This window comes from Lactuca saligna, chromosome 2 (assembly GCF_052625555.1).
Source record: "Lactuca saligna cultivar CGN05327 chromosome 2, ASM5262555v1, whole genome shotgun sequence".
Taxonomy (NCBI): Eukaryota; Viridiplantae; Streptophyta; class Magnoliopsida; order Asterales; family Asteraceae; genus Lactuca; species Lactuca saligna.
In genome coordinates this window covers 190,386,494-190,458,582 of record NC_136418.1, presented here as the reverse complement: position 1 = coordinate 190,458,582, position 72,089 = coordinate 190,386,494, and the positions used below count along the sequence as shown (strand labels likewise).

The 72,089-nt window shown below is 32.1% G+C and overlaps 7 long non-coding RNA genes across 27 annotated transcripts; 3 read left to right on the top strand and 4 right to left on the bottom strand.

Moving 5' to 3' along the window:
- Positions 1-153: 153 nt before the first annotated feature.
- LOC145029461 (uncharacterized) lies at positions 154-1,051 on the bottom strand. Its single transcript, XR_013676556.1, has 4 exons — positions 987-1,051; positions 774-889; positions 476-516; positions 154-324 (listed from the first exon to the last, which is right to left on the bottom strand). It is a non-coding gene; the product is annotated as an uncharacterized LOC145029461 (long non-coding RNA).
- A 2,686-nt stretch (positions 1,052-3,737) lies between these two features.
- LOC145028617 (uncharacterized) lies at positions 3,738-11,140 on the bottom strand. 4 transcript variants are annotated; one of them, XR_013676095.1, is made up of 5 exons: positions 10,760-11,140; positions 9,672-9,760; positions 8,815-8,951; positions 5,315-5,434; positions 4,562-5,067 (listed from the first exon to the last, which is right to left on the bottom strand). It is a non-coding gene; the product is annotated as an uncharacterized LOC145028617 (long non-coding RNA). The 4 variants fall into 4 exon arrangements; XR_013676098.1 differs by lacking the exons at positions 4,562-5,067; positions 5,315-5,434 and adding an exon at positions 3,738-3,982; XR_013676096.1 differs by lacking the exons at positions 4,562-5,067; positions 5,315-5,434 and adding an exon at positions 5,441-8,152.
- An 8,053-nt stretch (positions 11,141-19,193) lies between these two features.
- On the top strand, positions 19,194-21,312 carry LOC145029460 (uncharacterized). The gene is made up of 2 exons (XR_013676555.1): positions 19,194-20,302; positions 20,395-21,312. It is a non-coding gene; the product is annotated as an uncharacterized LOC145029460 (long non-coding RNA).
- Positions 21,313-26,912: 5,600 nt separating this feature from the next.
- Positions 26,913-29,292, top strand: LOC145028615 (uncharacterized). The gene is made up of 4 exons (XR_013676087.1): positions 26,913-27,372; positions 27,461-27,595; positions 28,327-28,487; positions 28,850-29,292. It is a non-coding gene; the product is annotated as an uncharacterized LOC145028615 (long non-coding RNA).
- A 1,817-nt stretch (positions 29,293-31,109) lies between these two features.
- Positions 31,110-34,260, bottom strand: LOC145028616 (uncharacterized). Of its 6 annotated transcripts, none has more exons than XR_013676090.1 (6): positions 34,001-34,260; positions 33,451-33,895; positions 33,060-33,249; positions 32,520-32,652; positions 31,722-32,425; positions 31,110-31,478 (listed from the first exon to the last, which is right to left on the bottom strand). It is a non-coding gene; the product is annotated as an uncharacterized LOC145028616 (long non-coding RNA). The 6 variants fall into 6 exon arrangements; XR_013676091.1 differs by having other exon boundaries at positions 31,110-32,425; positions 33,451-33,540; positions 33,673-33,895; XR_013676094.1 differs by having other exon boundaries at positions 31,110-32,425; positions 33,451-33,907.
- Positions 34,261-40,708: 6,448 nt separating this feature from the next.
- LOC145028614 (uncharacterized) lies at positions 40,709-44,270 on the bottom strand. Of its 6 annotated transcripts, none has more exons than XR_013676084.1 (7): positions 43,972-44,270; positions 43,352-43,645; positions 43,177-43,283; positions 42,351-42,437; positions 41,308-41,409; positions 41,130-41,187; positions 40,709-40,882 (listed from the first exon to the last, which is right to left on the bottom strand). It is a non-coding gene; the product is annotated as an uncharacterized LOC145028614 (long non-coding RNA). The 6 variants fall into 6 exon arrangements; XR_013676083.1 differs by having other exon boundaries at positions 41,308-41,404; XR_013676082.1 differs by lacking the exon at positions 41,308-41,409 and having other exon boundaries at positions 43,352-43,801.
- Positions 44,271-66,112: 21,842 nt separating this feature from the next.
- Positions 66,113-68,419, top strand: LOC145028613 (uncharacterized). 8 transcript variants are annotated; one of them, XR_013676076.1, is made up of 4 exons: positions 66,113-66,334; positions 66,535-66,593; positions 66,674-67,396; positions 67,465-68,419. It is a non-coding gene; the product is annotated as an uncharacterized LOC145028613 (long non-coding RNA). The 8 variants fall into 8 exon arrangements; XR_013676079.1 differs by lacking the exon at positions 66,113-66,334 and having other exon boundaries at positions 66,341-66,940; positions 67,098-67,142; positions 67,312-67,396; XR_013676073.1 differs by having other exon boundaries at positions 66,114-66,334; positions 66,535-67,396.
- The last annotated feature ends 3,670 nt before the right edge of the window (positions 68,420-72,089 follow it).

Below are 72,089 nucleotides of genomic sequence, written 5' to 3'. Positions count from 1 at the left end.
ATATTAGAAGCTGAAAATACTGTAAATGTTAGTAACATTTAAAAAAATAATAATTTCTTCTAGTTATTTTTAAAAAAGAAACTTATCATTTACTTAAATGTAATATAAGTTGAAAACAAAGTAAATCAGAAAATTTGACAGTATTCTGCAACCAATACAGTTTTTTATTTATTTATTTTTTAAAATCTTTTAAATAGAAATAATAATGCTATTACCCTATAATAGAAAAAAGATAGTAGTACCATGCTTCTTCAAGCAGCAAATGTGGCTCCAGTTTCCTCATTTTTTGGACTCTTGGCTATTGGCAAAGCAGGAGGTACCCATCTAGACAATCAAAAAGTATACAATTTAGTCTCATTTCAATTTAGTTATAATATATATATATATATATATATATATATATATATATATATATATATATATATATATATGTAGATTAGGCTTTAGGGTGAATGATAATATTTTCATTTTTTACCTTTTCAACCCAGGCTTTAGGGTGAAATAAAACCGCAACCCCTATAGAAAAAAAAAATCCATCAAAAAAGCATTTTGTATAAAAACAGGAGATGTGATAGAATATAGAATAGTCTGTTTCTTTTTTGGACTGAATGTAATGTTTGAGTAAATGACCTTTTTACTCGTCTATTTGTAATCATACCAACAAACAATTTGAAATTTTTGTATACATTCGTAACTAATATGTTATCATGAACAAAATAGATATTTGTATTTATCAAGAAATTCAAATAATTAAAAAAAAAGTGCAATTGAACCTAAAGTCGGTTGACGGATTGACTCCTTGCCACCCCATATCCTTCCATTGCTCTGAGGTCAAACCTTGAAGTTTAACATCTGGATATGCTAAATACCACAAATCTATAAGAGCTTTCTGTTGATAACATAAATTATTATTTATGTTAACTATTTTCCAAAGTAATGATTATTCATTACTATAAACAAAAATCTAAAGCAGTGTTAAAATATACTTGATGTTAAAGGCTTTCTTCATCAAATGGTATGTTCAATCTTTCTTGAAGCCTTTGATATGTTCAATCTTTCATCAACCTGGTTTGGAATTAAAAACAAATATATTAATCAAAAAGGAAATAAAGTTACAAATGTGATTCCCATTTTGCTCTCCAAACATGGCAAATGTGATTCCCATGTTTCACATTTGAAGCAATACCATGAAAATGGAATGAATGTGAACATTCTGCTGTGAAAATGGCTTGTCCTTCTCCATGTTTCATTGAAGCTAAACATATTGTGCATGTTTTCAGTTATAAAACAACATATATATAATGAGAATCAAATAATCAGCAAAAAAGACATGCACTTTTAACCTTCTTGAAAACTGTAAATAGCTCGAGATAAATAATTTCATACCAATTTCGTGTCTCAAAAAGCATTTTGTTTGACATTTAAAAGTCAAAACAAGACTCTGGGTAGCAGCTACAAGACAATATGCAAGACAACAAAGAGGAACACAAACAACAACTATTTGCTTCTTTGATTTACAGGAATTCGAGATTTGAGACACGGGATTCCAAAGAATCAAACTGTTGCTTCAACTGCAATCGGACAAGATCAAAAATTAACAAAACAAGTTCGAGTGATGTTGGAAAATTTATTGGAAAAAAAGTACCTGGAGAGAAAGAGAGTGACAATCGAGCAAGAGATCTTTGTAGACAAACTGAGACATGGTATTGGATTAACCAATAAAACCAATAATTAAAGTTACTTTAACTATCTTTGCGTAACTCTTTTGAAAACTAAAACCAGATACAAGGGCTACAACAACACTCTGAACTTGATTATGCTTTAGACAAACATTTACTCCGTTGAATTTCACATTGTATTAAAACTTTTAACTTTTGCTCATAAAAAACCTCTGAGATTTTATATTAAGCAAATTGCAGCACACCTTTTGAGCATTTTTTTGGATACTTGATACACAAGAATTGGATAGGACAAAATATTGTGAATCTGTCTCACCTTGTCCTCACATTAGACGGAATAGATTTGGAAGAAGTTTTTGGAAGAAACGATGTTAATAGTGTCTAGAGGGTACCTGTAGTGGCTGAGGGAGGTTACGAAGGTGGTGGTAGGCGGCGGAATCGTCGTCAGCAGCGGCTTCTCGAGATACACAAGAATGGGATAGTACAAAATATTGTGAATCTATCTCACCTCGTCCTCACATTAGACGGAATAGATTTGGAAGAAGTTTTTGGAAGAAACGATGATGATAGTGTCTAGAGGGTACCTGTGGTGGCTGAGGGAGGTTACGAAGGTGGTGGTAGGCGGCGGAATCGTCATCAGCAGCGGCTTCTCGAGATGATTGACGCAGATCTTTAGGATTTTTTAGGATCGAAGATGTTGAGAGCTGATTCGTCGTCAGCAACGACGTCCTCCTCCCCTCTGTGTTCGGGGATCTTTGATAGCTGAGACCTGAGAGCGTGTTAGGGTGAAAATCGAAGGCGGGGAAAGGGGCATCTTTGGTGGTGTCGATGTGAATAGGTTAGATGGCAGATCTTTAAGGTTTTTGAGGATCAAAGATGCTAAGATGTCTGTCAGGGTGAAAATCGAAGGCAGGGAAAGGGTTTATATTGGAAACGCTGGAGATCCGCCATGTTAAGACCTCGACTGCTTGAAGGCTGACGATCGGATTGAGGATCGAAGATGCTGAGTATCTTTAATCTGTCTTCATGTCCATATCCGGATCTGTTCATCAGTGCCTCCATATGAAGTTGGAAAGGGGCATGTCGATGTGAATGGGTTAGATGGTTGTGGTTAGGAGATTAGGTAAGGTCATTATACGGTGTAGTATATGATCCTTGTGTAGCGTGTAGTATAATACGTATATTGCTTAATGTTATTGTACATGAGGTAAGATATGTTGTACCTCTTAATTTTCAAGAGGTGGGCAATATCCTTAATAATATAGTAAAGATAATTACATATTTTTTTTTTTAACAAATGTTTACATTGTATAACATAAATGTGCAATCCTTCTGGACAGCTGCTACCTTCAAAGAGCTCAAAAAATGTTGGTAACGAAAATACAAGCAACTATAAATCGTTTTCACATCAACAAAGAAATTTAAAATCTCCTTCTTCAATTCTAAATGCTAGAACACCATTATCTAATATTTTCAATGGTATGAGTCATTTTCTACAACCTATTATCCAACTTTTACTATTTTCAAGATTATTATATGAACGAATTACATATCAATCTCTTAAAACGTTTTTTTTAAATCTTTTTAAGTATCTTGAAACATTTTTAATTTTCCATTATATTTTGAATACATTGTATTGTAATATTTTTATCGTTTCGTTACTTTTGTTTTATAGAACGAATGGACATGTATTATAATTATGCAAGAGAGAGAAGAAAGATTAGAAAGTTATATTTGGATAATAGAAAATCCAAAGGAATCTCTACCGCATCAATCTTTCAAAGTCCATATAATTCTAATGTTTTGAACATGCACATCCATGGTAATCGTTTTCCATTTCTTATAAATATATTTTTTTTCTTTTCATACCTTGATTTCTTATAGATAATTATATATTTTTTAACAAATGTTTATATTGTATAACAGAAATGTGCACTCCTTGTGGACAGTTTCTACCTTCAAACAGCTAAAAAAATGTTGGTAACGAAAATACAAGTAACTATAAATCGTTTTCATATCAACAAAGAAGCTTACAATCTCCTTCAATTCGAAATGTTAGAACACCATTATCTAACATTTCCAATGGTATGAGTAATTTTCTACCACCTATTATTACTGTCATTCATTAAATGTTTAAAAATTCTAGCAAAAATTATACTGTCTAATTCTTCTATCATGTTTTACAGGCATATATAATTCTTATAATAACATCCAAACACCAATATCAAATAGCAGACATCACTCTTTCTTTTCCAATGGCATGCAATCCATCAACTCGTCGACTATAATTCAACCTTCTTCTTCTGATAATTTAACAAGACGAACCCATAGATTAAAAAGGAAGCCTACCAACATATCAGCAATTCCTATGTTTGACTTTACAATACACGGAGAAGTTAATGATCAACATACCCATGCAAACATAGCTAAAGGTGTATCAAAAGGTAACCATCACAATAAAAAAGTTATTTGAATTAATTATTATCTTAAATTTATGCAATTGTTACAGCTACATAGATTGTTATATTTGACATTGATTTTTTTTAAACAGATTACATTGATCATGGTGATCAGAATGTTGTATGTCAAATATGTAATGCAAAGTTATGGACAGTTGAATCTATTAGAGGAAAAGATAAACAGAATACAAGTTTTTCACTATGTTGTGGTTATGGCAAGGTTGAGTTCCAGATTCTAAAGAAGCGCCACCAACTTACCTAAATCTTTTTCGTTCAACAGATTCTAAATCCAAATACTTCATTAACAACATTCGTCGTTACAATTCAATGTTCTCATTTACCTCAATGGGTGGGAAAGTTGATGCATCCATTAATAGTGGAAAAGCTCCATTCATATTCAGACTTAACGGTCATATTCACACATATCAAAATTATTTTATGTTTTTTCATTATTTTTCATTACAACTATTAACATTTAAATTACATTTTATTTGCAGTCGACAACAAGATGCATCTACATCAACTTGTGATTCAGTCGATCTTTAGATTATACACGATTTGAAACTTATGTTGGATTCAAATAATGTGTTGGTTCAGACTTATAGGATGGTGAGAGATTGTTTCCACGACAATCCTCACATTGACCTTAAGTTATGCCTTATTGGAAAAAGGATACAAGATGGAAGGACATATAATTTACTGTCTGCATCTGAAGTTGCTGCTCTGATTGTTGGAGACATTGATGATTCTTTTCAAAATAGAGATATCATTGTACAAAATTCATCGGGCTCTCTTCAACGTATTAGTGAATTACATCCTTCTTATCTCGCTCTTCAGTATCCACTACTCTTTCCATATGATGATGATGGGTATAAAGTAGACATCCTTCATCGAGGTTTAACAAGTTCAAGCAGCAGCAAGCGCCCTAACTGTACAATGAGATAATTTTTTGCTTACAGAATTCAAGATAGGATTAATAGCTTCTCATTAATTCTTAATTCAAGAAGGCTTTTCCAACAATTTTTGGTTAATGCCTTATACAATGATCGAAAGCGAGAGACTTTTTCGTACGGAAAAAACAAAAAAATCTTAGACATGCATCCTACGAACATCTTCGAAACGTACAAGATAAGGGGAAGACAACTTTTTCCAACACTGGACAACGTGTTATCTTACCTTCTTCTTTTACTGGTGGTGCACGTTACATGCAGCAGAACTATTTGGATGCTATGTCCCTTTGTAAATGGTTTGGATATCCAGATTTTTTTATAACCATAACATGCAATCCAGAATGCCCTGAAATCAAAAGGTTTCTTAAAGACACAAATCTCAAACCTGAAGACAGCCAAATATTCTGTGTAGGATATTTAAAATAAAGCTTGATGCAATGATTAAAGACCTGCGAGAGAAAAAATTATTCGGAAAAGTTCAAGGAGGTATGTCTGATTTTAAAATTTCAATTTTACCATCTTCATATTTATAGTATAAATACGATCATACCTAACAAAATTATTACATTTCATTTATTATTTATATTTTTATTATCTATTTACATTACTGACATTTTTTATTTCTATTTTTAGTTTCCTTAAAAAAATTATAGTTGTTTATACAATCGAGTTTCAAAAGCGCGGCCTGCCTCATAGTCATATATGTCTCTTTTTGCACTCCGATGACAAACTCCGTACCGTTGAACAAATTGATAAGTATATTTCGGCCGAGATTCCAAACATTAATGAAGATCCTGATTTGTATTCACTTGTGAGCGAGTTCATGATGCATGGTTGTGGTGCTGAAAATATGAAATGCCCATGCATGGGTGATAATAAGTGTTCAAAAAACTTTCCGAAAACATTCTCCAATGAAACTTCAGCCGATGAAGACGGTTTTCCGATATATAGGAGACGAAATGATGGATCTTTTGTTGAAAAGTCTGGTGTCAAATTGGATAACATACTTGTTGTTGCTTATAACAAAGACCTTTTGAAAAGATATCAAGGACACATTAATGTCGAGTGATGCAATCAAGTTGGTTCTATAAAGTATTTATTCAAATATATCAATAAAGGTCCTGACAGAGCTACACTTGCTGTCATACAATCAAAAAATGAAAGTGCTACTGATAATTCAGTAGACGAAATCAAAGAGTATTATGATTGTAGATATATATCTGCATGTGAAACATCATGGAGAATTTTTGGTTATGATATTCATTATAGGTATCTTGCTGTGGTTAGGCTTCCTTTTCATCTTCCTGATCAACAAGTTATTTATGATCCAGATGATGATATCGACAATATCCTTGACAAACCGTCTGTTGCATCTTCAATGTTCACATCTTGGCTTGAGTGTAACAAGATCTATAAACAAGCCCGAGATCTACTTATGTTGAATTCCCTACAAAGTTTGTGTGGAAAGCTAATTCACGGAAATGGGAACCAAGGGAAATAGGATTTTCAATTGGGAGAATTCATGTTGTTTCACCTAAACTTGGTGAAGCATATTTCTTAAGAGTTCTTTTAAACAAGGTCAGAGGTCCAACATCTTTTGAAGATATCCGAACAATAAATCGAGAAATATGTCCTACTTTTAGAGACGCATGATACGCTTTAGGGCTTCTAGATGATGATAAAGAGTATATTGAAGCTATTAAAGAAGCAAGCCATTCAGCTACTGGTTATTACCTACGGTCATTATTTTCAATGATGTTGATCTCTGATAGTTTGGGAAGACCAATATTTGTTTGGGAAAATACATGGGAATACCTTTCAGACGAAATTCTTTACAATCAACGACGTCGGTTAAATTCTTCTGGTATAATACTTAGCTTTTATGAATTTAACCTATTATATATAAACCATATATTTTTATTTTTTTTCTAAGTTTATATTTACCATTCTACAGATTTATCCCTTACTGATCATCAATTGAAGAACTTGACTTTGTTTGAGATTGAATCATTTCTACTTCATAACAATTCCACCCTCAAGAACTTCAAAGGCATGACTTACCCAGATTTTGATTGTGTATCTTCTTCTAATAATCGTTTGATTGGTGAGGAGTTATCTTATGACATCACAAGTATTCAAAACGAACTTCAGATTGTTTCATTAACAAATGAACAACGAGGTGTTTTGAGGATGTCATGGCAGCAATTGAAGATAATAAAGGAGGTGTGTTTTTTGTTTATGGTTATGGTGGAACGGGAAAAACCTTTCTTTGGAAGACTTTATCAACAGCTATCAGATCTAAAGATCAAATTGTTTTGACTGTTGCTTCAAGTGGTATTGCTTCTTTGTTACTAACCGGAGGTAGAACAACACACTCTCGCTTTGGTATTCCATTAAATCTTACTGAAAATTCAATTTGTTATATAGATCGAGACAGTGATGCCTCCAAATTACTAAAACAAACATTGCTGATTATTTGGGATGAAGCGTCGATGGTTCATAAGCATGCATTTGAAGCATTGGATCGCACTTTAAGGGATGTTTTAAGTTTTGGTAACGTTAGGAACTCACATATCCCATTAGGAGGTAAAGTAATCGTATTTGGAGGTGATTTTAGACAGATTCTACCAGTTGTTTCTAATGGTAGCAGACAAAAAATTGTCAACGCGTCGTTAAGTTCTTCATATATATGGACAAATTGCAAAGTTTTAAAATTAATGAAGAACATGAGGTTGACTGTTGGAAAAGATCCGTCTGAAATACAACAAACAAGGTTATTTGCAAATTGGATCTTGGATATAGGAGAGGGAAATGTTGGTGGTTCTAATGATGGTGATGCAGTTATTCGTATTCCTGAAGCTCTTCTGATTACTCAATCTTCTGATCCTATAGGTTCATTAATTGAGTTTGTATATCCATCACTTCTTGACAACTTGAACGATCCCAAATATTTTGAAAAAAGATCAATACTTGCACCGAAAAATGAAGTTGTTCAAGAAATAAATGATCGTTTGCTTTCATTGTTTCCTAGAGAAGAAAAAGAATACCTCAGTTCAGATAGCATCTGCCAAACAGAGTTTATTCACAATCAGTTTGATGATAGTTTATATTAACCTGATGTTTTAAATGGACATAAAATCTCCGGTTTGCCAAACCAAAAGTTGATTTTAAAAGTCGGTGTTCTGGTTATGTTACTAAGAAATATCGACCAGAAAAATAGGTTATGTAATGGTACTAGACTTCAGGTCGTATCATTGGGTAATCGCGTCATAGAAACAGTGGTCTTAACTGTAAGTAACATTGGGCATCGAGTTTTTATTTCAAGGTTGTCTTTAACACCTTCAGACAACAAAATTCCATATAAGTTCAAAAAGAGACAATTTCCCCTAGCGGTTTGTTTTGCTATGACCATAAATAAAAGTCAGGGCCAATCATTAAAAAGGGTTGGGTTGTTTTTGCGAGAACCGGTTTTCTCACACGGTCAGTTATACGTTGCTTTATCAAGAGTAAAGAGTAGAGAAGGACTGAAGTTATTGATTTTAGATAAGGATTGTAATTTGACTAATAAAACTTCCAATGTTGTGTTCAAAGAAGTATTTCAAAATTTATGTTGAAGTTTTATGTTTATTTTTTAAATCAAATAAAGTTGTACTTACTTACCATCCACAATCAAATGCTTTTTTATATTTATTAACTATTATGTACTATATAAAATTTTTAACTTACCTCTCGTGGTTTCTACGAGTTTTAACCTAGTCTTCTCTTCTAATAAAACAGTACTAAACTCGCCACGTGTCATTCTAATAACGCCTTTCCCTTCATTGTTCCCGCTCAAAACTTGTAAGTGAAGTTCCCATTTTGCCCTTGCATTCGAAAAAAAAAAGTTGTAAATCAGGAAACGAAATACTATAAATCAGTAAATCATGAAATTTCAAATTCAAATTTCAATTATACCATACATATCTGCAAAAAATCTGGAAGATAATATTTGTTAACTCTATCTATATCTATTTATGGAGTATGGAATATTAATCCCAATAAATCAGGCAATCAATAACGTTTCTGTTTACTCTTCCTAATTTAAATATTTGTATACATATACACGTTTACCTGTTTACGTTCCTGTTTTAATACGATTTCAGAGGGAAAAAAATTCATCTTCAGGTTAGCAAGACTACATTGTTCTTTACCTTTTAGATGTTCTTTTTTCAATCACAATCTTAATCGATTCCAACCCAGTTTTCATTCTTGAATTCTTTTTTATTAAAATGTTAACCATTTCGAGGAATAGCAACCAAGTTTTCTCAGTTTTTTCCCCATTTCTTTTACCTGTTATCGTTTTTTACTCGAAACAGTGGATTATAATCCGATATGTTTGAAAAGAACTTGGCCACTGGATTATAACCACCCACTGTAAGGTGGAAAATCATAATTAAGGTCTCAAGATAATCATATCCCTGCAAACTACATGTTTTCTAAACTTCAATTTATAAGGATGAAAGTTTAGAAATATCAATCAAGATTATGTTACTGTTGTACTGTTTTTTTGGAAAATTGAATAATAAGTTGTCAAATGTGATTACCTGATTTACCCTTGTCACTGCTGTCGTTTTTTGTCTGTGAATCTGTGTGTATGTGATGTTATATCCTCATTTAGTGATTGTTGTTAGTTCTGTGGTATGAAAAAAAGGAAGGTTGAAATTACTAGAGCTCAAATCTATAAATGTAAATAAAAAATCTTCATGTCACCATAGTGTAAGTATGAACTGAGTGCTGGTTAAAGACATCCTTACCACATCGAACTACAAGCCTAACAAAGGATTAAAGACTTCCCAACAACATCATAATGACAAAAAAAAAAAAGATTTATAGCATCCTACTTTGATTTTATCCAGTACTGCCATTTTAATTTAATTTTTCCTTCAGTTGTTTGTAACTGTTCTTAAGGCCATGGACATTTTTTTGAAATTAAACTTTAAGAAAAGGTCCACCACTTAATCAAAAATTATATTTTATTTCATGATTGTCAAAAAAAACTCTTACATGTGTGCCAAATTTAGAGAATTACCCTTCTTTTCGTTCATCAACGACCTTCCAATTTATCTTCACCAAAAATCCTTTACTTAATATCCATTTTACAAAATTACCCTTATGTTCTTCTCACTACACCAACTTCCCCCAAAAATTAAAATAGGTTGTTAAAAATGGTACTTTCTGTTAAGGGCTTTTAAGTGGGATAATGTGGATGAGTGTATGTTTCTTGAATACCCTTCTGCTCATTTGATTTTAAACTGAATTGTCATTTTAGTTCCATTGTTACTTCCGTTGTTCAAAATAACAATGCTTCAAAAGTCCAAATTAAGAAGAAAATAGAGTCTTGTATTTGGAGCCTGTGTGTATAACAGATACTTTAACATTATAACAAGTTGGCATATTATGTAAATAGAAACAGTAAAATTTGTGATGATTTATATCGATATTGATTTTACATTACTGATAGTTTGACATAATTAGATCAAACTTGAAATCATAATTTTTTTTAATGTTGAAGATTATATGTAATAACTGCATCAGACGTTGAACACATCCAAACAAATCACTAAACAAACTTACTATGCTTGAGATAAAGTTCATACAGGAAGAAGAGGCCCAATTTTAGGTTGAATCTTACCTTTAATTTATGGCTTACGTTTCTTTCTTCGGTCGATATATGGAATGGCCGATTACATCATTTATAAACCGTGTGATCGACAAAGATACCCATATTTCTTCTACTATAAAGTTTGAAATTTGATGTGTACTCTAGGGAGATGTTGTGGAAAAGGGACCTAATTGAATGTACTTGATATGTAATCGATGGAGGCCTCTGCTTTTGATATTTAATCGGAAGGTGGAGATGCAGCTTTCTATGAAAAATGTAGATGAAGGATGGTTGGTCGGTGTTGCCGGAAAGTAGACCGGCGACAGGTTTTCACCGCTTAAATGGAAGGATGCTTCGAATTTCTTCTGTCAATACCAAGAAGGGGGATTTGGAGAGGATTGGATACGTGGGTTGGTGGGGACTTAAAGTTTTTATAATTTTTATTATTTTTACACATATATGATAAATTTACTATATATTGGATTTTTATCATGATAAATGAATAACTTTTAAATTTTAATGGTAAATTAGTCATTTATATTCATCAGAAATATATATATATATATATATATATGTATATATATATATATATATATATATATATATATATATATATATATATATATATATATATTATTAAGGATATTGCCCACCTCTTATGAAAATTAAGAGGTACAACATATCTTACCTCATGTACAATAACATTAAGCAATATACGTATTATACTATACGCTACACAAGGATCATATACTACACCGTACAATCACCTTACCTAATCTCCTAACCACAGCCATCTAACCTATTCACATTGACATGCCCCTTTCCAACATCATACGGAGGCACTGATGAACATATCCGGAGATGGACATGAAGACAAATTAATGATTCTCAGCATCTTCGATCCTCAATCCGATCGTCAACCTTCAAGCAGTCAAGGTCTTAACATGGCGGATCTCCAGTGTTTCCAATATAAACCCTTTCCCCGCCTTCGATTTTCACCCTAACATACGTCTTAGCATCTTCGATCCTCAAAAACCCTAAAGATCTGCCATCTAACTTATTCACATCGACACCACCAAAGATGCCCCTTTCCCCGCCTTCGATTTTCACCCTAACACGCTCTCAGGTCTCAGCTATCAAAGATCCCGAACACAGAGGGGAGGAGGACGCCGCTGCTGACGACGAATCAGCTTTCAGCATCTTCGATTCTGAAAAACCCTAAAGATCTGCGTCAATCATCTCGAGAAGCCGCTGCTGACGACGATTCCGCTGCCTACCACCACCTTCGTAACCTCCCTCATTCACCACATGTACCCTCTAGACACTATCAGCATCGTTTCTTCCAAAAACTTCTTCCAAATCTATTCCGTCTAATGTGAGGACAAGGTGAGACAGATTCACAATATTTTGTCCTATCCAATTCTTGTGTATCTCGAGAAGCCGTTGCTGATGATGATTCCACCGCCTACCACCACCTTCGTAACCTCCCTCTAGACACTATCAGCATCGTTTCTTCCAAAAACTTCTTCCAAATCTATTCCGTCTAATGTGAGGACAACGTGAGACAGATTCACAATATTTTGTCCTATCCAATTCTTGTGTATCAAGTATCCAAAAAAATGCTCAAAAGGTGTGCTGCAATTTGCTTAATATAAAATCTCAAAGGTTTTATATGAGCAAAAGTTAAAAGTTTTAATACAATGTGAAATTCAACAGAGTAAATGTTTGTCTAAAGCATAATCAAATACAGAGTGTTGTTGTAGCCCTTGTATCTGGTTTTAGTTTTCAAAAGAGTTACGCAAAGATAGTTAAAGTAACTTTAATTATTGGTTTTATTGGTTAATCCAATATCGTGTCTTAGTTTGTCTAGAAAGATCTCTTGCTCGATCGTCACTCTCTTTCTCTCCAGGTACTTTTTTTTTTCCAATAAATTTTCCAACAACACTCGAACTTGTTTTGTTAATTTTTGATCTTGTCCGATTGCAGTTGAAGCAACAGTTTGATTCTTTGGAATCCCGTGTCTCAAATCTCGAATTCCTGTAAATCAAAGAAGCAAATAGTTGTTGTTTGTGTTCCTCTTTGTTGTCTTGCATATTGTCTTGTAGCTGCTACCCAGAGTCTAGTTTTGACTTTTAAATGTCAAACAAAATGTTTTTTGAGACACGAAATTGGTATGAAATTATTTATCTCGAGCTATTTACAGTTTTCAAGAAGGTTAAAAGTGCATGTCTTTTTTGCTGATTATTTGATTCTCATTATATATATATATATATATATATATATATATATATATATATATATATGTTGTTTTATAACTGAAAACATGCACAATATGTTTAGCTTCAATGAAACGTGGAGAAGGACAAGCCATTTTCACAGCAGAATGTTCACATTCATTCCATTTTCGTGGTATTGCTTCAAATGTGAAACATGGGAATCACATTTGCCCTGTTTGCAGAGCAAAATGGGAATCACATTTGTAACTTTATTTCCTTTTTGATTAATATATTTGTTTTTAATTCCAAACCAGGTTGATGAAAGATTAAACATATAAAAGGCTTCAAGAAAGATTGAACATACCATTTGATGAAGAAAGCCTTTAACATCAAGTATATTTTAACACTGCTTTAGATTTTTGTTTATAATAATGAATGTCACACCCCCAAACCAAGGATGGCAGAAACGTCCGGGGGTGGAGGACTTCATGTAGAGTATCACAACAATGAATATAATAGTGCTCAAAGTAATTATAACCATCACAAATATAATTGAAAACATTACATCAAAGCACATGTTTACATGATTCACATCAATTACATTATGATACAAAATGAACTGTTTGACGATTTATCTTCCCATCCTCAAAACGTTGTTGATTTCCTGTATTCACTGAATTCCTGAGAATACAAGTAGTTTTGAAAAGTGTCAACACAAAGGTTGGTGAGTTCATAAGAGATTTCGTTAGAAAAGTAAATCGTTTTCCTTGTAAAAGCGTTAGAATATGTATCCAGAAAATCCGATATTTTCTTTAAAATCTGTGTAATGTAGTCTTATGACTGAAGACCAAAATGTATAAGTAGCCTTTCTTATTAATAGAAAATGTTATGTACTTAAATGGACATGGACGTGTTTGAATTAAATGAAATTTCTGTATGTTCTCATGTTTGTTAATACTTTATATATATGTAGTCCTAAATTCGAGGACCGAGAAATAACAAGTATTGACCATACTTAAAGGTATAAATGTGGTTTCAAATGATGTGTAGTCGTAACTACCAAAACCAAAAGTGTACAGTAATATCTGTACTCATTGAGATAAAGAGTGATTTTAAATCGACATAAAACTCATTTAGGTTTTATAAATAAAATCCCGTAAACTTATGGATTGTTATATCCCTATGTGAGTCGCTATAATCATACTATGACTATCTGAACCTGCCACGACGTTTCTCAAGCGTCGCGAAAACTGAAATGACATTTGTCACCCGTAGACCTGCAGGTCCCACTGTAGCTAGCAGTAAGGTGTGGAGTGTCAAACCCAATATAGATCTATATACAAGTATCACGTTCTCCCTCAAGGAGATTCTGATTATAACTACCAGGAATTATATCCCGCACTCGGACGTACGGGGAGAGAGAGAGAGTCTCACAATATAGGTTAACAAGTTTACGTGAAATGTGTGTGAATATAAATCTTTTCTGTATGAATGTACCCTTTCTGTACGAGTGTGTTGTGTGATGTATCATAAACTATACCTATTATAGTTTATCTAAAATGTATGTAATATGTATGAGCTCTTTTATGGAAATGTATTAGTGTTATGAATTTATTAAACTATACTTTTATAGTTTAATATACGTGTTCTAAAATGAATAATTAATATTTATTATGAATGACTTAGTTTCAGTTCATGATGACAAACTAACAAAGAAACACATTCAATAATTAGAACTTATGATTATACACTTTGCTCAGCATAATACAAAGTGTTATGATATTTACATGTTGTTGGCTAACTTTAGCCATTCTGCCATGTTTTGGAAAAATCATAGAAAAATCATACGAAGTCGAAAACTAGATCCGTAAATTTTGAGAGTTCACAAAATGTGTCTAGTTTACTCATAATTTTTATCACGATTTTTAATGACCTCCAACTTGGGTGAAAATTTCCATAATCACAGACTGGTCCGGATTGTTGTTCGAAATGATAGGTAGTTTTGTAAAAATCACCATAAATTGTAGAAAAATCGTATGGAGATATGCAAGTAGTCATTTTAAAGCTAAAAACTTGAACTATTTGCAACTTATACAGTTTTGAAAACAAAAATGTTTAAGATGGCCAAAACAGTCCGTGAATGGAGTTGAACTTTTCTGATGAAGGCTGTTAGAAAATTTTAGTTATGTTCTTGGTGTTTTAACTTGTATTCCCCCCCTGAAAACTTGAGAAAACATGAAAATGTAGGGGTATGAAATCACCTTGAGTGATTTCAGTAGATAAGTGTTGAAGAAGAGAAGTGTTCAACCCAAGAACACTTGAAGAATCACTTGAAGATTCGAAGCTCTAACACAATTATGATGGAGTTTGTGTAAGATATCCATGATTTGAGTATAACAAGTGAAATAATCATAAGGAGAATGGATTATGCTTACCAAATGTGGAGGAAAAACCCAAGATCATCCCTTGAATCTCGAATTTCTAGAGAGAGAAAGTGAGAGAGGAAAGAGTTTGATCTTCTTGGTGAAATGAGAGCAAATGTGAGAAGTGAGGAGAGAGGATGAATATTCAGCTCTAAAAAACGTGGGAAAGAGTGATAATTGAGTGGAAATGAAATTGATGTGACCTAGGTAAGGTGGGGAGGTGTGGCTGGTCATAGAGTGGGTGTGGGAGTGGTTGCTTGTGTCATAAGGTAAAGCAGAATCAACACTCAACCTCTTTGTACTTTACCCACTTGCTTTTATTATTTAAATAAAGACTTTTATGAAAATATGATTAAATTGTGAATATTTAGGGTTTATTATGTTAAAATATGATTTTGAGTGAAAATCCCGCGTTAAAATAATTAAAAACGGGCCTTAAACGCAAAACTACGCGAAAACCGGGAGAAAATGGGTTCCCAGCGAGACCTCTCGGTCCTAGGCCGAGGTTCGGTCCCCGCTGAGGACTGTAGCCGGAAACAAAACGAACAGAGGGAAACGAAGGGGCGAGGAGGCGAGGAAGCGAGAGGCGAAGGCAAAGGCGAGGGGGTTCGGTCCGGAGATGAGAGGCGAAATGTCAGACCCGAAATGAACCGAATGAACAGTAGTGAACAGTGTCTTCGGGTTCGGTTCTTCCTTGCTCGGGTTCGGTTCCTTGCTCTCGGGTTCGGCCCTCTTGCTCTCGGTCCCAAAGAGGACCTTCGGGTCCTAAGAAGCTTCTCTCTTCTCAAGAGGTTTCGGTTCCTAATGTCCATTTTTCTCGTTTTTGACCCGGTTAAGGGTCGGAATGACCCGAATGATTCTAAAAAGTTACGGGAAACTTTGGAGAGAGATTTGGGAGAGATTTCACATACTTGGAGAGATTTGGGAGAGATTTGATATTCTTGGAGAGATTTCTCATACAAAGAGATATTTGAGAGAGATTTCACATACTTGGAGAGATTTGGGAGAGATTTGACATTCTTGGAAAGATTCCTCATACAGAGAGATATTTGAGAGAGATTTCACATACTTGGAGAGATTTGGGAGAGATTTGACATTCTTGGAGAGATTCCTCGTACAGAGAGATATTTGAGAGAGATTTCACATACTTGGAGAGATTTCACATACTTAGAGAGATTTCTCATACAAAGAGAGTTTTGGGAGAGGTTTCACATACTTAGAGAGATTTGGGAGAGATTTCACATACTTAGAGAGATTTGGGAGAGATTTCACATACTTAGAGAGATTTCTCATACAAAGAGAGTTTTGGGAGAGATTTCACATACTTAGAGAGATTTCAAATAGAGATAGATAGAGTGAAAACGATTGAGAGAGGTTTTGAGTGTGGCATTTGTGAGTGTCCGGCTTCGCAATGCAAGGTCCGTAAACACTGTTAAGCCTTGTTTAAGGATCTTACACACTCCCGATGAGTATGCAACATTGTTTTATCGGTTTGGCTAGCCACGTACCACAGTTTTTGGTTAAGGAGATCTAGATGTTCGCACTTTTTGATTTATGATCTCTCATTAGAATATAGAGTTGTGTAGAAATTTCATAATGTAAATTCTAGTACCCAAGGGCAAATTGAGTCAAACGGTTTGACTTGTTGACTTTAGTTGACTTTGACTTGACCGAAATTTGACAGTTGTCACAATGAATAATCATTACTTTGGAAAATAGTTAACATAAAAAATAATTTATGTTATCAACAGAAAGCTCTTATAGATTTGTGGTATTTAGCATATCCAGATGTTAAACTTCAAGGTTTGACCTCAGAGCAATGGAAGGATATGGGGTGGCAAGGAGTCAATCCATCAACCGACTTTAGGTTCAATTGCAAATAGTATAAGTTACCATTTATATTATTATATAGGGTTTAGGTCATTTTTGGTCACTTAACTTTTGGTTTTATACTCATTTGGTCATTTAACTATTTTTAAGTTTTAAAAAGCCATCAAACTTTTGACTTTGTGCTCATTTAGTCACTTAACTTTTGGTTCGATCACATTTAGTCACATAACTTTTAGATTTGTGATCATTTAGTCACCTAACTTTTAAAATTGTGCTCATTTAATCACTAAACTTTTAAAAAAATTTAAAAGTTTAGTGACTAAATGAGCACAATTTTAAAATTTTGGTGACTAAATGTGACCAAAACAAAAGTTAAGTGACTAAATAAGCACAAAGCCAAAAGTTTGATGACCTTTTAAAACAAAAAAAGAGTTAAGTGACCAAATGAGCACAAAACCAAAAATTAAGTGACCAAAAATGACCTAAACCCTATTATATATTTGAATAATTAACATTATTAATTTATTTTAATTTAGTATTTTAATCTAATTTAAAAAAAAAAAAAACATTTAGTTTTTTTATGTCTTTTACATTATTGATAATAAAAATATATACATCTCAACCGACATATTTCCCACACAGATTCGAATGAAATTTCGTAACTAAAAAAATACTTTGAAACATAAATTTGATATGTGAAATATTTATTGAACCGTAATTAAAATTGAAATGTTATTATTTCCCTCTCCTACTAACTATTTATGAATTTTTTTAGTTAATCATTAATATAAATGTGAATCGTGTTTAAATTTACAGTTTCTTTATTCTTTTTAATTAAAATTATTTCCTTTTATATATTTAGAAAACAACTTGGATTATACCGTTGCTAAACAACAATTAATCAATGATTATAATTTTATATAAATAAAAATTGTTTCATATATCTTAATAAATAATTTCACATATTTATTTGAATCAACGATTATAAAAAAAACATAAATCTCTTAATTAATAATTTATTAAAAATAACTTATTGATAATTACGAGTTTTTACTATAAAAATTTATTTATTTTTTGTAACCGTGGTTTCCACGGGCTATAACCTAGTATTCTAAACTCCTTAAGTACTTAATTACCATATTCACTTCGTTAATAGCAACACCGAGAAGCATTAACATCATTAATCATCTTCAATGTCATAACCATCATCATTACCATCCTCAACATCAACAAGATCTCCATCGACATTAACATTATCAACATTAACATCATTAATTTGATCTCCTTCGACATCAACACCCAAATTATCAGGGATATCATCACTATTTGGATTTTGAGAAGGAACTTTAGGGTTTTTTTTTTGGAAAAATTTATCTAGAGAACCACTATTAGCCTTTGTTGATTCTTCAATTCTTTTTCTCTTTTTATGTTTTTTACTACCGGATAAATATTTAGGAGGCATAATTTCTGAAAATAAAATAACAATAATCAACCAAATACTCGATAAAAACTAAAATTATGATAAATGAGCTCTAGAAATATAATTGACTATATCAAAATGTTGAATGAGCAATACCAATAACAATGTAAGCTAGAAAAAAATACTGATGATTATAAAAAGTAATAATAATTATGAATTATAAATATTACCGTTAGAAAAAAAACGAACATGTTCTTAGTTCTTCCTTTGTATGCCGAATTGCCCAAACTCAACAAATAAAAAATAGAGAGGCTATGGACTAATATATATATATATATATATATATATATATATATATATATTAAAAAATTTATCAATGTTTTATTGAATTTTAAAAGGTACAAGCTTTTATACTATATACAATAACTTTAGTCATTAAAAATAGTGACAAACATGTTATCTAAATACCTCAAACTATCAAACTATTTTGTGGCCAATTGAGTCGGTCAAACATTTGACCCAGCTGCTGGCTCACCTATCTATTTCCTTTCTCTTCTTATCTTTTGACCTTTTCTTTCCCCTTTATCCGCCCAATTTGTAGTTTATAATACACAAAACATTGGAGAATGGCAATTTGATATCCATAAACTGAAAATATACTCTCTCCAAACTCATTCAACGCTCTGTAAACCTAACCCCTTTCACCATCGCCGACACCATCCTTACCGGTCACTCTCATCCATGGATCACTTCTTCGAATTGTCTTTAAAGACAACACCTATGTCGTAACTCATCCCGATCCATTGATTTCTTTTCAATTCAAAGAAATAATACCAGTTTCTTATGCAATTGATGCTAGGAGGGTTACCCATTCCACCACTAGAAGATTATGACTTTTATGGGGGTTAAAAGGGAGAACGATCAAACATGTGGAGATGTTTTTTCTGCTTTTGATCCCATCGCCGCTCTAGGACTTTTACATCACCATCGGATCAAAACCACTAGGACTTTGGTGTGTTTTCTTTTGCAGCCAAACACAAAGAAAAAAACAGACGCCACCTTCTTCTTATTTTCTTCTTTGTTTGCCCGATAAAGGTAATGGTTTTGGTTCTCGATGGTGCTGCGGTGTTCATCGGCTGGAAAGTGAGGTTCACAGAGGTGACATCGGTAGTTTAAGGAGGCTGTAATAGATTGCGATTTTCAGTAGTGGAGGATTGTGGTTGGCGGTGATTAAGGCGTGCATCTAATGTCTCAAAATTGATGTCTCCATAAACACTTTCACTATCGATTACATCCTCATCTCCACACCATTGATGTGCTGAAAACGAAGAGCCCTAACCTTTTATTTGGATTTTTGAATATTGGTAATATAGCTTCGATTTTTATTTTTATATCTGGTTCTATAGCTTTGACTGAAGGTAATATAGCTTTCCTGTATTTGAATGTATGATTTATATTGTAGACTCTAATATGTAGGATTGTCTTTCTTATTAGGCTCCATAGGATTTAACAATTTTGATTAAATGTGTTGATATAAATAAAATGTAAGGTTGTTTACGTATGCTCATATGTTTTTTGCAGGCTTTCCAATATAACCCTACAAAAAAGATACGCTTTCTTCATCATCCTTTCTATTCTTAGGCTTTCTTCTTCATCTAGGGTTTTTGTGAGTTTTGTTTTCTATGTAGGTAGAAATAACCCACTCTAATGTTTCTCTTTATTTCTGTTTTTTATAGTTTTCTTATTTTTATGTGATAATTGGTGTGTTCTTATCAGGTTATTCTACATTGCAAGTGTCTGTGTGACACACACATAAGTCGATCTTGAAACAGGTCTTTGTCTTTGTCAGGAGATGTATTTGAGTTTTTTTTTTCATTTTTGTGCAAGTAGCTGTTCATTTATTTTCAATTTCAGGTTAAGTAAATCAGATTTTAAGTTTGAAGCACTTACTAATTGTATTTTATTTGGGAAAAATTAAAAACTAATTTCTTAGTTATGGTTGAATGGATTTTTTTTTTGTTGTTTTTCCTTAGTTTTATATGCTATAGTTCAAGAGATGATGTTGGGTTTTGGTTCATTTTGATTTTTGTGATTTGTCACAGACTCTTTTTTACAGAAATATTTAAAAAGACGATACAAAAGTTTGCTCTAAGTGGTGGTGTAATTTCTCTGAGGGAAGGTAAATCGAGAGAAAGTTTCCACAGGATGTGTATTAACTTTTCTAGAATCATAAAGATTGTGAGATTCTTTTATATATTTTTGGTTTGCAAACATTTTTTTGGTTATTTGTTTTATTCTAATCCATATTTTGTGATATATCATTTTTTATTTCAAAAACAAATGTTAATATAGCTTTATGTTTTGTTGTTTTTTAATAGAGTACTCTTTTAAAGAGTCGAGGATGGCTGCTAGATCAAGAAACACCTGTAGTACATATGCAATTAGAAAATTGAAGAGATTGTTTATTACAATCCTATCGTTTGCTTTTTGTTATTTAGGTATAGGGTAATCATGTTATGAGCTTCTCCTTTATCTTTTTACATTTTTGGGTGCTTGTAAATTATAGCATTATTGTTTTCAAAATCTACACTTGATACGCATAAACCCTTCCAACAATCTAACCATGTCGGCTAAAACATGATTAATGGATTTTGATCTTGGCTTGAAATTGTTAATTATCAAGTCTTCTCTTTATAGGACGATGCAAATCTTGTAGTCTCTAAACATGACAATAATAAAAAGTTACATTTTAAAGGTTATTCATGTGATATATATATATATATATATATATATATATATATGTGTGTGTGTGTGTGTGTGTGTGTTACTATAAACAGGTACAATGGCAGGATAGTTACCTAAAACCGATGTTTTCTTGGCTACAAGAAATTTTGGATCAATGTATTTCTTACATCAGCTACAAGGTATTTCCTAATAAACTTGGTACTTCCTTTAAATATTTAAGAGCATGTACTTTGGATTAAAAGACTGCCATGCTTCCACATTGTGGATAAAAAAACCAACATTTTAGGTCAAAATAACATGTACTCTAAATTCTTTTCTTATTTACACTACAAAGGTAAAAGAATCTACTTAGCATTAACATTGTAGTTTTAGTTCTTTTCTTATTTGGACATTATTCTTTGAAAAATCTACCCAAATATAGCATCACTAAATGTTTTGTATATGGATGAAGTTACGTGTGGCTAGATCTTCTAAACGGTTGCAATAATAAGAAATAAAAGTAGGGTGCTATAATGATAAAACTAATGAAAGTGATATTAATTATTGAATTTAACCTTTGGATTTTGACTTTTAAGCTTAAACATATACCGTGCATTTTGACTTTTCAGGTTGACCATAAAAAATTCCTATGGAAAATAAAATAGATCCCTTGCAAATGGAACATTAGGTGGAATTGGTTTCTCTATTAGTTGGTTAAACAAGGTCTAATGTCTTTTACTTAACTGGTGTTGGGGTGAGGTTTCCTATTAATCATTGTGTAGATATGTGATATAACAATAATTTATTTAATTTTCTTTTTATTTTATGTGTGTTTTTGTTGTTTATTATTCAATAAAAATTATATTGGAAGAAGAGAATAGAACATTGTCAAAATCATGTTTCTTTTGGGTAAGTTGCCACTGAATAACAGAAAAAGATAATGTGAGCATTTTCTTTTTTTGTTTTCATGTTTTGCTTATTAAGTATTGTTAGTAATACGTGTTATTTGTGAAAGTATTTTTTTTTTTTTTAAATATTTGATGTATATGTTAGTTTATTACTTATACATTACAATCATTTATCTAATAGGATCACAATCGTTCACCGATTAGTTATATCTAATTAGTATAGCTTTTAAATTGAAACAAATAGATAAATACAAATATTTTTTTTTCTAATAAGAATGACAAAGCATGGCTTCTAGTTTATAGACATTATAAGAGTTCAAACAAAATGTCTATGAAATATCTTCATATAATGAAAACATAAATATGTTTCATAGTCCTCAAATTTTGACTTGGAAACATGAATGTAAAATAATAAATCGGAATACGTATATTTGTATTTTTACTTTACACATACAATTTAAAAATTATGTATCATTAAACATGACAATGGATTTAATATTACCATTTAAGTTATATAACTCAATTTACACATGAAATTTAAAAAATAGTAACATTTCTTGATAAAATATTATATTTTTATTATATATCAATTTATAACAATGGATTTAATATTACCGTTTAAGTTATATAACTCAATTTACACATGAAATTTAAAAAATAGTAACATTTCTTGATAAAATATTATATTTTTATTATATATCAATTTATAAGAGAAGTTCAAGTCTAACCATTTTTTTCAATGAGATTATAAAAACATAAAATTATGAAATAAAAATACGAGAAATATAAATAATCACCATATATTTTCGATCAAAATTGAAATAATACATCACATTGAATGTTTTCCAAAAAAAACAACATATTTTTAAAAAAGGAAAAAAAACAATAAATGACGAAACTAAAATCCTAACATGCAACTATTCACCGAACAAAACTATTAATTGTCTACCTTATTTTCAGATTCATATGTTTTGAGCACCTTCATTACATATGTTGCAATTCATTTAATCATTTGTCTATCACTCTGTATTGCATGGCTATCACAATATTGCATATAAACTATTCACATAATCGATCCCCAATGCAAGCTGTAATCACTAAAACGAAAATATTCGCCGAAATAAAACTAATAGTGCCGAGAGAGTAGACTGCATAGATTACAAGTGTAAGGTAAACAAGTGTAGAAAATAATTTATGAAAAACTATTTGCACCCGTCGCTTGGCGCGGGTAAACGACTAGTATATATATATATATATATATATATATATATATATATATATATATATATATATATATATATATATATCCCCTATTATAATAAATAAGTATTAAATCGCCACGTGTCACTCTCTAAGCCTCCCCCATTCGTTTTTTCCCGCTCTTTTCACTATGTCGAATCCCGAAAATGCCCCTCGGCTCTATTAAACTGCCAGCTAATTAAAAACCGCTCCTGTTTTCTCTGCATTTAAAAACCAAAAAATCGGGGTCATTAAATCAAGATTAGGTTTTCCTTTGACCACGTTATTAAAATCCTGAAAATTAGGAATTTAAATCGAGTATGTTATCTTATATTTTCCTGAAGATTATGTTTTCCAATCGATGTTTTTAAATGAATTTCAGCAATATATGACAATAAATCAGGTATGTTATCTTATCTTAAAAAAAATTAATAACGTCAGACCCAATTTCATTGTTCTATATACGACAACAATTCGTTTATTTTACCATTGTTCCGTGATCGATATAGTAGCAGACACTGAAGTTCTCACTTTGATTCCATTTTCTTCTGCGAAGTTTGTCTGTATTTCTGCCATCAGGTAATTTATTTCTGAACATCTTTTTTCAGTCTTTGCCTCAGAATCAAAACTTTTTGCTGTAGTCATCCTGTGTATACATGAAGACAATATCGTAAATCAAATAAATCCAGAAACAATAAAAAAGATATGAAAACCTAAAACTCAAAATTGCAAAAAGATAAACAATTTCTTCGTTTTTTGTGGTTCATTCGTTTGACTCTTTATACTCTAATAATAGTTACTGTAGTCTGTAGATCATGTTGTTTTTGGTATTAACTTCTTTCAATTGTTTGTTTACAATAATTCATACACTAAGATTTCTAATAAGAATCTTTCAAGCTGTTCTTTTATCTTTATCTTCTTATGCATGTTGACATTACATAATCTGTAATTCAGTATTACCTTCTTTGTCAAACCTTTTTAAATGGCTCAATATCACAATTTTATTCAAATTCCTGCATTAAATATCATGAATTTGTATAAATTACGCTTCTATGATTCAATATCTTTTCTACATTACTATTAAATCAATTATGTTTCTCATCTTTTATAGTTTAAAAACATTATCAATCTTGTAATTTAAATCAGATATATATTGACTAGCTTAATGTATTAAGATATCAGTCATTTACATATTTGTTATTCTTTTTTTCCAGTCATTTCTTTTATGTTTAATTTAAATATTGTGAAAATTAGTTATTGACCAATGTATACTTCTGTTTGTTTGTTTGTTCTTTCTTTCTTTTTGATTCGGAACAAAAAATGATGTTAATTCTTATTCATCCTGTAATGAAAGTATATTGTTATTTCTACCATTTGTTGTGTTCAAATCTTATTGTCAATTGCTGGAAATAGCAATCAAGATTGAATTACTTATAGGAAGCCAAAAACAAATAATAAGAATCCGAAAACCTAAAAATGAGAATTGCAAAAAGACCCTAATTTTCTGTGTTTTTTTTATTCGGAACTAAAAAGACAATGAAGTACATTGTTATTTCTTCAAACCAATGAATGTATAAGAAAACAGATATGAAAGTAAATAATAAACATATCAACAAAAGTAAATTGCTATTTTTTTTTTCCATTTATCAATCAATTGTACTTTTATTATTTATGTGTTGAATAAAAGAATAATGGTAGGATCATATATACCACAGATTCTCAGCCATGCTTCTTAATTGCAAGAATGACATTTATACATGGTTAGCGGCCAAACAAGCTTTCACCTACTCACATACACACATTCCGAATTAGCAAAATGCAACTCTCGAAGAATATCAATGGAGATTACAGATTACGATTGTGTACCTGGTTAGCAGCCAAACGAGTTTCTCTATCGCGATATCCTCAGGATCGCCTTGCAGTTCCGACACTGTTAATTAGCAAAACGGTCAATCAAACTGCCACAATAATTCAATAGTGTTTCGGAGATTATCAGGGATGAGTAATTGAGTAATATACATACACTCGAGCTTAAGCGACTGAAACGGAATGGATTGCCCTAAAATTACTTTAACTTCCTCAAGCTTCTTCGCGTTTCCTGTCACAAACGTTACTGGAGGTAACTTCAACAAACCAGTACCCGCCGCTAACTGCGCCGCCGCCATTTTCCTGCTCTCTTACTCCTCCACCATTCTCCTCTCACCGTTCAGCTGCCGGTTTTTCCCTTCGTCTTTATTGCTGCTCTCAGTATCAACGCCCCTACTACTCTAATTTGCCCAATAGCTTTTTCCAGATTTCCGAATTCCGATTGTGTATCGGATAAAGCCCAATAGCTTTTTAATGACATGTGATAGGAAGAAAATATTTGAGATGAAGATACTGGCTTTTAGATTCATATTTTAGTTAATGTGGTTATACATAAATCGAATATGTCTAAACGATTTTCGGATTCCAACTAATTTTCTTATATTTATAGTAATTTGATTTTATTAATAAAATTGCATGACAAAACTCATGGTAGAGAACGAATTGTTATATCAATAGCTAAAGGTCAATTATGATTTGAAAGCACAAGTCTCTCTAATATATGCATATGGTAGAGAATGAACTGCTACATCTAATAAATAAATTTTAATAAAAAAACACTTACAATTATTTAAAAGCGAAAGATATAATATTCGACCATATACACAAATTCCATTAAACTAAGAAAAAACGAGATATATTTTAAAAATGTTTTCTTAATTAACTTTTATGGAAAAAAAGTTTTTCTAGATTTATTGTTTAATGGTTTGTATTATGAGTTTATGATGTAATGACCTCAATTTTTAGTGATATATACATAATTTTTATTTGTCTCATCTACGCTATATATTATACAAGTATAGTTATTATCAAATATCATTAATAAAATTTTTAATATTTTTAGATTATCTTTATATTTATTTTGCGTAGATTTGTATACAAATAACGTGTTAGTCGCGTTGCCACATAAAAGATTCGAGTTTGTTTCACTCCAAGAAGTGGCTCAACCAGTTTGGGGGTTTAAGCGTCAAAAATATGGGTTCTTTTGGTTTTTATTATACTTAACGTTCATCTATTATCCAGGATTGCGACTGACAATAATAAAATAAAAAGTTAAAAAAAATACAATATTACAATTCATAAGTTTTCTAAATTAATTATATATTATTTTATTACATAATTAATTTTTTAATTCTATTTAAAATTAACACCAGTAGGTTCCACGGGTTTTAACCTTTTATATATATATATATATATATATATATATATATATATATATATATATAGATATAAAAGTACCCAATTACACGTGGCAATTGTTTAGCGGAGAATTTCCCCGCTCAAAGTTTCCATCTGAAGTTCCGAAAATGACCTTCCGCCTCTTAGTACCCCATCCACCTTCTCCCCTAATCTTGCATATCTCCTGTTACTTCCTAAATTACATTTTGGATTCAAATTTTGAAATCCTAAAATGGTAGATATCCCCTAAATCTCGGAAATTATCGGCATTCATCTTTTTTCTCCATTGATCCGAAAATGGTAGGTCCGACTATTACCGTCAAAAGAAACCTAGCCACGAATCTCCGACCAACTCATTAATCACTCTGCATTCTTTGGCATTCAAAGCATCTTCTAGCCACATACATCCTCTGGTACCGTCAATTATGGAGCTCAATTTTCTGAAATCAGGAATTTCCCTTTGCACAATTACGTTCTTTGCTTTCACCCTCGTCACATCTTTCCCATTTTATTCGGTTCAGTCGTTGTTTGTATCAACTTTAAGATAATCATTGCTTCATACTTCAGGATAATCGGTGGATTCTTCTTCTTATTGGCCCGAAGACTACATCTTCTTCAGGTTAGTAGTTTCTTTCAACAAATCCTTTTGATTTAATGGCGCTCTCATTGAAAGTGTTAAAATTGAAATTGACAGTTTTCTTCAATAGCTTCTTCAGGTTCTGCAACCTGTAATTAAAATTGATGCTTCAAGTCTATGGTTCGACAGTCTATGATAGAAATGGTTCGACAATCTACTATTGAAATTGATCTGCACTGTATCATTTGAGGGTACAAATTAACAGGTAAAGTTGTGTTTCATAATTTTAATGAATGTGTAGATAAAATCAATGAGATTTTAACTTTCTTAAACTGGTTTTCAATTCTTAAATAAGAGGAATAAGATTATTGTTTTTAGGCATGCATATTGCAGATTGGGACCAAAGTTGTGGTTTTTGTAAATGGTTATTAAAATTACTGATTTTTGAAATGGGAAGTTGGGATTGAAGTTTTGATTATTGTTCAAATGGGCATTTCAGAATATTGGTTTTTGGACATTGGTTTTAAAAAGTTGGGATCAAAGCTGTGATTTTCCCTTATGGGTATCTTGGGTGGTGAGGTTATTGATTTTGGAGATGGGTTGCTTAAATTGGTATAAAAAGATTTGATTATTTTTTTAATTTTTATTTTAGCTTATTGACGTTTAGACACAAGTTTTCAAAATTTAGAATAAAATTTTCTTGCTTCTTGATGTTTTGTGAGTCTTTGATTTCTTGATTATCCTAATTGTAGTCCATATGTGAGTCTACATAATGATTATGCTTTTTTGGTTTTTGAGTTTGAATTGATCTTTGCATGGATGTTCTTTGATGACTGACCCTTAATGGAGATTAAGCCAAATAAATATTTATTTCCCAGGTACGTTGTTTTAGTTTTCAGTTTTCCATATGATTGTTTATTTATGTATTCATTTACAAATGAGCCTTCTGATGTTAAATACTTATGGTAGTTTTCCATGTTAAACTGCTATTTTCAGCTTGTAGGTGGGGCAGAAGAAGCGTTTTATGAAGGTTCAATGAAATTTGCTGATTACTTGAGGTGGATTTTGGATTTTTACACAATATATTGAAGTGCCATCCTAAGGTGATCCTGGCTTGCTTCCTGAAGTTGTGGATCATATTGCCCAAGGGTAAAAAGGTAATTGGATTCATTTGTGTGGTTTTATTATGATGATTGAAGATTAAATAGAAAGCACTGATTAGAGGTAAGGGTATGGGTAAGTAAACAATTAAAACATTATATGATTACAAATGACCAAATTGCCCCAAATACCTTCATCATCTGCTCATGCATTAGAAATTAGTTACTATAAATTGGATTTTGACCTTCAAAATCTGAGAACACACTGTGAAAGAGCTTCATAAAAAATGGTAAAAAAAAAAAAAAAAAAAAAAACTATTGCAGGCTTTTAATCGGCATAAAAAAAATAGTGATGCTGGAAGATTTGCTAGAACCTATAAGTTTACCTGTCACTACTCAGCAATGGAACTGATTTGCAGGTAAATATATTTGGTTTATCATGAAATTTTGATATATTGAGAGTGCAATTGGACCAATCCATGAGACTGATTAAGCAGTATGATCAAATTTTCAATAGAATACCCCAAATGCCATTTCTTGAAAGTTGCATTTGCGTTTGTTCTAAGCATAGATGGAAGTCTTGACTCTTGATGGAAGCTTTTGTTTTAATTTTGGTTTGCTTTGAGTTTGAGTTTGAGTTTTTTGTTTTATTAAACCATTTTTTTTAATGGCTCTTCGCCCCTTCCTAAGTGCACTCATTGCTTTTGATTTAGAATATTGAATTGAATTTTCATGAATTTGGAATTTGTTGTTCCTACTATATTTAACTTTTTGTATTGAACTTTTGGTTTGATGTACTTGTAGTTCATATCAATGTCATGCCTTTTTTGAAATAAGAATTGTCAAAGTCATATCATTATTGTATATCCTTTTTATGAGTTAGTAGTGGTGATTCCGCTCAACATTATTTCTTTTTATATTAAATTGTTATATTAAGTTATTGTTATAAAAATCCTGACATTTGGAACAACTTAATTTAAGATGACTATGATTATAATTGTTGTTATATTAAGTTATTGTTATGATAATCTGGGGCATTTTCGAGCAAGTTAAATTAAGATAAGGGCTATGATTATAATTGTAAACGTTGGAGAAAAAATAATTTTGAATGTTTAGTTGTATACTTTATTGATAAGCATCTTAAACATAATAATTGTTTTTATATTTAACTATTATTATATTATCACTTTTAGTTTATATAGATATTATAGATTTTATTAGTAACTATTATATATTTATTTTCTATAAAACTATTGTTATTATAGTTAAAAAGATAAAAAAAAACTGACACTATGTTAGCCATGATAATTATTATTATTAGAATACGTAAGTCATTCATAATATTGTAATTTAAAAGAAAAAAAAAACTAAATATCGACACAAAATCAAAAGGACGGTTAGATTTTTTTTAAATCATTATATTTTTAAGCTTAAATCAATATAATATAACTTTAAGACAAAATTACATAAATGGTACCAAAGTTCACACGATTATATTTTATTTTACAAATAATGTTTCTTGGTATCTAAAAGGGAACTGATTTGTATACAACAATTTTTCTTTATATACAACAATTGATGTTTTAAAATGTTGTACTGTACAACTATATAATGCATAAATTGTTATGTATGGCAAAAAACTGTTGTGTACGAATCACTTCCCTATCCAAAACTTGTGTGAATAATCCATTTTTCTCACATGTTACTTTCGTCCATTAGTGTAAAGTTAATTTGGAATGTGAGGCTAATTTTGTCTTTACTGGACTAATAAGATTGAGTTTGTGATCATGGTAATTGGTAAACTATATGGACCATTTATGTAATTTTGTCTTTTCAATAGTGTTTTTTTTACCCGTGGTTTTCATGGGTTTTAATCTAATATATATATATATATATATATATATATATATATATATATATATATATATATATATATATATACACACACACACACACATTAGCCGTTTACCCACGCCAAGCGACGGGTGTTAGTAGTTTTTTCAAAATTTAGTTTCTAGAGACAATTAGTTCTTTTGCACAAATAGTTTACTACACCAAATAAACAGTATGTGCTAAAAACTCAATTCAAGGCAGTCTTAAAAATCTCATACTCAACCCACTCGCGTAATACACAGACGGTGGAACGGGTGTGGGGGGGTAGGAAGGGGAGAGTTAAATAGTTACGTATCCACGATAAGTTTCTTTTTATTGTTTTTTGTATTTTGGAAGTATATTCCTTTTATAACTAAGTTTTCTTGGCTAACATAATGCTAGCTATTAAATATAATTGTTCCTCGAATGTTTTGTTTCAGTGGATGGTGTATAGTTTATTTTGGACGGAGTATAATTTTTTTCGGCGATTAGTTTCATATCGATCGGATGCTTAGGGTTAAATTGAAAAGTGTATTGTAGTTTGAAATTAAAATCAAATTTACATGATTTGTGTTAAAAAAAGTAACTTCTTTTGTGTTAAATAAAAGCTCATTTTTTGTTTTTTAAAAATAAATGTATGTTTTTGTTTTCTTTTAAAAATCAAAATACATTGTTTTTTTATATCAAAAGTAAATTGGTATTTTACAAAAATTATGTATCACTACCATCTATGTTCTTTGTCGTCTTATTTATTCATACATATGTAGCTATGGGTCTTACAATTAAAGAAACTATCTTCAAGTGGCCTAAATAGCACCCAAAAACTGAGTCCAACTCAGTTTAACCAGTTAAGTGCAAAAATAAAATGGCAATTAATAGTAAACAATTAATTGATATTTTTTATGCTAACAGTCACACACGTTGTTGATTAATTGACTTTTCCCTGTTAAAACTCATGTTTGCATTTTTATATGTTAGATCAATGATAATTAGCATGTTATACTCTAGGAATTTTGGATATATTAAAGCAATATGTGAAAATTTCGACATTTGATAGTTGTTGCCAATGTTCTTGCGAGCCACTCCTAACCTGTTTCAAACCTAAATTCCTCTATAGCAATAAAAAAAATCCCTTCATTAAACTCCTTTTGACCACTCTTATGCAATTGCCTCATACTGTGTATGAAAACATAAGGATTAAGTAAAAAAGAAACTCAAATATATAATGCTTAACAGATTAAGTCCAATGACTAAATAGAAACAACAAATTTGAATCCATGCATCACCCAAAGCATAATTCTTGTAATTTTGTCCCTAAGTTTGGACTTTGTTACGAAGATTGTCCCTAACGACATATTTACCCTTTGTAAAAAATTTATTGACATTTGAATTTAAATAATTCTAAATAGTTTTATATACCTGGGGCCAAAACACACGCACGTATCCACCCTCTCTCTTTCATGTTACCATTTCTTTCTGTCTTCCATATAACACCGTCCTTCAACCTTTATGCATATTACAGTCCAAAAAACTGCAACCAAAATAAAATCTCTTTTTTGCCCATATGATTTTAGTCAATTTGACTTTATTGGCCATGTAAGCATCATCATATTCCATCTATGAATTTAGAATGATTAAAAGTGAGACATATTTGTATCAAAACATAATATTTCCTTTTGAAGACTCTAATAGCTTGTGACCTTGCTATTTCCTAATAAGAACAGACATAGAACCAAGACAAAAACTCAATTGCATGAAAAAAGACATGTAAAAAGAAATCAAAGATATAGAATTGAAAAAGAGTCAGGTTTGTATCATCTTATGAACTTTGAACTCTGTAGACTCGAGATGAACTCCAGATCTACATAGGGAAAGTAAAAAAATCAACCAAAAGAGCATAAAGTTTTATTAAACATAAATGATGAATAAATCAAGACATCATTTAGTATACTTGGGCTACGATAAAAAAGAAGATTTTGTTGCTCCTGTGAAGCATCTTTATACTTAGGGCTAGGGTTCGAACAATCAAGGGAAAATAGCCTCTTCAAAGCATCTTTATGGTTTCAGGGCTACAAAGTTCTTGTTCCTCTCATCCATTTCCATAATGGCACACTCCAACTCACCTTCAAAAAGAAAAAAAAAAAAAAAAATTTGCAAAAATTTTGTTTTCCTGATTAAACAAAGCAAATCAATACTAAAAAGAAAGTGGTTAGTTACCTGATCACATAGCTGTCAAAATGAATGTTGGAAAATACCCCTTTGTGATTTAATTTGTCAAAAATAGGTGGCGATATGCAACCTGATAGCATCACCAGATCATTGTATTTTTATCAGTCAAACTACTTTCAACCTGAAATAAACATTAACAAAAACAAAAACAATCGACAATTATGATTATAATGGTAACATATCAAATATGACAAAGTAACCCATAAAATTAAAACTAAGATATTATATGGTAGAGTTTCAGAAAAGAACCCCTTGCCTTTCCATTCTTCCATAATTTCATTGACTGTAAATAACAGAAACTCAAAACATGTCACGAAAGGGGAAGATTATGGAAGAGTGTAGGGCATATATTAGCTAATACATCACATAATTGGAGCATTAGTTACGGTTCATCACAAGGACCATTAGTATTGTGGCTGGTTTAATTTACAAAATTAGGATAAATAATGAAATCAGATTACTCATGATGAGACTAAGTATTATAATAAATTAATATAAAAAAGAATGGATTGTGTGACAGATGCCCACCATGAGGAAGATCAAGTGCCATGATTCTGTCCTGAGCCTTTAATATTGCAATTTACCCCTTCTGTTCTGGCTAATGTCAACCCTTATTGTTTGTGTTTATAGGTGCGTCGTCCTTGATTGCCAAAAGAATTGCAGTGAAGTTAAAAAAGATGTGAATATGTTCGCATTAAGCCTTCTTGTTGCAATCAACCTATTCCAACAAAAAAAATATAAATTTCACATCAGAAAATTCACATTCTGTATATTATCACCACTATTTATGACTAACTAAGAAGTTGTTCCATGAAATATCAGTTTAGTTTCACTGGGGCATTTCCACATACAGTTGGCATGCATTTTCTATCTGTTAGAAGAAAATAAAAATAAATAAGCAAAGGAATTAGACGATTACCTGCAATGTCGTAATCTCACCCATCACTTATTTTTTCCAGATTTTGAGTTTCGTAATCAAATCCTCAATTCAGAAAATAAGGAAACCAACCTGCAAACCCATATCATTCCACAAAACTGAACAGAAATATTTAAAATTTTGAAACCGTTCAAAATCTAAGGATCTATTTAAAATATTTCATGCAATAAAGATTGTACATAAAAATATAGTTAAGAAAAATACAGAAAGGATGATCTTTTTGGGTTTCCATCTCTTTCAGGTGGCAATGGTTGCGTTAACTAAAGATGGAAGTGGTTGTTGTGTTAAATGACGATGGAGGAAGAAGTAGCAACTTCGAATAGGGTTTATGGAGAGAAAGATGCGACTTGTAGTGATGCAGGTTGAAGTCGCGGCTGCTTGTATTAACGTCGGTGGCCCGTTGTGATGTCGAAGACAAATCCACGCCCTGGTCATTCTACTTCATTAGACATACAAAGAAAAGAAAAGGATGGAGGTTTAGGGATTGAAATCGAATCAAGAGTGAGGTTAAGGGTTTGAAATCGTAACTTACCTTGAATGTAGAGTTGAAGCATTTTAAGATTGAAAAAAGAGTGATGAGGGTTTGGATTTGGTACGGAGGATGTGTTGTTCTTCAGATTGAGAGAGTTTAGAATTTTAGGGCTTTAATTGACTAACAGAAAAGATGCGATTTTATAACATCTATCTAGTAATTGTCGGTTTCCTTTGGCTGAAAGCAAGGTATACTCATTCAAACATCATGTGGACGGCGCGGAGAAGTTCAATAGGAAGCCGGCCAGAATCCATAGATATTTGCCGACTTATCAGTATTCAATGAATCGATCAAGAGAATTAATCTGAGTTTTGACTTTTTCAATGAGGGATATGATTTTTCTGAAATGCATAAACTTGTTGTACATGATGTATTAAAGGATGTACTTCTTAAAATTCAGCAAAACATGCTAAATGCTTTTTAAGGTACTAGCCGTTTACCCGCGTCAAGCGCCAGATGCGAAGGTGGCGGTGATGATGATGTAGTGGTTACTGCTGACTCTTTTCAATGAGTTTGTTTTTCGATGAAGGTGTACGGTGGTACAGAATACGGTGCAATCATTTAGTTAAAATTAAGAGTTTGTTGTTGTTTTGGGTCTAACAATGTACTATTTGTGTCGAAAATAGATCATTTTTAAAATAATTATAATATTTGAAAAAAAATCATTTTCTTCATTGAAGTAATTGTATCCTCCAACGAATAGTATATGAGCGACAATTAGTTTCCAGATGATGATTAGTTTTCTTTTGAAATATATTTGATACTTTTTTATATAATATAATTGTTTATTTATTATATTCGATAAATATTAAAAGCTTTTAGTTGTTTAGTAAAATGTTGTTTGATAGTTTTTTAAATGTAACATTTGTGCTTAAAAGAAGTTGAATCCTGGATTCCAATTCCAAAGTCTGAAAATAATGTTTGATACCAACCATTACAAGAAATGATACCCATGTGTACATGTCAATATAAAAGACAAAGATAAATATGTCATGTACTTCCAACACATCGAGTTATTGCTTGAAATGGTATAAAAAATAAGAGCTGAAAACTGCAAATGACCACGAGGAGATCAAATGTAAACATGTCATGTATTTCAAAAAAAATATTGTAGCATTGCCCTTCTAACAGTGTATCCATACAAAACAGTAGTGTCATATAGATTGTTTCGGTAATTAGTTCATTTGATGGATAATTTCATTTCTACAATTATTCTCCCTTTCGGAAACATGTCATATTATAAAGAACACATGGTATGGTCAACATATAGTTGTTAGAGATGTAATATTAATAATATATGTTACTTCAAATATTTGTTGATGTTAATTTATCGAAAGCTTAAGTAACTATGTTAAGAAAAGTTTACCATTTTTTAAAACGAAATATGTTGTAAAAATAGATATTTTAAAATTCATTTTTGGACTTAACCTACTAAAATTGAAATATTGTTATTTGCTATTTTTTCCATAATTTATAACGTTTAATCCATGTTTTTTTAAAAGTCTTGAAGACATTTGATCCAACATCCAATGTATACTAAAAAAATGGTGATAAAAAATCTCATTATCTACTAACTCGACATTAATAATCGGGGTTTGATTAGAGATTTTCAACTCATCTAGAGAAACATATGGACACGACAACAAAAAAAAAGTATATGATTAAAGTTGGGGTAAATTTGTTTTCAACCGTGTAGTGTTTAACACAACACTAAACAAAAACGTTCACAATGTCCAAATGTGAAACCGAGATGAACTCGATATGAAGTAAAATGGTTTAAGTAAGAGATTTTATTTACATAAAAGTGTTAACATAACACAATACACAAATCTTAGGGTTAAGGTTATGATCAAATTGTTTCAACACGTTTTATATTTCAGTTTGATACAATTCCATAACACTAAACGTTTACCATATATATTTAAAGCTGAACAATATTTTCCTTAATCTCAATTTAAATATATTATATATTATATCATCATACTCACTTATTAAAACATTACATTATAAATCATATCATAAAATTGAACTTTTTACCTACTTTCACGTAAAAAAACGTAATATCGGGAAGTCATCATAATCCCCTCCATTTTGTTAATATATTAGATATATTAAAATAATAATAATAATAATAATAATAATAATAATAATAATAATAAGTAAAATGTAAAAGGAGGATTACATAGTTGTCAAGGATGGGAAATAACCACCAATATAAACTATATTTCTTTATATTTAAAATTATTTTCGTATGCTCTTATTCTTTATTGATGCTAACTAATACACTTTATAATATATTTTGTATTTGCTTGATAATATAAAAATTTTGATAAGATAAAGGAAATGAATTTTATCAAGCAATCAATTATAACCGTTCCATCATTTTTGGGGAATAAGGGTAAAGCATATCATCAATATCTGCATATGTATATTGGTGTATAGATAAGGTCAGAAATGCATTTTATATTTCATCCGCCATTGGTAGATTAAAACCTTTAAGTGCATAGACAATGTCTAAAGATGTTTTATGCCTTATTTTAATACCAATAATAATCAATGTTTACACAGTATGTCAATAAATTTAAAGAGTGATTGTACCACCTGAGGATAGGCAAGGATAATGCCTAGGAAACAAAATATTGAATTGCTAAATTAAACTAATACACATAAAAAAAAAAAGGAAAAAGAATAATTATTTAGACATTGAATAAGGTAAACAGAAGGAGTATTTGTAATCCAAAAACTCTAAACCAAGCAGCACCAAGAAGATCAACAAACAAAGTCGGCTACACATAGTAGGCAAATACAACCACCATGGGCAAAAAATGGTTAAGCCACTGACAAAAGTTGAAAAAGGGCTTCAAATCCAACAATTGAAATTTGTATAGGACTCCATGAATCCATCTAAAGCAACAGAGAAATAGCATCAATAGCTATAGTATGGCTCAGAAAACCAAAAATCAGCACCAAGGGCAAAATGGTCAAAATTTGTATATGCAGCAAGGTGCCAAGAAAATTTCAGGGAATTGCTCTGCAGACAATTTAAGACGTTGTTTACACACCGTACAATGAAAAAAGGTAGCAAAAGAAGGCTTAATATATTAAGTGTAGTTCTAATCACCATTAAAATCACAATGTACTTCAGAAGAGCGTCCAATAATAGCAACAGACTTAACCAACTTAATCAACAACCCCTGATATGATTCTTGTTTCTATCTAACATCGTATTCTTGGATTCCAAAGCTTGACCTTTCCCTCCCTTTTAGATTACTGATATTAGTTTTCTTCAGACACTTGCAAAAGCATATGAATGAAGGAAATCTTATTATCACACAACATAAAATAATTATACTCTGGGTATTAATTCATGATTATAAAAACAAACATATAGAAGATTTATATAACTTTCAAATATTTGGGTACCTTAAGGTTGTCTATTTTATGCTCCTTTAAGTAACCAAAAGGTACTTTTTCAACAGGCATGCTTTAACAATGTATTTTTAAACATTTAAACCCAAAATATAACTGAACATTGCCCAAAGTGAAAAGTGAAAACAAAGTTTGAATCTGATTATACTTGTAATCTTTTGTAGATTGTGTCAAGTCATCCATATACACTATGTTTGGTTCCACCAAAGAGCCTCATCCCTGATAAGTTTTTGAAATGCCCCCAAAATATTAGAAGAGCATGACAAAGCAAATAAAGTGTTGGCACTAAGATTTTTCATCTAATGTTCCCTTGAGCTTTGTTCTTGTTCTCTGTGTGATTTCCTCTCTTCTCAAATACAAAGTACACTAACAACTTTCGTACATCTAAACTGCACCAATTCTAGAGAAATTACAGTATGACACATTCAAACCAGCCATGACTGTATAACTTACTGATGTAGAAATCTCCAAATGTTTCTTTTTAAATCTTAGTCATGTCATGCCTTTCTTCTTAAAACCCGGTCATGCCTTTTCTTTTATTGCAAGTCAAGGGAAATCAAAAGAAAAAATCAACCGAACACCAAAACCAAACTAAAATCAAAGTAAATTAAAAATCAATGGAGAGAATAGAGTATTCACATATTAGAAGAGATGGGAGATAGAGAGAATGGCGTTTACCTGAAACCAATTCGATTGAAGCAGTAAACAACAAATCAAAATCATAGTTTCCAGGTTTTCACCCGATTAGAGAGTGAAATGGGAATGATTTATAGGAAGGAGACGAACAACACCAGCACCTGATATAGGGGAAAATGAGCCAAAAATGAATGATTTTTTTCCGGATTCTAAGGCTTCAAAACAACTCAGATTAAAGGAATGAGTCAAAATCATACTTCAAATGAATTTGAAACTATTTCAAAACAATTCAAAAAATTCTGAAACTCACCTAATTGACCCCCACTTAATCCGTTTCCAACTTATCCGATATTCAACATAGGGATTATAGGGGACTTAGTCAAAAGCCATGAAAATAACCTAATAAACTGTCCTATCATGAATCTATATGAATACCAAATTTAAACAAATATAATTATTAGAAAGCAACTTATAAAGAAACGTTACTAAAGAAAGAAAGAAAGAAAAGGTAGAATCAAAACAGTAAACACAAGAAATGCATTCCAAACACTTTGTTTCACATACTAAACAACATAGATATGTTAAAGTTCATAGTATCATCATAAATTTTCTATCATCGCAGGATAAGTTAAGAAACAAAACTTTTTCGTTTTCTAGAAAAACTTAATTTCCTTATATTTACGTGTTCATAACATGCCAAGAATCAAAACTATATGAGTCCCTTTAAGCACAAATCACAGAATGGATGAGGATGGGGCGAATGAGGAGAGAGGGGGAACTAAAAAGCAAATAATAAGAAAAAGAAGAGGAACGGGGTTACCATGGTTGCTCAATAGTGACGATGTGGTAGTGAGTTTGATGGTGGTGAAAAACAGAGGAGAGGGGTTAGGATTTCCGGTGGGTCTGATAGCGATGGTGCAATGCTCTTGAGTGGTAGGAGGTATGTGGCCGTGTTACGGAGTGAGGCCATGGTGCCGGTGGGGAGTTTCCAGGAGACGGTGAGTAGGCTGATGGCTAGTTAGGGTTACAGATAAGGAGAGATGGTAAAGATAAGGGTGAGAGGATCAGATTCACAAAAGGGGAGCTGTGAGGTTTACCAAGTGGTTGTTAGCGGCATGACCGTCGAGAGTGGTGGTTGCTAGTGGCAAAAATAAGCAGGGGTGATCGTTGGTGATGGATACAATGAGCAGGAGTGGGTTTATGGTTATTATAAGGGAGATTGTGTTGTGGTTGTGATGAAGGACGAAGATGGCTTTGTGGTTGTGGTGCGATGGTTTTTAGAGACGGAGAAGGAGGAAGAGAGACGGTGATGCGATGGGTTATATATATACCAAAGCTGATAATGACAGCAAATGTGTGATACAACAATAATTTGTTTGGAGATGAATGGTTTGTACCTTTGTGGTATCAACTCAATATATATAAGGAAGGCATACCAAAATCACAATTTTTAGGAGAGATCTTGTGATTTACTGGATTCCACATTGACTCGATCAAGGATTAAAGGGCTCGGTCAAAGCCCGGTTTGAAGGAATTAGAAGTATTAAGCAATAAACTGGGGATATTGTTGGGCGTACAGGGGTGTTATTGGATGAAAACATTGCATAAACTGGTTGTACATATTGCAATTGGGTTTATACCTCTTAAAATTCAGCAAAATCTTATAAATGCTTTTTAAGGTATAAAGATATATATATATATATATATATATATATATATATATATATATATATATATATATATATATATATTAGGTTACAACCCGTGAAAACCACGGGTAAAAGATTTATAAAATTTTATTAAACTAATAATAAATAATTTCCTAAATTTTATAATTTTATATAAATTATTTGGTTATGTATAGTTTTTGTGAATTAGGAACCATAAATGTTAATATGATGATGCAGTTAATTTGGAGTATGGGCTGTATTAATTTTTGTAAGAAATTTGTGCTTTACAAATTTTATTGACCAAAGATGAAATCCACTTATTACAAAAGATAAAAAAATTTATACTTAATTGTCAATATTTTTGGATGGTGTCATTTCTTGCATTTACATAATTAATTGCGAGTCTTTGAGATCCATTCTGTTAGATATGAATTCGCAAAGATCATTACCATGAAAATGAAACAAATTCATTTAATAGTAATAAATATCATGAACAAAACTGATTAACATTGTTTATTATATCATACCTAATGTTTTAATTAGGTCGTATTAATAAAATTAAAACCTTAAAATTTAGTATTTTCCTCTAAAAGAAGTAAACACCAACTATTTAAAATTACTTTTACTTTTCCTTTTTCCAATTGGCTTGTTCTTCGTTTATTAAGTATATTGGTTTCAAACCTTGTTATGTTCTTACTTTGTCATCTTTGAAATTAAATAAAGTATCATAAAATTTTAAATAAAATAAAAATGGTAATTTCATCAAAACATGTATAAAAGAGAAGGTAATATCCTCTAATTAGTAAACATTGCCTAGGGAACAAACTTATATACAATATCGACAACTTTAACGTAAATTGTAACAAATTTTAACTAAAAAAGTTTTATAACTATCATAATAGTTATAAAGTTAATAAATATTGTGTGATGCAAAAAAACTAACATCATATAAAAATAAAATGTAAACAATCACTTAATAAACATACGACACAAAAGGATATTTTATTAAAAATTCCACTTGATACAAATACAGATACTTTATTAAAGCATTTAGACATATACTTTATTAAAGCATTTAGACAGAAGCAACAAAAATTATCTCAAATTCTTGCTCACAAACTTCTTTTTAGGCCTACGATTTAGCACTCTGCAAAAATGAATGGAAATTCATTAGTTAGCCCATCTGGTATGGAAATACACGTAATTAAGCAAAGTATGAGGTTATTTATATACAAAATGTTTTTAATGGTTACCAAAATAAACCCTATATAATCAGATATATTAAAATGTATGCGTATTATTATAGTTTCGTTAAAACTATTTATATGTGGATTGGAATTGCTTGTTGAATGTTATCCGATTTTTCAAGCAAAATTAATGTATTCAAAATAGACCTTTATTTAAAATCTTTTTAAATGTTATTGAAGTATACTCATAATAGCTGCTCCACATCTGTCAAATAAATGCAAAATAAATCATTAGAAATAATAATAACATGACAATTAGTCCAACTTGAAACCCCAACGGGCATATAAGAAAACTGTATGAGGAACCCGACATAAATAGACATACTTCTCCTTCTACACCCAAATTTAGTCTGTGAACTTATCTCTCACCAAGGCCTTTGCACTGCTTTATATGCAATCATTCATTCCATAACCAGCTAAAACTGAACTTTTAAAATAAAATAAGAAATTTCAAAGATTTTGAATCAAACAGATAAGTTGCGACAAGGAAAAGGTTTATAAAACAGTAAAATAGTTTTCAACCCCAAAATGAAATAATAAAAAGAGCAGTAATTGTTACATGAAAATACAAAATGAAATAATCGAAAGAGCAGTAATTGTTACATGAAAATACAAAATGAAATGAAATAATCAGAAAATAAAGATACAAATCAACTATTTTTTGCATATTATACATAATTTATTGTCCATTTTCTGTTTTTATGGAAATTTTTTTGAAACACAACCCATTATTCTCCAAAAAAAGACACACAATTCCTTAAATCCTTTTACTGTCCACTTTCTGTTTTTTCTGGAAAAAAAATTTTAAAGACAACACAATATTCTCGAACAAAACAATGCACCAAAAACAATATGGAAAACTTCTAAATTGAAAGTTTAATGCCATAGTATATCTTGAAAAAAATACAATGCAACATATAGTCTATTCAAACCCGAGTTTATTCATGATCAATGTGATGCCAATTTATACTCACCCAGTGGTTTAGTAACTGATAATGCTATATTTCATTTATTTTTTTTCCAAGTTTTAAAGGCCTTAAATATATTTCATTTATTTTTTTCCAAGTTTTAAAAGCCTTAAATCGAAAAGATGGAAACCATTAAATACATTTAAAAGGAAACTCTAATTTAAATCCATACCAATTGATTAAGATCGGAAATAATTGTTATCTCTAACAAATTTGTTAATAGCAATCCAATTAAATCAAGACATGCATCGCAAGATATTTTTAATATTTGATTTTCACAAAGTCTCTCACAAATACTTTGTAGAAATTGAAGAACAATAGATCAAGATATCCATGACTTTTCATCGTTAAACAAAATTTAAATCTTATTAATTTAATAAATAAAAAAATAATCTTTTACCTGTGGTTTCCACGGGTAAAATGGTCATTTTTGTAATTTGTGAGGCGCTACTTAATCCACTCTAGGAGCAGAATGTGCTTTGTGATCCTATAAAACAACAAGTATGGTTGTTTCAAACAGGGGTTGTATGGAAAAAAGATTAAAGTTAAGAAAGATGACAAAAAATGACCATTTAACATTTAACAAAAAAAAAATTCATTAATCCAAAATAAGGATATGACCATTTTGCCCCTGTAATGTTAACATGTAATTATTTTTAAAAGAGCATCTTGAGTTTCGAAAAAAAATTAAGAAAAGTTTGACAAGTATGGGTTTACTGCGATAAATTTAAAGTACAATGCTAAAGTAGGTAAAAATGAAAAAACAAAAACTAATTAAAAGGGAATTAAACGATATTGTGACCCTGTTCTGTTGTATTGAAACACGTATAGTTACATGGAAATCAATTTGGGAGATGGATAATATTCGTATAACATATAATAATTTAACTTTGAGTTTAATGAAAATCGAAAATAGGATCCAGGTACTATAACTCATACATACATACATACATACATACATACATACATACATACATACATACATACATATAACTTGTAATTTGTCATGTTGAAACACACTTTGGTTATTAGTAGAATGCAAAAAATGTCAATTCCTTCCAAACGTGAATAAGGTAAGTTTTTGAAATCACATTAAAATAGCATATCAGTTACACAGATCACATGTAATCGACAGTATTATATGGAGGGGCAAAAACGGAATTCCTTAAGATTTGTTTGATTGAACAGAATGGAATAGAATGAAAGAGAGAGTGAGAGGAGAGTACTTGACGGTGTCCATGGCTGCTAAGATTTCATTCATGAGATCGATTCTCTTATCGGTTCTCTGCAGTCCTTCCTTTGAAATTTTTTGCATTCTACTAATAACCAAAGTCTGTTTCAACATGACAAATTACAAGTTATATGTATGTATGTATGTATGTAATGTATGAGTTATAGTACCTGTATGGGGAGCATGAGATCTAGCAATAATGCACCAAGTACTGAAGCAACACCAAGTTGTTGGTAGAGAAGAACCAAAGCAAGAATGATGCGAAAAGGTGCAGACCATAAAGTGTGAAAGTGTGTGAAAGTGATTGGGTTACTTGCTGTTGGAAAAAAAATGGAAAATAAATGGAAAAAAAAATTAGAAAGATAATAAAAATGATCTTAAAAGAATGTAACAATCTTCCCAGATGCAATCTTTCTGCGACTCTCATTAGTTAGCCTCAAAGTCTTCCGGAAGACTGCAGCAATCTTTGATAAAAAATAGATTCAATTAGGTGTACAACTTCATTATCTTCAAGGTAAGTATGGAAGAAAAATCGATCATTAAGAACAATGGATGAAGAGCAATCGTTGCCAGAGACAATTAGGGTAGGCATTGTCTCTGCCGGAGGACGATAACAATCCCTGACACCACCGTGTTTGTCAAGAAAAATATAAAAGAACTATTTCTAGGGTTATACAGCTTCAACCGAAAAACATGATTTCAAAATTGAAATTACATTTGTCATATGGTAAGCTATCTTTGATTTCAGGAGAAAGTAGATGGGAATCAAAGGTTATTAAGAGAAACATACCTTACTTTAATTTCCATGGATGAAATCGATGAATTAGGCAACAAAAAAAGGCAATCGTAAAGTCATAGATCAGAGAAGAAGATGTGGGGAGAAGAAGAACTGGCAATCGATGAAACGATCTTGGAGGAGACAACCAGTTATTGTGCAAAACATGGGGAGAAGAAGAACCGCCAAGAAAACTCTAAATACAGAGTTATTGCGGTGAGGACTGTAGCAGAAGAAGATCGAACAGCTGAAATTGAAGAATGACGAAGAGAACTTTGATGAGGTGAGTTTTATTGAAAATGCGGTGAAATAAAGCATGGCAAAATTGGTATTTAACTTTGTATGAAACGAGTCGTTTTGAGTGGACACTATTGAGACGGCCTATTTTCTAAGACTGTCAGAAGCAATTCTAACCATTCATTTTTTAGATAAAACAAAAATATTTTTAAAATGTAAAATAATTGAAAATTTTCGAAAATCTTTTTTTCCAATATTATTTTCGAAATATATATTTTCCAAAAAAAAAACAAAAAAATATAAAAAAAAAAACAAAAAAATACAGTAGAATATTCTATATATCTGACAAATCTAGTAGAATATTCTAAACATTCTAAAAATCATATTAGAAATGTACAGTGTAATATTCTATTAAAATATTTCACGTATTTTTAAAAAAAAACGGTAATTTTTTTTATTATTTTTAATTTTTTTAATTTTTTTAGGTAAATAAAGTTCCGAAAATAATAATTAAAAAAAAATAATTTTTGGATTTTTCTTTTTATTTTGCATTTTAAAATTATTGTTAGATTTGGTCTCATGGTCTCACAAAATTAGCATGGTCTCAAATGAACCTGAACCTATATTATATCTATATAGAAGGATGGGCTGAAGAATTATAATAAAAATAAAAAATAGAATTGCATGCGCCGAGTTTCGAACTTGAGCCTGAGCCATGAATGTCAAGCGCCTTTGTCATGTCCACCACCAACTTTTTACATACTTTAATCTCGACATCTCAAATATATATATATATATATATATATATATATATATATATATATATATATATATATATATATATATATATATATATATATATATATATATATATATATATATATATATATATATATATCAGGCCCCCCAAACAATGTGGGCCTATGCGGTCGCACACCCGGCATATGTTAAGGACCAAGGTGAATCAAGTACATATCTTCATGTTGCTTGTTTTAAGGCAACTTAACTCATTTTGTTACTCTTTTCCATCTTTACAATCATTCCTCCCACCACCATGTTCTTTCTTTTAAGTTTTAACTTCCTATTACATTTTGCGTTTTTCATTTGTGTGTGTGTGTGTTTTTTCAAAAAACGTAAGAAAAAACTTTCCACAAATGTGACTTGATCAAAGTGGAGAAAACTAAAGTTGCTGGTTTTTATAATGTTGATTTTCTGAAGGTGATTTAAGTTGTATAAAGTAAACTAAAACACTAATATTAATTAATGTAGATATCTGGTATTTTGAGTTGTTTTGGTAGAAGAATGAACATCCGGGGATAATTCGTGAGGCTAATCAACCTTAGTTATTTATTCAGTACATCCAAGTTATCTTAGATACTATCAACTCTCTATATAAGCAAACCTGAAGAATGAAATAGTTAATATTTTGTTTTCAAGTTTATTATGACATATTTTCTTATTATTTAAATTGATTATAAAAAGTAATATTATCACGCACAAAAGTTAAATGTATAAAATAGAAACCTACTTTCACATATTTCCTTTTAATAACAACATAATTTATATTTTTTCACACACACACACACACACACACACACACATATATATATATATATATATATAATACTATATTATAAATATATTATAAAGCATATTAGTCACATCTTGAATTTTAAGAGGTATAAATTACAAAGTTTTTTGTACACATCAATTGTGCAAAAATAGTTCATTAATACTTGACAAAAGTTTGAAAACTTGAATCAAGGAAAGTAATTAAAAATTTTAATTTTGATTTTTGTTTTGAATTTCCTAATTTCTTTGATTTAATGCTGTTGATTTTCAAGTAATTTGAAGAAGATTGAAGATGTCAGACCCTTGTTATGCTCAATGCCTTCAATTCACAAGTATGGGCTTTCCTTTCCTAAATCGACTTATGGTCTTGTTAGTAAATACGAATTGATTTCCCATCTTCATGTATAAATTAGTCTTTTTATATTTGTTCACGGGTTCATATTCTCCACAATCGCCATCACATGATCATCCATCACTCCTGTGACAACGATCTGACACCACTCCACCGGTCCTTGATTTGTAACCTTACTTATCTTGAGCAAGATTCGCAAATAAAACCCTTAGATCTAAGTTGGAACTATTAGATGCAGTACATCAAATGGTAGGGCTTCAAACTTTTTTGTATCTTTCCCTATCGCAACATATGCTCTTTTTTTTTTTGGTTTATTTTGCAACAAAAGCATGATCGAGTCTGATTTTTAGTTGGAATATCTAGTAAGTTCGATTTTTGGTTTATTTTGCAACCAGTGGTGTGTGGTGTGTTAGGGAGTTCACGTTGTCCTCAAATGTTTCATTTTCTCCTTATTTTTCAATTTCTCATTGATTGACATCCATTGTTTTACCAAAGCAGAAACCTCATAATTTTTTTTGAAAGGGATAAGTTGCCTGATAGTTTCATACTCAGTTTCCTTTCCTTCTTACGTCGCTTCAAGTTCCAACCCTGGTATGAAACTTAAATAATTTGAATTCCCATCTTCATTGTATATTTATAAAACTGAATTAATCTTTCTTAGATTTGTTGCTTTTTGTGTCGCACTAAAATTGGTTAATTTGTTCATTGTAATGACTGTGATGTTCATTTACTTCCTGTGGATAATTAGGGTTTGGCAACGCCAAACTAACGAGTCAAATTCCTCTACTTCATGGTAAACTTCATTTCACATTTCCACTTAAGAAAAGGTTTTTACTTTATTGTGGGAATTCAACGATAATTATTTAGTTTTTTTCAGTATTTTTGTAGATTCAACATATAACTTTGGGAAATTATCTCAGTTGTTTTTTTTTTAATATTTGCACCCTGGTTCTTTCAGATGATCTTAATGTAAGTGGTCTGCAAGGTGAATTAGGGACACATGCTGAATTAGAGAAAAAAAGGTGAATTGAATCTTCGTCCCTTTTATTGTTAAATTTATCCCTAACATGTTGGATTTCTCTTCATCTAGGTGCTCTACAGGACTCAACGACCACCATTTTTTGGATCGCACCAGGCACTACTGCCATGAGGACCTTACACTTCACAACACTCACCTTATCCTCTTGCCATCCTTACCGCCACCAACGTTCTCTCCCCACTGCATAAAAGAAAAGACACTTATCAATTTGCAAAATGCCGAATGTTGACTTTTTTTCAATCCTAAATCCTGTTTATCTTAATTTCACTGATTTTTTTGGCCATACTATTTTAATGTAATTTAGGTCTGAAAACGGATGATCAGGTGCGTTAATTGACTAAAGGTCTAAATTAAACTCTTGACTCTTGAGGTAACCCTACTTCTTCATTGGCACCACTACTTCTAATTGGAAGAGGTAAATCTTAAATTATTTTCTTTTTGCCTTTTTTTCCTGATATGTAGAGTTAGGTATCAAGTAGTCTGCAAATTAAAGTTTGAAATGGTCATTTTTTTTATTTAATTATTATTTGAAATCTGCATATTTTTGTTATAATCAACAGTACGTATTCAAAAAATATTTACTTGGTGTGCTTTTGGTATGATGCTAATTAAGTTGGAGCAGGAAAACTTACAGTTCTCCCTATGGGTTTGGAGGTGCAAGTTGGTATTACTGTAGGTACAGTTATCCCCATGGGTTTGGAGGTGCAAGTAGTTAAAATTGTTTTTTATGATAATGAATTGGAAAACTGCGAGATAATACTTGGGACGAGTATGAGTATGTGTGAATGGTAGTAGAGGCCTATACTACCGGAAGCACATGAATCACGCTTGGATCAAGGAAATTCAAAAGGTTACCAAGAAGCTAGTAGTTGATTCCGTTTTGTTCATGTGTGTCATTACCATTGTTTCGGTAATGACTAAGAAGATGATTGTTATTCCGACCCTAGTGGTCATACCAAATTAAGTCCGATTACGACGAGTATGTAACGTGGTTTCGAGAACCAAGTTCGATGTAGCACCTGACTTAAGCCGGAAGAATTTATCAAAGCGATCAGTAGAGGTATCGCGACGATTGCTTGTAGCTAGAAATGCTACCTTTTAAGATGAGATTAGAATATAAAGGAAAGTATAGTCAGTTCTGGAAGACTCTAAAAGACCTGACTCCAAGCAATACATCATACGATGAGAGGTCATTAGAACATGACCTATCAGTCTATTATGATAATTGAAGGAGGAAACTTATCTCAAGTTTGTTAAAGAGGGATTCGCCAATAAAGATTGAGATCGTGACATGAAGATCACGATTGGAAGTCTAACATGAGATAAAGAGCGGGTCCAAGATCGGACACCGCCTACAGTCAAGAAGTCTTAGAGTTAGATACTCGTTTGAAGAAACATCAAAGTTACGGTTATTACTTAGGATGAAGAGATAACGTATGGAGTCATCATGTGAGCCGTGTTTCATTGATGATTCCATGACGTACTCATCCTAAGGGGGAGGTAATTGTAACGCCCGTAGATCCGGGCTAATCAATTTAGAGATAATAGGGGACGAAAAAGACTTTTTGACAAAAGATTATTTAGAATAAATAATCTTAACCGAGTTGTATAATATGTCTCAAGGGTTCCGTACATATAAAGAATGCCGAAATCCGAGTTATAACGAAGAAGTTATGTCCCGTCGAAGTTTTTCGGCAAAACCGGCACGACACTAGGAGACATAAATAGTGAATTTACGACAGAACGAATTTTAGCCTTAGTGATCTAAACTAAAGTCGTAGAATATGTTAAATCAAGAGCATCCATAAAAAGAGCGCCCAAATCTGACTTCGTATGAGGAGGTTATGAATTTTCTAAGATTTGGCATAGCAGTGCACGACCCGAAACTCGAATTTTAGTTCGAGCGGTTTTTGGCCTATGTGACCTAAACGAGAGTTGAAGTCTCGTTAATAGGAACTCAACGATCAAAATACAGATGAAAACGGAGTCCGTATGTGGAAGTTATGAATTTTACGCGGACATTTAACAATATAATCTCCTCCTACTCTTAAATTTAAGATCGATCGAGAATTAGCCGGTGGAATCAAAATGGAAGTTGTATATCTTGTTTTTACCTACGCGTGGATATAAAGAACGTCTAAAACGGAGCTCGTATACAAAAGTTACGGGGTTTAGAAGTCGACAGGGTGCTGTGCGAAATCGGGTGACGTGGCTGAATATGGGCCAAGGCTTTCTCCCCAAGGCAAGCCACCAGAAGGTGACATGTGGCATGGAATCGATGAGCAGGAGGACCTACTCGATGAGTAGAGCTGTTTTCCAGCCTATAAATAGAAGTGTCGGGTTCCCTCATTCTTCACACCATTCCAACCTCTTCTCTCTCTAGCCCCCAAAACCCCCCCTGAGCCTAGGTAAACCCCATAGCACCCGAAGGAAGCCCCGAGGCTCCCAAAGCCCCGAGAAAAGAGCCTTTCGGCTCGGGAATGCTGCTCTGGCGAAGCCCGGTTTTCGAGAAAACCCGCTGTAAGTGAGCTACGTCTAACCTATCTTCAGTATAACTTATGTTTCAATATAGTAATGTTATTAGGAACTTATAATGAGTATTTGGGCTATTATTATGAGTTATATAAGTGTCATTGTAATATATTTTTAACCACTCGCGGTACGGGGAATCTGGTTTGGAGGGCTGCTTGGGTTGCTGGATTCAGAAGTGCTATATGCCAAAATGATCCTGCCCTCCGGTGTTTCATTCTGGCCCCTGTCTGTACATAGTGGGTGAAGAGTATTGTTTAACACTTATATAATAGTAATAATAGCAAGACTATTAATTAGTCTCGGTGAATGTTAGACTAAACTCTAGTGATAATGATACTAGGTTTTGTCCGAGGGAAATTGTTTTAACAGTAACAAAGTGTTGTCCGAGTACCGAGTCATCACCTTATCAAGTGAGTGCATGGTCCCTTTCATCTTACACGTACATATGAATTATTTTATATAAACTACGTGCTACTTGTGCATATTATCTCTATACTTGCTATCTGTAGCACCTGATTTCTGGTATGTAAATCTTATTCGAATATTTCTTACTTTAGCCTTGGACTCGGCGAGTCATAGGTCCGACTCGCCGAGTAGGGACGTGACCCAGGACACGTTTTAAGTTGGCGACTCGGCGAGTCCATATCCTGGACTCGGCGAGTCGCCGCTGTTGGATGAAACCCTAAGTTTCAAGGGTTTGCACCCTATTTAAACCTCATATCCGCCCCTTGCCAGCCCCCATTCACCCCTCAGAGCTCCCAACCTCGTTCTAAGCTGCTCCTTGAGAGTTTGAGGCTATTGTGTGTGTTTTTGAAGGTTTGGAAGGAGGAAGGAAGTAGATCTAGAAGAAGGGAAGCCATTCAGGGCATTATTGTGTTCTTCCAGCAGTTCCTTTGAGGTATAACCCGTTTTCCCCATGATTCTATGCTTAATACTTCATTTGGGTCTTTCTTGGTCAAATCCCCAAGCTTGTATGTGCATTGCATGTCATAATAAGATGTTTGGCCTCTAGATCTAGGCGAGATTGAGCTCCAGGAGCTCAGATCTGTTAGCTTTATGGCCCCATGTTGCTTGTTAGCCCTAGATCTACCCTTTTGAGACATTTTGAGCCCTAAAATCCATATTGGTGAATATCCACACGTAAAGTTGGAAACTTTACGTGTGATTCGTGTCCTAGAAGTCCAGATCTATGAATGGCATGGACTGGAATCGAGCAAATCCGTGTATTTAGTAGGTGCATGGCAACGACTCGGCGAGTCGTTCATATGACTCGGCGAGTCTGTTCGCGAGTCTCCGAATTGGTCCCTTTATGCTGTATCGAGTTTAAGCAGTGAGTCACAGGGGGTGACTCGGTGAGTTGGAAGTTGAACTCACCCATGGTAGGACTCGGCGAGTCATGGCCTGGCTCGGCGAGTCCGCGACAATCTTCATAGACCAAGAACAGACTCGGCGAGTTGTTCATGCAACTCGGTGAGTCTAAGCATGAGTGTTCATCGGATGAAGATGAACTCGACGAGTTGTTCATACAACTCGGCGAGTAGGACGAAGAACTTCAATGTCAATTTAGAAGAAGAACTCGTCGAGTCATAGCCTAACTCGACAAGTAGAATCAGGGACCCAGGACAAATGTCTGGATAGGGACTCGGCGAGTTGGAGAGCCAACTCGGCGAGTCGAGTCAACTGAAAGTTGACTCTGTTTTGACTTAGGGCTAGACCAGGGGTAAAATGGTATTTTTACCCAAAGGATAGTTAGCAGTGTGTGATTAAGTATGTTGTGGGAATTGCAGTCGGAGGAGTTCCGGAGCAGCAGTAGTCAGTCAGTTCCCGATCAGTTCAGCAGCTACTTTGAGGTGAGTTGCCTTCCAGTAGCGGTGGGTCTAAGGCCACAATGCCGACCCACCAGTAGGAGATGTGTGATTAGATGATTGTCTTTGTGATATTCATCTAGGGTTGCTAGACTATGTGATATACGTGTTATGTGGTAGTAGTAGGGGGGTGAAATAGTCCCCAGTATCCGGTCGAAAGGACCGAAGGGGAGGCCAGCACCCAGATATGCTAGGCAGTATCCGGTCGAAAGGACCGAAGGGGAGGCCAACACCCAGATATGCTAGGCAGTATCCGGTCGAAAGGACCGAAGGGGAGGCCAACACCCAGATATGCTAGGCAGTATCCGGTCGAAAGGACCGAAGGGGAGGCCAGCACCCAGATATGCTAGGCAATATCCGGTCGAGAGGACCGAAGGGGTAGGTCGGGCACCCAGATATGCCTGACAAATTTATGTATGTTATGTGATTATGTAGTATGTGGTACAGTGGGGGAACTCACTAAGCTTTGTGCTTACGTTTTACAGTTTTGTTTTCAGATACCTCTTCTTCGAAGGGGAAGGAGCTGGCGCGGTAGCGGCACATCATGCACACACTCTGGTTTCCGCATTTACGAGATTCACTGGGATTTGTACTCTGATATTTTGATGGGTTGTATGGTTTGGCTTTTAAACATGGTTTGCGTTGTGTTGTGGTTTGATCAAACAATGTTTTTAATTATTAATGTTTTCTAAAGTAATGTTTTAAAATGAAATTTTCGGACGTGAAAATTGGGTTGTTACACTATCTATGCTGGATGAACGATTTTATATAAGTTTTATATGATTTAAATTGTATATATATTTATATCTACATAATATGTTAGGTAAAACATGGGTAGATGAAATATAATTTGGATGATGAGTTGAGAGGTGATATAGACCGTGAGGTAAGGGTGAGAGGTGGACGATGTGAGAAACCTTGTTCCCAAATGTTGGCCCCGTCATCTAGCAGAGTATGGATGACAACCACAGACTATTCTAGACAGTCCAATGGAACACTAGTAGACTCGCAACCTGTAGGTATTGTGAACGATGTGTTCACCGGTGTACTCTAAAAACCCATTGACCTGTATTACGAGTGGACTCTCGAAAATGATATTGTCAATAAGCGAGATAACCCTGGTAGATGCGCCTAAAGGACTATACCGGCAGAAGCGCCTAATAGAGAACCTCATAACCCCGACAGATGCGCCTAAAGGACTATACTGACAGATGCGCCCCCAGAAAGAACGTCACAATTCTGGCGGCTGCGCCTAAGTGATAATATTAGCAGTTGTGCTTGACAGATGTGTCATGAGCAACGATGGATTTCATTCCTATTCCTTAGGATAATCCTTAGGAATGAATGAACGAGGAATAGCTGATTCGTAGGGTAGATCCTTAAGCGTAAATAAGATAATGGGAATGGGGTGATTGGGTTAATTGATTGTTTGATAATTAAACATAATGATTATATTATTGTGGGTTGAAAACCCTATGTACTCACCAGGTTTCCCAATCTGAACCACTCAAGCTTATTTGAATCACAGGTACCGATACGAAGTTACATTACACTGAGAGATTAAAGAGGTGTAGATCACTAGTGTAAATGAATGTAAGTTCTGTTTATACTTATGTTTCTGTATTGAAGATAACATCCCAAATGTTTTAAAATGAATAAAAATACTTTTCTTTATAAATCCTTTGATAACGTATTTATCATGTTTTACTGGGAACAAATTCAGCAACACTTTTCTGTAAAATGTTACTCTGATTTTCAAACAATCATAAACAAAATCGGTCTTTTCTGGCCGTGAAAATTGGGATGTCACAGTTCACCAAACTTAAGTGCGGCTTCGAGACGGCTACAACATGACTTGAGATATTTGTCATCAAATTCCTTCAATTTTTTTGAAAACAAGAAACCAAAAATATTTTCATACTCTTTGTATTGTTGAAATCTTGTTTTAAGAGAAGCACTCGCTTGATCAACAATATATAAAAAGTAATTAACTTTAAAGTTCTCCTCGGCTAAAAATACAACATCTTGATCACTTGAATTCTCATCGAATTGTTTTTTTCTACTAACCGTCCGCTTTTGAGAGAATATCGAATCAATATTCATTTCAACAGAAAGTTCATTCGCACCATCAATCGCCTTGGAGAACCCTGTTTCTCTAAACTCCTTGAAGTACTCAATTAGCATATTCACTTCATTAATAGCAACATCGAGAAACATTAACATCATTAATCATCTTCAATGTCATCACCATCATCATTACCATCATCAACATCAACACGATCTCCATCGACATTAACATTATCAACATTAACATCATTAATTTGATTTCCTTCGACATCAACACCCAAATTATCAGGAATATCATCACTATTTTGATTTTGAGAAGGAACTTTAGGTTTTTTTTGGAAAAACTTATCTAGAGAACCATTATTAGTCTTTGTTGATTCGTCAATTCTTTTTTCTTTTTAAGTTTTTGACTACCAGCTAAATATTTAGGAGATATAATTTCTGAAAATAAAATAACAATAATCAACCAAATACTTGATAAAAATTAAAATTATGATAAAAGAACTCTAGAAACATAATTGACTATATCAAAATGTTGAATGAGCAATACCCATAACAATGTAAACTAGAAAAAAATACCGACGATTATAAAAAGTAGTAATAATTATGAATTATAAATATTACCGTTAGAAGAAAAAAAAATAATAATAAAAAAACGAACCTGTTCTTAGTTCTTCCTTTGTCTGCCGAATTGCCCAAACTCAACAAATAAACAAAAGAGACTATGGACTAATATATATATATATATATATATATATATATATATATATATATATATATATATATATATATATATATATATATAAGAAAAGTGAATACGTGGTTGTTAGTGGTTGTTAGGTAATTAAGGTTGGGTGTAGAACCCTTTGATGCCGTCGTTTATCTAGAAAATCACCAAAATAAGTTTATTTTTCTAATTACTCTAATTATTCTAAATTGTTTCCTTCCAAAAAAATCTAATTCACATATTACGTTTGTTATTGATACGATTCTTTCTCCAACTCTAATCCCCTTGTTGATTTTCGGCGTTTTGAGGAAAGTAATTGAAAACGTTCTGGAACTGAATGTTGTAAGTCGTCTTCTCCACTGCTACTTTATCACATTTATTTCTTTATCCTCCTTGATCACAATCCCTGTAACTAGTTTCATTGGGATTTTAGGCCACATGATTTTTTTAATTGCAGTCTTACATTCAATTCTTCTTTTAGATTTGATTTTTCCCCCATAATTTGTAGGCTTGTAATCGCTAGTTTCATTAGCATTTTAGGCCACTTATTATTATTTTTTTGTTTTTGTAGGCAAAACAACCCCAAACGCTAAAAGATAATAACAAAAGAGCACCAAATGAAATCTAAAGAAATTACACAATAGGATGGATCAATGTTTTGAAATGTGTTATTATGCATTCGCATCTGAATCACCAAAAGGGTTGGAATAAACTTTAAATTCTTCAAATTCTTGAATTGGGCTCTGAAGCATAGAAGAAGCAAACCTAATTAGATCTGTTAACTTGAATTTTCAAAATTATGCAATTCTGTGTAAATGGGACGCCTAAAACTTCCATGCGGGATCGAGCTAGAAAGTTGAGACCTTTATTTGAACTGGACAAGCTAACTCCAAGTTATAAAACACCATTTATCCTCCAGAACCTTCAAAATTCAAAAGGGAAACCATTATTTTCAAGCTTCAATCTCAGAGTGCTTAATCTTCAACAAATCTACGATCACTAATAGAGTAGTACTTATAATAACAGGATTCTTAAAAGTTACACCATGTAGTGACTTGTAGAACGTTTGAGATAAAGAACTCTTGGGTCAATTATGAACAATGATTAATATAGACCCAAATACATCCAACAGCCAACTCGAGAAAGAAACAAAACCGTTCTAAATAATCAATCTGAGCTCAAGCACTTCATATGTAGAGATGGGTATTCATCAATGGGACCATTATGAAATTTTAACTGCAGCACCACTCGACCTCAACTAACGCAAGAACGAACTTAGGGCAAAAGGTGGGAACCACACGGTGATCTTGGAGTGAATCGAAACAAAGAGGAACGAAATCAAACATATAACAACAATTTATAGACCGAAATAAGAGACATAGCGTAGCTGAAGGAAAAACACACATCGATTGAGAAGGAAGAAAGCAAACATCGAAGACAGGGGAGGAAGACACCAAAAAATCTAGAAGCCAGATCTTGATGGAACGAATAACTAAGTTGTACAATGAAGATAACTTATTTTCCTCCAAATCGACGTAGTTATACATGTTCCACACCTAAACTTAAATACCCAACACAACCACATATTCCATATATATATATATATATATATATATATATATATATATATATATATATATATATATATATATATATATATATATATATATACTATCTTATAAAAGAAATCTAACTATTTCTATAAATAGATTGATTATAATAATAATATTTTTTAAGACGTCCAAATGATGAAGCTGATAGTACAAGTAACCATTAATAAAATAATATTAAATTTTAACCAAATTTTGAATTCAAATATTTATCATCAAATCTCCTTATATTTCTCAGCAATTTGATATAGTTCCCTCAAATCTCGGATTCATTCAAATTTTGAACCCTTTTAGATATCCTTAAATTTAGCATGTTGATTCAAATATCCCTCCAATCGCATATACCTCTTTGTTCCCTCCTCTGCTATAAAGTCTACCGTCCAGGAACAAAAAATGACTTCATCTCCCAAATAACACCATAGTTGATTATTTTGTCTTCGACATGTACTTTCTTTTGTAACATAACATTTTTATAGAGGAAACATATTATCGAAAGAATTTACACGCCCCGCCGCTTTGCGCGGGTACACTGCTAGTATATATATATATATATATATATATATATATATATATATATATATATATATATATATATATATATATATATATATATATATATATATATATATATAGGGAAAAGTGAATATACCCTTAAGGGTATATAAGCTTAGGTATCCAAACCCACCATAATACGTCGTTTTGTTTGATACATTCATTATAATGTTCTTAAATTTCAACCCCTGACTAGATTTACTTTCAAGATTTTCGAAATTTCACTATTATCTTCCTCTTACATCACATCTTTTTGCCGAACACTTACTAGGCTATATATATTATAGTTGAAAATGAAAATTATGTAAGAGGAACATAATTGCGAAATTTATAAAAATTTTGGAAGTAAATCAAGTTAGAAGTTGAATTATAAGAACATTGGATAATTACAATGTATATATATGATACAAAACGAAATAGTATTGTGAGTACGGGTACCTAAGCTTATATACCCTTAAGGGTATATTCACTTTTCCCATATATATATATATATATATATATATATATATATATATATATATATATATATATATATATATATATAGAGTAATTAATCGCGTGTTTGTGTTAGATACTAATGATATACTTAGTTTAATTGGACTTATATACTAATTTAATTGAAGATATGATTATTGACTTAGATAATTCCTTATGGGATACTAATGGCGTGTTTGTTACGCTTGAATATAAGGATGGGCTGAAGAATTATGATACTAATGATATACTTAGTTTAATTGGACTTATATACTAATTTAATTCAAGATGTGATTATTGACTTAGATAATTCCTTATGGGATACTAATGACGTGTTTGTTATGCGGAATACTAATGACGTGTTTGTTACGCTTGAATATAAGGATGGGCTGAAGAATTATAATAAAAATAAAAAACAGAATTGCGTGCACCAAGTTTCGAACTTGAGTCTAAGTCATGAATGTCAGGCGCCTTTTCCATGTCCACCACCAGCTTTTTATATACTTTAATCTCGACATCTCATATATATATATATATATATATATATATATATATATATATATATATATATATATATATATATATCAGGTCACCCAAACAATGTGGGCCCTGTGCGGTCGCACACCCGACATATGTTAAGGGCCGAGGTGCATCAAGTACATATCTTCATGCTGCTTGTTTTAAGGCAACTTAACTCATTTTGTTACTCTTTTCCATCTTTACAATCATTCCTCTCTCTACCATGTTCTTTCTTTTAAGTTTTAACTTCCTATTACATTTTGTGTTTTTCATTTTTGTGTGTGTGTGTGTGTGTTTTCATAAAAACGTAAGAAAAAAACTTTCCACAAATGTGACTTGATCAAATTGGAGAAAACTAAAGTTGTTGGTTTTTATAATGTTGATTTTCTATATGTGATTTAAGTTGTACAAAGTAAACTATAAGACTAAGATTAATTAATGTAAATATTTGGTATTTTGAGTTGTTTTGATGGAAGAATGAACATCCAATAAGGGGATAATTCGTGAGGCTAATCAACCTTAGTTATTTATTTAGTACATCCAAGTTATCTTAGATACTATCACCTCTCTATATAAGCAAACCTGAAGAATGAAATAGTTAATATTTTATTTTCAAGTTTATTATGACATATTTTCTTATTATTGAAATTGATTATAAAAAGTTATATTATCATGCACAAAAGTTAAATGTATAAAATAGAAACCTACTTTCACATATTTCCTGTTAATAACAACATAATTTATATTTTTTCATATATATATATATATATATATATATGGGAAAATGGAATATACATTACAACCCCACCTAAGCTTAGGTACTAAACCTCTTGAAAATACATTGTTTTACTATATAAAGATTACGGTTAGTGCATTCACGATTAATACTTGAAGATGTAAATTCAAGATCGACACAATAGGGTTTAGCCTTTATGGTTTAGTGTTTAGGGTTTAGGGCATAGCATTTAGGGTTTAGGGTTTAGCATTTAGGGTTTAGGGTTTAGGGTTTTGATAAGGAAGCAAAATATTGATCGTGACAGTGGAAAAAAGTAATGTTCTCTCAGGTGAAGTAATAAATGATACATTTTCAAGTGAAAGAAAGTAATAAATGGAGATGGTAAAACGATAATGAAAGAAAGAAATGTTATCGAGGATGGTATATTTATCGAGGATGGTATATTTATAGAGGATGTTATCAAGGAAATTATACTATTTCTAAGAATAGGTTAAATATAATAATATTATTTCTTAAGACGTACAAACCATTAAGCTAAGTATACAAGTAACCATCAATAAAATAATATAAAAGTTTAACTCATGTTTTGAATCCTAAAATATTGGTAGATTGTATAAAACATGAAGCGCTAAATACAAATTTGTAATGAATTGATATCTTTAATTCGGAGGCTTTTGACCCTGCATGCCGATGGAGTCTATGCTAAAATCCCGATATCTTTGCAATATATCTCTCTGTTTCTAGGCTGCCTTCTCATATATCCTCGTCTTGCCGATATCAAGTCTTCCAGGCGGCAAACTGTGATTTAGATTTGTTGTTCGCTTCATTGGAGTTTCAATCAAATTGGATTCAGGTAAATTGCATTCTCTTGTTATCAATAAGAGTTTATTGCCACGTGTCCTGTTTGTTAGAGTAGTTTTGAGTTTCAGTTATTTAGTTATTTTCATTACAATTATGTTTAAGTTCTTATATATGTAATGAACATTTTCATTAAAAGAAATTAATGAAAGAAAAGACTTTCTCTCTCAAAACATATTTTCTCTCCCTAAGTTTCAAATTCAATATGGTATCAGATTGAAATCGATCCATTTCACTCTTCTTCTTCTTCGTTCAATCACAATCATGTCTGAAACGATCTCATCTGATTCTCTGCAATCAATGTTTCCAGTCCATTTTACATCGGATCTTCTGATAATCTGAATTCCATTCTTGTCTCCACTGTTTTCAATGGAATCGGATTTCAATCCTGGAAACGATCGATGATTCTTTCTTTGTCTGCCAAAAACAAGCTTGGATTTGTAGATGGATCTATTTCGCCTCCTGTAATCAATTCTCCTGCATATTCGAATTGGCATAGGTCTAATTCAATGGTCATCAGTTGGATTCTTAATTCGTTGAACAAAATAATTGTTGATAGTGTTCTTTTTTACCAACTGCTTCTGAGATTTGGAATGAGCTTCATCAATGATTTGAACAATCCGATGGTACTCTTCTTTACAACACTCAACAACAATTGTTTTCTCTCTCACAAGGTACCGATGATTTTTCTACCTATTTCACCAAATTAACAAAAATTTGGGATGAATTGAGGATTGTTCAAGCCATTCCTTTTTGTACCTGTATTGCTGCTGCATCGATTCAGAATTTTTTTGAGGATCAACACATCATTCAAATGTTAATGGGGTTAAATGATTTGTTCGAGGGCAAATTCTTATGATGAATCCGTTACCTTCTCTTTTCGCTGCTTATTCGCTGATTATTCAAGAAGAACGTCAAAGAACAATTTCCATTCCTTCAATAATAAACAATGATGCAAATGCCATGAACGTTACTTCCGAATCATCTATTTCCAACTCCAAGAAATCGCTTCTTTATACTCACTGCAAGAAGACAGGTCATACCAAAACCAATTGCTATTGCATAATTGGTTTTCCTGCATCATTCAAATTCACTAAAAACAAAAAGGTTGATCCAAAATCAAGTGTTCAAAATGTTATTTGGACATCCAATTCTCCTTCAATCACCATGGAACAGTATGCACACCTTATTCAACTCATTAACAATCATAATTTGAATTCTTCTTCTTCCATCAATCAAATCAGTTCCTCTGTGACTACTGGTGCTATGAATGATGAAGGTAATCCTTTTTCATATCATCATTTTGTTGCAAACGTTTACAAATCTTCATCATTATTGCATACTAGTTTTTCTTGGATCATAGACTTAGGGGCAACGGATCATATTTGTTCTCATCGTGATTTGTTCTTGTCATTCACATCACTTAATTAACCACATTTCATTGGGTTTCCTGATGGTCATCATGCTATTGTTTCTTTCATTGGTGATATTCAATTGCATGATTCTATAATTCTTCATCGAGTATTATATGTTCCCTCATTTAAATACAATCTCACCTCTATTCCAAAATTCACAAAACATCTAAATACATTTGTCATCTTTACTGATGAAGAATGTCTTCTGCAGGACCCTTCATCAAAGAATGAGATTGCCCTAGGTGTTTTTGGGAAGAAGATCAATGATCTATATGTTCTTGATCATCGAACCATTAAAGACTCTCTTTCATTTTGTTGTCTATTTCCTTCTAGAACATGTTTCAATGTAATCAATAAGCCATCTAACACTTTGGTATGGCATAAACGTTTAGGTCATCTTCCTTTTAGTAAACTCAAACAATTGTCTCTTGTTCCTTCACATTGTAATGAGTTTGTATTTGATTATTGTTTGACATGTTCTCAAGATAAACAACCACGTTTGTCTTTCCCTAAAAGCATATCTCATACTAATCATCCTTTTGATCTAGTGCACATTGATATATGGGTTCCTTATAAACATGCTACTCATGATGGTTTTAAATTCTTTCTAACCATTGTTGATGATTATTCTCGCCATACATGGATACATTTAATGAGTAATAAAAGTGCAGCATGGAATCTTATTAAAGCTTTTGTTTCTCACATACAAACTCAATTTCACAAGACCATAAAAATTATCAGATCTGATAATGCATATGAGTTGGGTTCCAGCAATGAAGGAGTTGAATTTTTTCAAACAAAAGGCATCATTCATCAAAAATCAACACCATATTGTCCTCAACAAAATGGTTTAGTTGAACGAAAACATCGCCACATTTTAGAAGTTGCAAGGGCCTTGTATTTCCAATCGGGACTCGGACACATCTATTGGGGCGAATTTGTCAAAACAGCTATTCACTTAATCAATAGAATGCCTACGAAAGTTCTTCAACATAAGACACCATTTGAAGTCTTATATAATGTTGTGCCAGATTTACAACATCTTAAAGCATTTGGGTGTTTAGGCTATGTTATCACTCCAAGGACAGGAAGGGATAAGTTCATTCCTCGTACTCATCCATGTGTATTCATTGGGTATCCTTATGCTCGAAAAGCTTACAAGATTTTAAACTTAACCACAAATGAAATCTCTGTAAGTCGAGACATCAAATTTTTGGAAGATATTTTTCCTCTTCATTCTCACCAGAAGTCATCATCATTCAGTGACAGTTATCTTCCAATCTCTATAGTTGATCATTCTAATCATGAGTCTCATTCACCACAAAGTCATGAAGATCCACCTCATAACTCTTTTTCAGAAACAATATCATCCATTCTGCCTTTAAGAAGATAACAAGAGTCTCTCATCCTCCATCACATTTACAAGATTATATATGCAATCTTGTTTCTTCTACTGATCTTCATCATCATTGTGATCATACAATCACTAATCTTTGTATTGGGCTTGGTCATTCAATATCTCATCCTTCTATTGATGATACTCATACTCAACATTTTGCCTTTAATGTCACCAATCATATTTTGGAACCTACATTCTATCATCAAGCAAAAGGCGATCCAAATTGGGAGGATGCAATGACAAAAGAGTTACAAGCATTACAAAATAATGATATCTGGGATATTGTTAAACTACCAAAAGGCAAGAAGCCTATTTCATGTAAATGGGTGTTCAAAGTCAAGTATAGGGCTGATGGTTCAGTTGAGAGGCATAAAGCCCGGTTGGTAGCGAAAGGTTTCACCCAGAAAGCTGGTATTGATTACCATGAAACTTTTTCACCTGTAGTCAAATTCAACACAGTAAGATGTTTAGTTGCTTTGGCTGTCAAAAGAAAATGGAAAATCCAACAGCTTGATGTAAATAACGCCTTTCTTCATGGCGACTTACATGAATAAGTCTATATGAGGATGTGACATCCCCAATTTCACAGCCAGAAAAGACCGATTTGTTTGTGCTTTGTTTTTATAAATCAGAGTAATCTTTTAAAGAAAACAATTGCGGAATTTGTTCCCAAAACAAAATGTGATAAGAATTTATCAAAACATTTCTTTAAAGAAATGTATTTTCATTAAATAACAAAATCTCGGGATGTCATGTTCCGATACAGATCAAAAGCATAAACAATATAAAATAGACCTTACAACAGTCATTTATAACTACTGATCTATAATCCAAAATCTCTCGTCAAGTCCACCAACTTATACTCTTGTGCCATTACCTGTAATGCAAAGAAAACTGAGTGGGTCAGGCTTGGGAGCCTGGTGAGCATATAGGGTTTTCAACCCACAATAATATAATTATTATATTCAACCATCAAACAATCAACCCAATTACCCATCCCTATTATCATCTTTATTTCTTAGAATTTTACCCTCAGAATTCAATTACCCGTCATTCATTCATTCCTAAGGATTGACCTAAGGAATTAGCACACAATCTATTACTACATAAGGCGCATCTACCAACATCATCCTTTAAGCGCCTCTGCCAGGATTACGTCATACACTATGAGGCGCGACTGCCAGGTTTATGACATTCTCTTTTGGGCGCATCTGCCGACATTATCCTATAAGCGCATCTGCTAAGATTATCCTATAAGCACATCTGCTATTGTTATGACAATCTCTATTTGGCGCATCTGCCGACATTATCCTATAAGCGCATCTGCTAGGATCACGACATTCACTACTTGGTGCATCTACCGATATTATTCTCAAGCGCATCTGCTAGTTTTATGACATTCTTTAATTGGTGCATCTGCCAATATCATTCGTAATCATCTTTCATACCTCATCATTTTATCACATACCAACCATCTCATCTACACATGTTCTACCCAACATATTTGTAGATATAACATACATATACAATTTAACTCATTTAAAAACTATATAAAACATTCATTCCACACTCATCTCAAATAAACAACAATATATAAACACATAGCACGTATTTTATAACAAATACTTCATATTTATGTGTTTAGAAGAAAGTAACCACACACTCACCCAAACATATACTTAATACATTCAAACAATACTTGTATTATACCCGTGTTTATGAAAGGGACTATACACCCACACATATAAACAACTTTATATTATACACATAGCACGTATTTCATAGCAAATACTTAATATTTATGCGTTAGAAGAAATTAACTACACACTCACTTGATCAGAAGATGATCGGACAACACTATGGCTTGTAGAAGTAGTATTCTTCGGTAGATCTAGAAGATCTTCACAAAAACCGGGCTCCTCGCGGGCAGGGCTTCGGCTCGGGAATCTCACTTCTCGGGATCCTCGGGGCTTCGGAACTTGCTTCGGGGCTCGGGAATGATACAGGGGCTTCGGGATATAATTGGCACGCAAAACGATGCAAAACTTAGAGAGAAAGGAAGAAAATTCGCAAGGGAAATAGCTGATCTCAGGTTCTATTTATAGGCTGCTGGGTCTGGGATTACGCTGGGCGAAATTTTGGAGTACGCTGGGCATACATAGAGTACATTGGGCGTAATCTTCAGATAAGCTTTGGTATGTGTGCCACGATCTTCAAAAATTCATAACTTTCGCATACGAGCTCCATTTTCGACGTTCTTTATATCCACGCGTAGGTGAGATTATGCTCTACAACTTTCATTTAGACTCCGTTGGCTAATTTTGACTTTATTTTTATTATATTATTTTTAGTAGGCCGGGATAGGAAAACTCCGTTATAAATTCATAACTTCTTCATCCGACGTCCATTTTTGCCTATCTTTTTATCTTTTCACTACAATTGACGAGATCTTAGATTCTCATTTAGATTGTTTCGGCTAAAAACCGCTCGATCTCAAATCGAGTATTCGGGCTGTATACCGCTAAGTCGAAACTTAGAAAAATCATAACTTCCTTATACGAAGTCAGATTCAGACGTTCTTTTTATGCACGCTCATGGTTTAATGAACTCTACGACTTTTGTTTAGGTCGCTAAGGCTAAATATCAATCTAACGTAAATTCACTTTTTACGTCATTCAGCGTCGTGTCGGTTCTGTCGCGAAACTTCGACAGGTCATAACTTCTTCGTTACAACTCGGATTTCGGCGTTCTTTATATGCACGGAAACCTTGTGACATATACTAAAACTTAGTTAAGTTTATTTATTCTAAATAATCTTCTATCAAAAATTCATTTATGACGCTTATCGTCTCTTAATTGATTAGCCCTGATCTACGGGCGTTACAGAGGATACCACCTGGAATCTCTACAATATCCCCTTCATATGTTTGCAAGTTAAAAAAGTACTTATATGGTTTAAAACAAGCATCCAGGCAATGGTATTCGAAATTGTCCGAAGCATTAAGAACAAGAGGTTATCATCATTCACCTAATGCTTACTCTTTGTTTCTTAAAACCATATCTACTTCCATTGTTATTGTAGCGGTTTATGTCGATGACATATTAGTTACAGGAGATAATCAAGATGAAATTGCAGATCTTAAATGCTTTCTGGATGATCAGTTTAAAATAAAAGATTTGGGACAAATTTATTTCTTTCTTGGATTGGAGTTTAATCAGGTTCCTAATGGCATGGTTGTTCATCAGCAAAAATATATCAAAGAATTACTTCATACATATTCTGTGACTGAATGATGTATCCACTCCTCTTCCTTACAAGATTCTTCTAGTATCAGCTATGGAGAATCCTTTAGATGATCCTACCATGTATAGTCAATTAATTGGAAAGTTGAATTTTTTTAATTCATACAAGACCTGATTTGTCTTACTGAGTACAGTACCTCAGTCAATTCAATCAAACGCCATCTCAAGCACATTATGAAGTTGCTCTACACGTATTACAATATCTCAAAGGCACATTACATCAAGGCTTGTTTTTTCGCCAAAATAACAATTATATCCTTGAGGCATATTGTGATTCTGATTAGGCTGCATACCCAATCACCAGGCTGAATATCGATCCATGAGAAGATTAATGGGTATTTTATCATGTTTGGAAACAGTCCTATTTCTTGGAAATCCAAGAAACAGATTACCGTTTCTTTGTCTTCAGCAGAGGCTGAATATCGATCCATGAGAAGATTAGTTGCTGAATTGGCTTGGTTAAGTCGACTTTTTCAAGAATTTCAAGTGCCCAATATTACGCCAATACCCCTCAAATGTGATAATCAAGCAGCTATATATAGCCTCCAATCCAGTCTTTCACGAGAGAACTAAACATATTGACATAGATTGTCATTTAGTTAGAGAAAAACTCAAAAGTGTCCTTATCTCTTTATCTCATGTTTCAACAAATCAACAGATTGCAGATGCTCTTACAAAGTATTTACGAGGACCAAAACAACAAGAAGCTACAATCAAGCTGGGTCTTTAACCATATCCTCTAGCTTGAGGGGGGGGAGTGTTATCAATAAGAGTTTATTGCCACTGTTTGTTAGAGTAGTTTTGAGTTTTAGTTATTTTCATTACAATTATGTTTAAGTTCTTATATATGTAATTTATATATGTAATGAACATTTTCATTAAAAGAAATTAATGAAAGAAAAGACTTTCTCTCTCAAAACATATTTTCTCTCTCTAAGTTTCAAATTCAATATCTCTGTCCCCTCTTTTCTAATCCTTGAATACTCAATTCACTTTTATTTTCTTTTTATTTTCGGTTTAAATTTCATAATTTCTTTGATTTAATTTTGTTGATTTTCAAGTAATTTGAAGAAGATTGAAGATGTTAGACCCTTGTTATGCTCATTGCCTTCAATTCACAAGTATGGCTTTCCTTTCCTAAATCGACTTATGGTCTTGTTAGTAAATACGAATTGATTTCCCATCTTCATGTATAAATTAGTCTTTTTATATTTGTTCACGGGTTCGTATTCTCAATAAATTAGTCATCCATCACTCCTGTGACAACGATTTGACACCACCGCACCAGTCGTTGATTTGTAACCTTACTTATCTTGAGCAGGATTCGCAAATGAAACCCTTAGATCTAAGTTAGAACTATTAGATGCAGTACATCAAATGGTAGGGCTTCAAACTTTTGTGTATCTCTCCCCTATCGCAACAGCAACATATGTTCATTTTTTTGGTTTATTTTGCAACAGAAGCATGATCGAGTCTGATTTTTAGTTGGAATATCTAGTAAGTCCAATTTTTGGTTTATTTTGCAACCAGTGGTGTGTGGTGTGTTAGGGAGTTCACGTTGTCCTCAAATGTTTCATTTTCTCCTTATTTTTCAATTTCTCATTGATTGACATCCATTGTTTTACCAAAGCAGAAACCTCATAATTTTTTTTTGAAAGGGATAAGTTGCCTGATAGTTTCATACTCAGTTTCCTTTCCTTCTTACGCCGCTTCAAGTTCCAACCCTGGTATGAAACTTAAATAATTTGAATTCCCATCTTTATTGTATATTTATAAAACTGAATTAATCTTTCTTAGATTTGTTGCTTTTTGTGTCGTACTAAAATTGGTTAATTTGTTCATTGTAATGACTGTGATGTTCATTTACTTTCTGTGGATAATTAGGGTTTGGCAACGCCAAACTAACGAGTCTAATTCCTCTACTTCATGGTAAACTTCATTTCACATTTCCACTTAAGAAAAGGTTTTTACTTTATTGTGGGAATTCAACGATAATTATTTAGTTTTTTTTCAGTATTTTTCTAGATTCAAGCTACAACTTTGGGAAATTATCTCAGTTGTTTTTTTTTTTTTAATATTTGCACCCTGGTTCTTTCAGATGATCTTAATGTTCTTTCAGATGATCTTAATGTAAGTGGTCTGCAAGGTGAACTAGGGACACATGCTGAATTAGAGAAAAAAAGGTGAATTGAATCTTCGTCCCTTTTATTGTCAAATTTATCCCTAACATGTTGGATTTCTCTTCATCTAGGTGCTCTACAAGACTCAACAACCACCATTTTTTGGATCGCACCAGGCACTACTGCCATGAGGACCTCACACTTCACAACACTCGCCTCATCCTCTTACCATCCTTACCGCCACCAACGTTCTCTCCCCACTGCATAAACGAAAAGACACTTATCAATTTGCAAAATGCCGAATGCTGACTTTTTTTCAATCCTAAATCCTGTTTATCTTAATTTCACTGATTTTTTTGGCCATACTATTTTAATGTAATTTAGGTCTGAAAACGGATGATCAGGTGCGTTAATTGACTGCAGGTCTAAATTAAACTCTTGACTCTTGAGGTAACCCTACTTCTTCATTGGCACCACTACTTCTAATTGGAAGAGGTAAATCGTAAATTATTTTCTCTTTGAACCCCTTTTTATGATAAATTTCTAGCTTTTTTTTTTCTGTTTACTTTTTGCCTTTTTTTTTCCTGATATGCAGAGTTAGGTATCAAGTAGTCTGCAAATTAAAGTTTAAAATGGTCATTTTTTTAATCTACTTATTATGTGAAATCTGCATATTTTTGTTATAACCAACAGTATGTATTCAAAAAGTATTTACTTGGTGTGCTTTTGGTATGATGCTAATTAAGTTGGAGCAGAAAAACTTGCAGTTCTCCCCATGGGTTTGGAGGTGCAAGTTGGTATTACTGTAGGTACGGTGGGTAGATTGAAGAGATGGTGAGGGGAAAACCTTCTTTTTCTTTGATGTTGACGAAATTAACTCTTATTTGGTCCTCTATGCTTTGATCTTTTGTTTAGTTAACGATGCTATATTATCTAATTTCGGGGGATTGTAATATTTTTTTCGGAAATCACATCTTTACCCTTTATAGTTAGTTACTGTTGAGTGGTGGGATGGTAAATCTTGAAAACCTTCTTTATCTTCGAATTTGACAAAAATACTCACAGTTTGGACCTTTTGTGCTTTGATTATGTCTTTAGACAGCAATGATACGTATACAAATATAGTGGATTGCATTTTTTGAAAATGACATCTTTACCCTTGGTGTTCCGTTAAATCTTCATATAAACTTGTAGTGATTGGTGTTGCTTCAGTTGGCTCTTAATCTATGATGCTATTCATGGTTTGACTTTCATCTTCCAGTAATTTATTATAGCACCCTACATTTTTTTTATCATCACATCACTATACTTTTGAAATTTTCACTTAGTTATAGAAACATCATTAACATCCAACTCAAAACAACTTTTTGTGCCTAATAAAGATAATTATTGAAATTAAATGCTATATTTGGTAGAAAATCACAAACTACATCAAATTAATTGGAAAAAAGAGTGAAAATGCATTTATGAAAATACTTGATCTTTCAAGTGGTTACTTGACAACTTTTTGATGCTTCATTCATATTGAATTTGTTTTATTAAAAGAAAATATGGAATGAATGCAAGAAAATATGAAGGAACTGGTTGGTATCAAGTTTTGACGGCATGTTTTTTTTAATTACACCTTTTAACATGTTTAGTAAAACATAAATGCATTAGAAAATAACTAATGGGCAAAAACATTTTGAAACAATGACATTTAAAAAATATGTTAATCACAAGGGGTTTTTATTTGGAAATTGACGTTTGTACAACTTAAGGACCAAGATAGAGACCCTTGACATAATTAATTGGAAATTGATGTTTTTATTTTAATTTTATTCCATTATTATTTTTTATTTCTTTTCAAGATAATGTAAAAGCACCACTCCAACAAGTCTTACAAGATATTTCTAATTTGTTGCTCTCATTATTATTTTTGACTATTTGTTACTATGTTTGGTATATTTCTATTATTTTATAAATAAAAAAATCAAAGTGATTACTAAATTATACAAATATGATCATTGTTAGTAAAAGTCATTTTTTGGTAACCATAACAATACCTTTGTTTTATGGTGTGAGACATTGTTCCTATAAAAACATGTTAAAAATAACACCAAAGTTGGATTCTATTGTTTTGGATATGTATTTTCTTTTAGAACATAACATTTTTGTTAAAAAAAACATATTATCGAAAAAATCTGTTCGCCGCCGCCGCTTTGTGCGGGTAGATGGCTAGTATGTGTGTATATATATATATATACACACACACACTTTGTGTCTCGCTGTTGGTGAGTAAAGTGCTTAAATGGACGTCGCATATCGAAATAAAGGTGGCTACTTTGTGTGTAAATCTTCATAAAAAAAAGTTAACACTAATTATCTTTGTGTTTCAAAAACTTAAACCAAGGTCTTTGGAAATGACCAACTTGTACTTCTTCTTCTTTGAATTAAATTAATGATTTACATTTAAAAAAAAAAAAAAAAAAAAGTAAAACAAAATGGGCACTCTCGCATGCTTCTATCCTCCATACATCACCACACCCTTTCTCACATTCCCATGGTTACCGGTAAAATCAAAGTATCGAAGTGATACGATGTAGATGATAAAAACATGTGTACTAGTTTTATCGTAATTTTTAAAGAAAAACTGACTTTATTGTAAAAGAAAAATGTACAAATATACTAAATTTGAATTCTGAAGTCCGATGGATTGTGCTTTTTTTTTTTTTTTTTTTGATATGACTAATTGTTTTTTATCTAATATTATGTTAATTTCTTTCTCCCAGTCCAATGGATGTAGATCCCAAGATTCGTGCTCTTTTCGTTTGATTATACATGCCATACTTTCGACCTATTTTAACGGATTTTTATTTATTTATTACTTTTTTGTAAAAAAGCTAAAATGTACCAACCTATATTGCATCGTTTCGTTACACCAAAGGAGTCAACATGACATTTTATAATATGATATCCTCCTATCCTTTATGCATCAATATTGATAGTATTCTTACTACCAATGTGTAGAATACAAAAGATTGCTTACAAAATTAGGTGATGGTTCAAGCTAAAAGAATATACATATATATAAAGTCTGGATCCAATAAAACCCAAAACAATTAATGAAAACTTCAAGACCAACTCTCGATCACTATTATCATTATTATTAAGGGTAGAATTGTAAAACATAATTGCCAAGAGCAGTTGCAGAACTAGGAATTTTGATATGGGGTATAAACATCGTTAATATATTTTATATGTAGTTATCCAATATCGGACATTAAAAAACATGTTATAATGTAGTGTCCGTATGATATGAAAATATGTGGCCGTATTATAAAAGTGTGGCAATTGTGTACGGACTTTTGTTCCTTAAATCAACCATTTTATCCAATAGTGTAACGTTAAACCGTCAGTAGACACATTTATTTAGTAACTGTAGTGACTGTATATCACCAACTTGCGACATTTATGTTGTTTTAGTGTGGTTGTTTTCTGATATGTTGTCACACACTTAAAATTTATTAAGATTATTGTGTATCTTTTGTAAACATGTAATTACGGTGAGCATGATCATGTTCGCTAAATGGCCACATGTAATTAATTTCATAAGTGGCGATTTGCTAATAGTTAATCACAAAAACAATCAACTTTTGTGACTATTGGCTATCGTATAAAGACACACTATTAAGTGAAATACAATCATAAGTATTATAAAGACACATTTAATTAAAAGTAATGACTATTCGGTATCGTATTAAGACTATTGGGTATTTTTAGAAACATGTAATTACGTTGAACATGATCATGTTCAGTAAATGGGCACATGTAATTAATTTTGTAAGTGACGATTTGGTAGTAATTAGTCACAACAATCAATTATGGTATTTATTTGCCACATAAATTGTTTTTTTTATGTTGTTATTGTTTAACTTAGTCAAAAAAACTTAAAAAAAAAACATCATTTTAAAACAATTTTAGACTCATAATTCTTGTAATTATGACTATTGTTAACCATTTAGTCACACGTTAAAAAATGATGTAAAGTAACCATTGTATAATTTTAGAGACATTGAAAACCTATAAAACATGGCCAAATTTATATTAAAGCCACAATAATTAAATTTTTGTTACTTTTTCTACATTGTAGACACATTAGAATAATTTAAATTAAAGTAATCAAACCCAACAATATGAAACAATATCAAAATTCATAATTTGATATTAGTAATAATTGAAATCCAAATCCATATATTAAATTCCTAATTAAAATACCAAAAAAGAAAAAGAAAATTGTACTAATTGCAAGTATTTAAATTATGGTAAAAAAAAAGCAAACACAACATAAACTAAAACCTAGACATAACTAGGCATTCATCTTATTGATATTGCTTCTTGTCTTCTTGAGAAGGGTATCAGATGATATGTAAGTTGGTTTCCTTTTCTTTGAGTTTTGAAGTTGATGGTCTTGATGTGATATAATATTTGGTACCTATACAAACAACATTGAAATGAAAAAATAAGTTCATTCAAAACTTAGTATACCAGTTTATGAAGAAAAAAATTGTAATGCACAAAGAAGTTAGCATAAACAAACCTTTGAATTGACTTGCACAAGGTATTTTGGCCAAGCAACAAAACTTTTATATGTATCCTCGACTGTTGTGAATTCTCCAGTTTTATGGGGTAGAAATGCATCTTTTCTTTACCAATTCATCAATGGAAACTTTATAGCAATCATCTTGTAGAGGAACTCCATGAACGAATTGTCTTT